This window comes from Daucus carota, chromosome 4, assembly GCF_001625215.2.
Source record: "Daucus carota subsp. sativus chromosome 4, DH1 v3.0, whole genome shotgun sequence".
NCBI lineage: Eukaryota > Viridiplantae > Streptophyta > Magnoliopsida > Apiales > Apiaceae > Daucus > Daucus carota.
The window spans coordinates 33,548,473-33,618,177 of NC_030384.2; the positions used below are offsets into that span (position 1 = coordinate 33,548,473).

The 69,705-nt window shown below is 35.6% G+C and overlaps 9 protein-coding genes and 1 long non-coding RNA gene across 13 annotated transcripts; 5 read left to right on the plus strand and 5 right to left on the minus strand.

The window, feature by feature from the left end:
- Window positions 1–2,631: 2,631 nt before the first annotated feature.
- LOC108218466 (heat shock cognate 70 kDa protein 2) lies at window positions 2,632–5,714 on the minus strand. Its single transcript, XM_017391412.2, has 2 exons — window positions 5,357–5,714; window positions 2,632–4,521 (listed from the first exon to the last, which is right to left on the minus strand). Exons 1-2 carry the CDS (start codon window positions 5,568–5,570, stop codon window positions 2,789–2,791), a joined length of 1,947 nt encoding a protein of 648 aa, XP_017246901.1. The 5' UTR covers window positions 5,571–5,714; the 3' UTR covers window positions 2,632–2,788.
- Window positions 5,715–10,736: 5,022 nt separating this feature from the next.
- LOC108219169 (ubiquitin-conjugating enzyme E2 7-like) lies at window positions 10,737–14,164 on the plus strand. Of its 3 annotated transcripts, none has more exons than XM_064091733.1 (7): window positions 10,737–10,903; window positions 10,989–11,091; window positions 11,519–11,616; window positions 11,706–11,806; window positions 12,600–12,677; window positions 13,654–13,756; window positions 13,905–14,164. In XM_064091733.1, the coding sequence occupies exons 1-6, from the start codon at window positions 10,855–10,857 to the stop codon at window positions 13,729–13,731; spliced, it is 507 nt and encodes a 168-aa protein (XP_063947803.1). In that variant the 5' UTR covers window positions 10,737–10,854; the 3' UTR covers window positions 13,732–13,756; window positions 13,905–14,164. The 3 variants fall into 3 exon arrangements, 1 of the variants encoding a protein (XP_063947803.1); XR_001806551.2 differs by having other exon boundaries at window positions 10,740–10,903; window positions 13,654–13,791; XR_001806552.1 differs by having other exon boundaries at window positions 10,741–10,903; window positions 13,654–13,788.
- Window positions 14,165–16,522: 2,358 nt separating this feature from the next.
- On the plus strand, window positions 16,523–19,239 carry LOC108217273 (uncharacterized). Its single transcript, XM_017390111.2, has 3 exons — window positions 16,523–17,130; window positions 17,204–17,371; window positions 17,474–19,239. Exons 1-3 carry the CDS (start codon window positions 16,606–16,608, stop codon window positions 19,154–19,156), a joined length of 2,376 nt encoding a protein of 791 aa, XP_017245600.1. The 5' UTR covers window positions 16,523–16,605; the 3' UTR covers window positions 19,157–19,239.
- Window positions 19,240–22,887: 3,648 nt separating this feature from the next.
- On the plus strand, window positions 22,888–23,388 carry LOC108216115 (histone H4). The gene has a single exon (XM_017388794.2). The coding sequence runs from the start codon at window positions 22,940–22,942 to the stop codon at window positions 23,249–23,251; it is 312 nt and encodes a 103-aa protein (XP_017244283.1). The 5' UTR covers window positions 22,888–22,939; the 3' UTR covers window positions 23,252–23,388.
- Window positions 23,389–24,174: 786 nt separating this feature from the next.
- Window positions 24,175–27,014, minus strand: LOC135151917 (uncharacterized). The gene is made up of 3 exons (XR_010290849.1): window positions 26,789–27,014; window positions 26,551–26,714; window positions 24,175–24,749 (listed from the first exon to the last, which is right to left on the minus strand). It is a non-coding gene; the product is annotated as an uncharacterized LOC135151917 (long non-coding RNA).
- A 947-nt stretch (window positions 27,015–27,961) lies between these two features.
- Window positions 27,962–28,977, minus strand: LOC108217274 (THO complex subunit 4A). Its single transcript, XM_064092177.1, has 4 exons — window positions 28,665–28,977; window positions 28,474–28,554; window positions 28,215–28,376; window positions 27,962–28,021 (listed from the first exon to the last, which is right to left on the minus strand). The coding sequence occupies exons 1-4, from the start codon at window positions 28,827–28,829 to the stop codon at window positions 27,962–27,964; spliced, it is 468 nt and encodes a 155-aa protein (XP_063948247.1). The 5' UTR covers window positions 28,830–28,977.
- An 8,663-nt stretch (window positions 28,978–37,640) lies between these two features.
- On the plus strand, window positions 37,641–41,030 carry LOC135152297 (uncharacterized). Its single transcript, XM_064092178.1, has 3 exons — window positions 37,641–40,093; window positions 40,189–40,294; window positions 40,383–41,030. Exons 1-3 carry the CDS (start codon window positions 37,641–37,643, stop codon window positions 41,028–41,030), a joined length of 3,207 nt encoding a protein of 1,068 aa, XP_063948248.1.
- Window positions 41,031–50,247: 9,217 nt separating this feature from the next.
- On the plus strand, window positions 50,248–53,235 carry LOC108216791 (cation/H(+) antiporter 20). Its single transcript, XM_017389628.2, has 3 exons — window positions 50,248–50,593; window positions 50,706–52,643; window positions 52,733–53,235. Exons 1-3 carry the CDS (start codon window positions 50,414–50,416, stop codon window positions 53,069–53,071), a joined length of 2,457 nt encoding a protein of 818 aa, XP_017245117.1. The 5' UTR covers window positions 50,248–50,413; the 3' UTR covers window positions 53,072–53,235.
- Window positions 53,236–53,329: 94 nt separating this feature from the next.
- On the minus strand, window positions 53,330–62,509 carry LOC108217812 (eukaryotic translation initiation factor 3 subunit A). The gene is made up of 14 exons (XM_017390700.2): window positions 62,430–62,509; window positions 61,865–61,941; window positions 61,117–61,598; window positions 59,833–60,048; window positions 59,350–59,718; window positions 59,233–59,262; window positions 57,350–57,577; window positions 57,100–57,261; window positions 56,401–56,622; window positions 56,101–56,307; window positions 55,777–55,983; window positions 55,242–55,322; window positions 54,651–54,852; window positions 53,330–53,977 (listed from the first exon to the last, which is right to left on the minus strand). Exons 2-14 carry the CDS (start codon window positions 61,908–61,910, stop codon window positions 53,580–53,582), a joined length of 2,850 nt encoding a protein of 949 aa, XP_017246189.1. The 5' UTR covers window positions 61,911–61,941; window positions 62,430–62,509; the 3' UTR covers window positions 53,330–53,579.
- Window positions 62,510–64,191: 1,682 nt separating this feature from the next.
- On the minus strand, window positions 64,192–66,402 carry LOC108216165 (actin-depolymerizing factor 1). Of its 2 annotated transcripts, none has more exons than XM_017388853.2 (3): window positions 66,183–66,402; window positions 64,672–64,937; window positions 64,192–64,585 (listed from the first exon to the last, which is right to left on the minus strand). In XM_017388853.2, the coding sequence occupies exons 1-3, from the start codon at window positions 66,183–66,185 to the stop codon at window positions 64,435–64,437; spliced, it is 420 nt and encodes a 139-aa protein (XP_017244342.1). In that variant the 5' UTR covers window positions 66,186–66,402; the 3' UTR covers window positions 64,192–64,434. The 2 variants fall into 2 exon arrangements, with proteins under 2 accessions (XP_017244342.1, XP_063948713.1); XM_064092643.1 differs by lacking the exon at window positions 66,183–66,402 and adding an exon at window positions 65,506–65,609.
- Between the last annotated feature and the right edge of the window lie 3,303 nt (window positions 66,403–69,705).

The following is a 69,705-nucleotide window of genomic DNA, read 5'->3' on the forward strand; positions in this document are numbered from 1 at the left end:
GCGCCCAAAGATAGGGCGCGCCCTATCTTTCTACAGGGTCACTTCTAAATCGGGTTGATCTTGATTCTTCTGGCCCAACCAAGTCTTCTTTTGTGGGCCTGGCCCATGAAGTCGGTCTTCATATAAATCATTTTCTTATAAAGCTGAGATGTGTCTTCTCCCTCCAATCAGGGCGCGCCCTCATGGAGGTCCTTCTGGGTACGGTCAGATATGTGGTTGCTGTCAGATATGTGGACACGGCCTGATATGTGGACGCGGCCTGGCATGTGGGCGCGGCTTGGCATGTGGACGCGGCTTGGCATGTGGGCGCGGCTTGACATCATGTGGACGCGGCCTGGCATGTGGCCACGGCCTGGCATGTGGGCGCGGCCTAACATCATGTGGACGCGGCCTGGGATGTGGGCGCAGCCAGACATGTGGGCGCGGCCTGATATGTGACCGCGGCCTAGGATATGGGCGTAGCCAGACATGTGGGAGCGGCATGACGTGTGGTCGTGGCCTGGCAAGTGGGCGCGGCCTGGCATGTGGACGCGTCCTGGCAAGTGGGCGCGGCCTGGCATGTGGACGCGCCCTGGCAAGTGGGCGCGGCCTGTCATGTGATCCAGCCCAATCTTGAATATGTCGGCCCAAAATAGTTTTCCACCTAAAGCGCACCCTTATTAGAGATTCTTCTGGACGTGGTTAGATATGTGGGCGCGCCTACATATTGTCGAGCCCAATCTTCAGTGCGTAAGTCCATATCTTCATCTTTTATACGGGCCTAGCCCATCAATGAAGTTCATGTTGAATTTTGGGCATAACAACAGGGATAAAACAATTTAATTGCTTAATTACTTTTGCAGTTTTGCCAAGCCTGATTGCTTTGTATATAGACTACGATTTCTCTGGAAAATTACGAGATTCTAAAATTTGTACTTACTGATAAGTTACATAAATGAACTGAAACATTATATTTTCTGATTCGCAACCATTTGGAGGTTAATTTGCATATACTGATATACACCGACACAGATATCAGATATGTATTGACCAGTAGTCTTCACCATACATTTCAAGTCACAACATAAAAGCCTTTATTTGAATACAGCCTTTGATCTTTATCAAGGTTCATTTCTATTTCTGTTATTTATTTAAATTTACATCATCATCACAGAAACTGCTCTTTAGAATTTAATTGACTAGATCTCTCAAGTAAGCATACTTCTTTGTGATCCTACTCATCGGCTACCTTTAGATGTAGGGCCTGCAATATAAAGAATGTAATAAGCTGACAATATTAGAGTCGACAACATGCTTAGCGATAGATATTTCAACCAATCTCATAACAATAGCAAAAGGGCGCAATGTGTAAGCATGAAGAAAGACAGGGATTTGTGACAACAAACAGTTAGGAATAGCATCAACCTGTTTAGCGATGATGTAGCAAACCAAAGTATCTGATATGTCGTTAGCACAGTTTCTTCCAGCAAATTTCATTTTTGCCTTTGAGTAATACCGTCCAGAGCCATGAGCCCATATATATGAGTATCTCTGTATTCGTCTCATCATTATACTAGTAAGAGGCGAATTGTGGTAGTTGCTTATGCCATGCACTTAGAAGATTGATGTAAAGAGACCTCATCGACACTTCCATTGTATTGATTGCTGTTGCTGCCCTGTGATGATATTATCTGCAACCTGGCAACACAAATCCAGTTGTGCAGATGTGCGGATGTGCACACAAACACTGCAGAGGCCAGTCCTGTGAGAAACTAGCCCCATAAATAATCAACAGAACTGTGTAGTCCGAATTTTTTACAGCAATGCCCTTGTGCAACTCCAATCAGAAGCTCATGCATATTTATATGCATAGGTTTAAATCTTTGGTAAAAGGAACACCTCAACAAGGAAAAGAATGTTGGTCAATCAACCTCGCTACATACGGTTTTTCCTTTGAAATCCCACCAAATTACAAGAAGCCAGACACTGCATTTTGCTAACAAGGGGCTAGCCACAAAACTATATCCAAATTAGAGAAAGTTGTCCTTGCACCTCCACTTATGATTTTTGATAACTACTCTTTTCTTTGTCCTATATACTTGGGGAAACTTATATCGCCAAATTTCGATGGCAAAAAATGGGCAAAAACATAATTATTGCTACCTTGTTCTAGAGCTTCGCTGCCGATATATTGGCAAAAGTATTGTAAAGCAGTCAACTGGCGAGGAGGAAAAATAACTGGTTATCACATAGCAGCAGAAACACGCTATCTGGCATCAAAAGCATACTCCGATCCTCGATGATAAGTAGATTAAGGTCCTAGTTAATCTTCGGGTCTCTCCGGTCGAATTGAAAAGGGAGAATTCTCAAAAGCACACGATGACTTCAAAAGAATAGCACGAGGAGAGGAGCCATGGGATGGGACGATACTTACAAACAGCTAATGTAACATAACTAACTGGTCATAGCTAATGAATCTGGATTATAAGAAACCGTCCCAGTTGTAGCTTAATTGTGGCAGAAGAAAATTTATTTTATTTTTTAAAAAAGAAATCTGGTTGCAATCTCTGCGGTGCTCTCAGTCTCAAGTAGAACTCTAAGATAGGAAAAGCTTAAATAATGGATAATATCAGCAATAATAAAAGATTAAAAGACCAGGAAACAAGGATATTAAAGTTACACTGATACATACCAGCTGATACGCAAAAAATATTTTGTTCACATTGGAACTACGAATTCACGTGCAGAATATTAAAAATTCAGATTATCCAAAACAACCAAAGACTTAAAACAAGTAAAAACCCATAACTTAGTCGACTTCCTCAATTTTGGGACCAGCGCTGCCTCCAGCACCTGATGGGATGTCATCATCATCCATAGGAGCACCTTCACCTCCTGCACCCTGGTACATCTTTGCAATGATGGGGTTGCAGATGCTCTCCAACTCCTTCATTTTGTCTTCAAATTCATCGGCCTCGGCAAGCTGGTTGCTTTCCAGCCACTGGATACTGCCCTCAATGGCTTCCTCTACCTTGGTCTTGTCATCTGCGGAGAGCTTGGAAGCTATCTTCTCATCCTTCACAGTGTTCCTCATGTTGTATGCATAGTTCTCCAATGCATTCTTTGCTTCAACCTTCTTCTTGTGTTCTTCATCCTCTGACTTGTACTTCTCAGCTTCCTGGACCATCTTCTCAATTTCCTCCTTGGAGAGTCTACCCTTGTCATTGGTGATGGTGATCTTGTTCTTCTGTCCAGTAGTCTTGTCCTCAGCAGACACATTTAGGATACCATTGGCATCAATGTCAAAGCAAACAGTGATCTGAGGAACACCCCTTGGAGCCGGAGGAATGCCAGAGAGCTCAAACTTACCCAGTAAGTTGTTGTCCCTGGTCCTGGTTCTCTCACCTTCATAAACCTGAATCAACACACCAGGCTGGTTGTCGGAGTAGGTGGAAAAGACCTGCTCTTTCTTGGTAGGGATAGTTGTGTTTCTTTGAATCAAGACGGTCATGACACCTCCAGCTGTTTCCAAACCAAGGGAAAGAGGGGTAACATCCAATAGAAGAAGATCCTGCACCTTCTCATTGCCTTCACCACTTAAGATTGCTGCTTGTACAGCAGCCCCATAAGCCACAGCCTCATCAGGATTAATACTTTTGCAGAGCTCCTTTCCATTGAAAAAATCCTGCAACAGCTGCTGAACCTTTGGAATCCTGGTAGATCCACCAACAAGAACAACATCATGGATAGTGCTTTTGTCCATCTTTGCGTCCCTCAAACACTTCTCAACAGGCTCCATACACTTCCTGAAGAGATCCATGTTAAGCTCCTCAAATCTGGCTCTAGTGATGGTAGAGTAGAAATCTATGCCCTCAAACAAAGAATCAATCTCAATGGTGGTTTGAGCAGTGGATGAGAGGGTCCTCTTCGCTCTCTCACAAGATGTTCTCAACCTTCTAAGAGCCCTTGGGTTGCCAGTAATGTCTTTCTTGTTCTTCCTCTTAAATTCCTGAACAAAGTGGTTAACCATTCTGTTGTCAAAGTCTTCACCACCGAGATGGGTATCACCAGCAGTAGCCTTGACCTCAAAGATACCCTCCTCAATAGTAAGGAGAGACACATCAAAAGTTCCACCACCAAGATCAAAAATCAAGACATTCTTCTCACCGACGCTGGTTGCTTTTTTGTCTAGACCATAAGCAATGGCAGCAGCTGTAGGTTCATTAATGATACGCAACACATTAATACCTGCAATGACACCTGCATCCTTGGTAGCTTGACGCTGAGAGTCATTGAAGTATGCGGGGACTGTAACCACAGCATTCTTAACTGTTGTACCAAGGAAAGCCTCAGCAATCTCACGCATCTTAATAAGAACCATTGAAGAGATCTCCTCAGCTGCAAATTGCTTGTCCTCACCCTTGTAGGCAACTGTGATCATGGGTTTCTCGCCAGGTCCAGGGGTGATTTTGAATGGCCATAGCTTAATATCACTCTGCACAGAGGCATCAGAGAATCTCCTGCCTATCAACCTCTTGGCATCTGTCGAACAACAAAAATAATATAAGTACCAGCCAGTTCTTTAAACTAAAGAAAACGTCAACTGTTGTTGCAGGTTTAAATTGTCAGAAACTAAAGTACAAGTGAGAAGTTTTATAAGATCACAGATACAGGTATAACCTCCCACGAATATTACAAACAAAATCAATAGCAGGCACGGGTAAACAGGTAAAAGAAACCATTTTAGTTAATAGTTAAGTTGTCAAATATTTATGAAGATATTCTACAAAAGAACAAAATAAAAAGCTACATAATTATCATATGCTTCAGCAAACAAACAATCAGATGGGTAATAGTGAGAGTACATTTAACCACAGATATTTTCAAGAAATTCCAATCAAAATCTTAAAGTAATTGGACTACATAACAGAGGCCGGCAATGAGCACCGTCAACATAACACAAAAGCAAAATAGCCCTCTCTGTTGGATATAGTTATATACAATACATATTGAAGTTTCTACCAAATACCTAATCACACATCAATAACATCAAACCAATAGAAACCGACTGTGAGACTTACTTAAATACACACACCAGTAGAACTTAAAATCACATACTCGTAAATCTCAAATCTTTCGAGCAAACTACAACTAACAAAACCAAATTCATGCACACATAACTTCTAACAACATAACAACACAAATCCAGGTAGCTTATAGCTAGTAAGATACAAGGTCAAACATAAACATACATAACAAGCATGCTTCACTAGTAAATCTACTAACTTAATCAGATCTATAATGCTAGAGTACACATAATCAGATCTACAACAAATCATAAGATAATAATTAAACAATAGAGAAGTCGAGATCTTACCAAACACGGTGTTAATAGGATTCATAGCGACCTGATTCTTAGCAGCATCACCAATCAAACGCTCGGAATCAGTGAAAGCGACATACGACGGCGTCGTTCTGTTACCTTGGTCATTAGCGATGATCTCAACGCGGTCGTGTTGCCACACGCCGACGCATGAGTAAGTGGTTCCGAGATCGATTCCGATCGCCGGTCCTTCTCCCTTTCCGGCCATAGTTCAGTTAGTCTTTTTGAAGTGTCGGCGTAGAAAAGGGAGAATGTGTGGGAGGCGACTAGGGTTAGGGTTTGTAAAAAACAGAGAGGAGGAGCTTGAAGTGTTGAAGCGAGGTTTTATAGGGGTAGGATGTCTTGAGTTTTTAGGTTCTAGAATGTTCCGCAACCGTTAGATCTTTGAAGTGAAATTTGACCCGGTTGGATTAGATGTTTGAGGTCAATATAAGTTGCTGCTCTTTTCTCTTCTGTTTTCATGTAATATTAGTACACCCTTTTCTTTTCTCTTTTCTTTTTTCAGTGTCCCATCAAATTCTAAAAAAAAAAAAAAAAAAATCATATGCACATCTCATACTCATTCATAATTTTATTCATAATTTTATTCATAATTTTATTCATAATTTTATTTTGATGTTTTTGTATGAGTGGATTCTTGACTAATTTGTTGGTGTTGATCGTTCAAATTGTTAAATAGTTTTAGAGAGAGTATTATATTTGATTTTTCTAATCATATATATGTTGATTTTTGTCGTGTCCTTAATAAACGGCTCCTGGTTACTTTAGATAACTTTCATCATGTAAAACAAGAGTTTTATATAATTTGATATTTTGGTCTATCTTAGTAATACCTATTGATTAGATTTTATTTGGTCATGTGAAGTATATTTTTTGTGCGAGTATGTATGATCTTGACAAAAAAAAATACACCAAGTTCTGACTCGATAGGATTGCTATTGTAATTTATGTAACCATTTTATAATTTTTATCAAATAAATCGATAAATTATAAATCATTAACATGAGGGGAAGTTTTTAGTCAAAACAATTCTAATAATTTGGCTATACTCCAAACTTAAAGTGCATTAATCTAAAATGACAATATCAAAGTGTGATTTCCACTTATGATGTGCTCGTAGATTTTGTTCATTGATTTGCGAATGAGATAGCTTATTTGTTAGCATGAGCGGTTTATCGTAGTTAGGTTTGGGAAAGTGTTATTAAAATTCTCATAATATCATTCACCATATATTCGTTTCAAAACTGTTTTAATGATGCAGGTAATCAAAAAAATTGAAATAATCCGACTTTTTGGGATAAGGAATAAACTAAACAAATATGATTAAATCCAAGCGGCCCTTTCTTAATCCACGCGATCTTTTTGTAGGCATTTGCCCCCGATTCAATCGGGGGATCGAATTGATTATGGAAACATGAGTTTAATTAGTCGATTTATTAGCGAACAAGGAAAAATATTATCTAGACGGGTGAATAGATTGACCTTGAAACAACAACGATTAATTACTATTGTTATAAAACAGACGCGTATTTTATCTTTGTTATCTTTTCCTAATAATGAGAAATAATTTGAAAAAACCGAGTCGACCACTAGAACTCCGGGTCTTCGAGTAAGAAAAATTGAAATTCAAAGTGCGTCACAGTGTCTCGAGGAATACACTAGTATTAACTCACTATTAAATTATAAAAAAAAAAATTGGATCTCACTAATTTAAGATCTAACTCGATACTTTTATCTTTAATAATGTTTGTTATCTTGTTCTTTATTTAATGTTCATGTTTTGTTTAACTTATTCTTGAGATTTAATTATTTATTTGCATAGACAAAGAGGGTTAAGTAGGGATGGACATCGGGTCATTTCGGGACGGAAATATCTATATCCGGACCCGATCTTCGAATCCAAACCCAATCCCCATCCCTGGCCCGATCCTCGTCGGGGACAATTTTCGATCTCCATCCCCAGTCCGATCGAGATTCAGGGATACCCTGATGATTCATGGATTTTTAATTTAAACCAAATTTTATATTTAAATACTTAAATTCATAAACAGGATTAGTTTTTAATATGTCTAATTAATACATGATTATTTTAATTTAATAGATCTTCAATGATTTAATTATGACCTTTTTAATTTTAACACTTATATTAATAAAATTAAATATTAAAATTATTTCAATAAATTTAATTATATTAAATATAATATGTACTTTAAGTAAAACACATGTAACTTTGTAATAGTAATTTAAGACAAGTGATTGGAGTATTTATTTTAATTTTAATATAAAACTTAGAACTTTTTATTTTTGTTTTCGAATAAATTAATGAAAAATAAACTAATAAACACAAAAGATGAAAATAAATTATTATGATGGTGGCATGATTTATATTTAACCAAAACTAATACTGACATACTTAAGTATTAAAAAATTTAATGACAAGTAAAATGTAAGATTCTCTTGTGGAGATGGTTTAGTAATTGTCCTCTTAAACAGGTGATGCGAAAATCCATACCGAAATTGCACCTAAAAGGGTATATAAACATATTAATAAATAATTGGAATATATAATATAATAATTGGGTCAGATCAGGTCGACAATCGGGGGAAATTGGGTCGGGATCGGGCCAGAGAATATGAAAAATCGCATCGGGCCCCGACCCATACACGAAAAAATCCCCGAAGACGTCTCTATTCCCCGACTCGTACCGAAAAAATCCCTGAATCCTCACACCATTCAGTCTGGGGATTGGATCGGGATCAGGCGGGTCGAGATTAGTGCCCATCCTATATTAAGCGCTCCTATGTGTAAACATAAAAACAGTGCTACAAATATATATTTATTGTTGTGAAATAAGCGGAAGCAAACACACCCGTGTAAGTTTTAATGGATCATTGAAACATGTCACTATCATCAATACTTTTTATTAATAAGCGAAATCACGTTTCGGTGGAACATCCGTACCAAAGTACCAAAATTTGGTCATCATATATTATATTTAATGATTATTATATTATATCATTATTAAACTACTATTAAAAGTATTATACTCCTATTAAAAGATATAAGACATATATATTGATCAGGACTTTTTTACGTAATGATTATTTATGATATAGAATTATATCCCAATATAACTAAATATTTTAATTTTTAAAATCGAAACAATTTAATTTAGAAATTAACTCTATAAAATCCTTATCACATAAATATGAATTCTCTATAAAATTTCTATCAAATAAATATAGGAAGTCAACAAAACTTTTGTGCGGATCTGAGAACATAAAATAAATTATATGTTTAAATAATGAATTTTATTTATAAAACATATTTAAGTTATTTAACTTAAAAATTCCTTCGTACTTCTATATTAGTTTGTCATACAGACAACTAATACTCTTACGTCTAAAAGAACTCCGGCCCACATTAGAATTACCTATTCTAACTCTAAAACAATTACGGATTAAATATACGTAACACATATCTATTATACCTCTAAATTAATTACAAATTATAGATTTATCGAACAATTTAACATAGGAATTAATCGTATAAAATTTCTATCAATTAAATATGAATCAACTCAATAAAATTTATATCAAATAAATATAAGGAGTCGGCGGAGTTTTTGTGTGGATATGAGAACATAAAATAAAAAACAGGCTAAAAAACTCTATTATTTTTTTGTTTTATTATTGTTTCATTATTTATTGCGAATTTTACTATAAAATATATTTAAGTTATATAACTTAAAAATTTTTTTCGACTTCTATATTAATTTGTCATACAAATAACTACCACTCCTAGATGTGCAAGAACTCCAACCAACCAACCAACATTACACATACCTATTATAAGTCTAAAACAATTACAAATAAATAACATTACACATACTTATTATAAATCTAAAACAATTACAAATTATTAATATAAATTTTAATTCATTCCGTGCTCTACAGAAGATTGCGATAAAGATGAATAAGGCGGTGGTAACACTGACTTGACAAACAGAAACTCGAAGAGAATGAAATCATTGTCCATATTGCAACATATAATAAAAGAATCGAAACACAAAACATCTGTCAATTTGATATCAAATTAGTTTTGGAAAGTTAATTAACTTTGTCAAACTACAATATTAGTTTGTCAGACAACTACAACACCACTGTATATTTACAAGAACTTCAAATATAATTATATATAACGTTTGCCTATTAGATTGAATATAACAATCACGACTTAAAATTTTGAATCTTATTCGAGATTAAAGACGCTATAAACGAATTTATATGTGTTGATCTTGGATATTATTTTCACAATTTAAAAATCATCAAACAATATAATGATTTTACAAAAATAAAACATATTGTTAGAGTTAAGTTCCATAAAGTCCACATTTAAGCTCTAGTAAGTATCGATCATAATCTTTTAGTTTAGTCGTAAATATTATTTTTAATTATTCAAATGTATATATAATTTATCATCTTTAAGTAGTTTTAAATATAATTATCAATTAATCATTAACATCTTTCAACTCCAACAATGATTAAGATCATTATTCTCTTATGAGTTATATTTTGGAACATATATAGTGTTTAGTGATTTATAAAATAATTTTTTTATTTTTTGATTGCAACGATTATATCGTAGAATATAATCTGCAGATTGTCGGATGTTTACAAATATTGTAGACTAAACAAATTAAAATTAAAATGAATAGATTATTTTTAAATAATTTTGGACTCCAATACTCCTTATTTTGTGAACTCCATAGAACGGGTACCCATATTGTTATGAAATAAATTTAAAATAAGATCAAATTTCCATATATCGAAAGTCTTATTTTTAAATAACAATAATTTAAATAATATTTAAAAACAATAATTTAGATAATTATAATAAAAATATGATAATGTAATTAAATTCCAATAAATAATAAATTTAAAAAATTTATTTAAACTCGTGCTTGGCACGAGTCATCAACTAGTAGTTATTAAATATTAATATATTATATATAAAAATATTTCACGTCAGGTGTGGTATAATGGATTCATACAAATCCGATCCGAATTAAAAAATTAAAAAATTACTTAATATAATTTGAAATACAAAATTTTGACCTAAATTCATATTTTTTTCAAATTAGGCTGTGTTTGTTTTGTCACCATTTATTTTGATGTTAAATTTATATAGGGCCACTATCTTTTAAAAAAGTAACAGTAATAAGTTACATAAATGTCGGAGATGACCTTGTATCCGTAAATTCCACAAAATATCTAGATATGGAGGGGGCCGAAAGCATAAGCATCCCATGTGGACAGTGGGCAAGATGTCTTTATGCAAACAAAGAATCATGGACCTCATCAACATTACTAGATTAGCACTAGTACAAAACCCACAAACTTAGCCTACCTTTCTCTCTTTGGCTCGCATAGTATTCCACGCCTGCTTGGAGCCATTTTCATCTCTCTCTTATCTCTCGCTCTCTCTCTCGATGGGTTCAGCCTCTCAAGCAAATCTTCTCCTCCAAAAACAGCTCAAAGGTACCAGTAACTCATCCATATGATTCTGAATTTGTATTCATGACTTGTAGTTATATGATCTTGCTGTTCTGTTTTCATTTTTCAGATCTATGTAAAAGACCACTGGATGGCTTTTCTGCTGGTTTGGTTGATGACAGCAATATCTATGAATGGAGTGTAACTATTATTGGACCTCCCGATACTCTTTAGTCAGTTCCTTTCATTTTATCCCACATAATCTTTGATTTATGCTTACCATGTTAGTTATTAGTTATCTCCGGATGATCACAGGCCTTTGATTAATATATTAACAGAAGAATTCATTGAATTTTTATATTGCTTTACATGGTTAATTTATTGTTTGGTAAAGTTTGTCCAGATATGATATATTTATGTTTATGATTAGTGGTTAGATACTTAGATCCAACGTTTGGGCAAAGTCTTGAAGTTGTGATAAAGAGGATTGATTAATTTGTCAGTTGAGCAGAATGATAATTTTTTTTAAGAGCGGAGTGGGGGTTTAATTATGATTTTGCTTGTTACATGCTTTGTTTTTACCTTTGGAACGAATATTACAGATGTATGGTTTTGGACTGAAACTTAAAACTTATCAACACTGTAATTATTTCATTGCAGTGACGGGGGCTATTTTAATGCAATTATGAGCTTTCCGCCGAACTACCCAAATAGTCCTCCATCAGTGAGGTTTACGTCTGAGATGTGGCATCCCAACGGTTTGTTTTTCAAGTAGTTTATGACTTCATATAGAAGTTTATAACTTTTTTAGAGTGGGAAAAGCTTATTAATTAATTCATTGTTGCAGTATATTCTAATGGGAAGGTTTGTATATCAATTTTACATCCTCCTGGCGAGGATCCAAATGGTTACGAGCTTGCAAGTGAGCGCTGGACACCCGTCCATACTGTATGATCTTTGCTTTGTTATCTGTAATTTTAGCCTCCTCCATCTAGCTTTTGCACTCGTCATATTTGGTATATGTTACCGTGACTTAACAACTGATTGGTTTTTATTCAATTTAATCTGATTGGATCAGTGGCAGTGCGGCTAACCTTTAGGCTGTGTTTACTTGGGTGGAATGGAATAGAGGGAGAATGAAATAAAATATGTACTCTAAATTATGAGTGATTGGAGAAGATTTCTATAGTTTCCATTCCTTCAATCATTCAATTTCAACTATTTAACTAGAAATCTAACTCACATGTTTTGGAAAGAATGCTCATTCCACTTCATCATCTCTACAATTCTCATCATAAGATATTTTTACTCACTCATATTTAGTCACTACAGTCTTATACTTTGTTCTTTTCTCTCTTCATAAAACTTCTTTATAATTTTTCATTCCATTCCATCCTCATTATATTCCATCCAAGTGAACACAACCTTAGTACTTTTTGTGTGTTCAATTATGCTACTTCAGAATAATATGATCGCTAGGCAAGATTTCTTTTGTTGGTTTTGATTGTGGATATGGTATAGCATAACTTGATCAAATTTTATATTTCTTACGTTTTGCATAATTTTTTTTTAAAGGGGATTTTCATTTAAAGAGACGATACATGCACTCTGCTTGATGCATTAGAATTTAGACTACTCACTTGCACATCGCCATTTAACATTCTCATTTCTACCTGTATTTTGAGAACCAAACTAATCCAATCTTTTAGTTTTGCAATAATGAGAACTATTTCACCTGCAGGTCGAGAGTATACTATTAAGTATCATTTCAATGCTTTCTAGTCCGAATGATGAGTCTCCTGCCAATATTGATGCTGCAGTAAGTAGCTAAATTCCTTAACTGTTCCTTATTTTTTGGGAGAATAGCATTAATTAATAGCACTACAGTAGATACATTATATTATCAAAAATAATTATTTGTGAAGCATCATTTAGCAGGAAATCTTTTTATAGTTGTTAATGAATTCAGAAGTACTACAGTACTGTAACCAGAACTTAACACTTGACAATCTACACTGTCAAGGCAATTTTTGGGTTAGTGAGCCTTTTCTTTTGCATAAGCAAAGCTGTGCGGAGGAGAAGTAGAAACTGAGAAACAAGTACTGCTTGGATCTGAATTTGAAACAAAGCTAGCTGATTAGCCTCACTGAGTCTATGTCCAATCAATTTACGATATGTATTCATGGTCTCTTGGGCATGGCTACAGACTATTTGTTAATTTTTTAACAAACAAATGCCTTCTTGAACATGGTATCACAGTTTTCTGTGACAAAACCTGTTATATAGTCTTTGCCACCGCATCAGAAAGGCATCTGATAACTGACTCTTTTTCTTTGACCCTGCAACTTATTGGAGACGTACCTTTTAATTTCAGTAGGTCCAAAAGTACTACTCCTACTCCATTCAAGCAAAAGTACAAGGGACAGGGAAACAAACTTTGTATACACTACACACATACAAAGAGGTGGACGTGACAAGGAACAAGAGTTACAGCACTCAATTTTTTTTAATGTAATAATTATATACAGAAAATGTTAAATGGAAAAAATTAGTTCCTTAAAATAAAATCCAACCTCTATAATTTATAAATGCAATGCGGCTTCCCTTGGTGCAATTTCTTTTATATTTGTAAACTCTACAAGAAGATTCTGGAGAGAATATTGTTTTATTATCACCCCCTTCATAATGATATTGCATTTGGTTGTATGGTTAGTCTAAGTTGCATCAACAGAGTTGCATACGTGGTTTTTATTACTTTGTGTGATTTATTATATATTTGTTTATGCCTATTGCAGAAACAGTGGAGAGATAAGAAAGATGAATTCAAAAAAAAAGTCAGTAGGTGTGTCAGAAAATCACAGGAGATGTTTTGATCTTATGAAGGACATTGTCTTACCAGTAAGTGAAGACTGCTTGCTACTGATGCCTAGGTGGTATGCTTGCTCCCACATTCACGGCTTTCTGGTTAAATACTTTTGTTGAAGTAACACAACAATATCATTGCAAATTGCCATGCAGTAATAGGAGTATTTGTGTTCTTCAACAGGTGTGATTATTTTGGATAGCCAACCGGATATCTGAAATTATGCTCTGGTTTGAAGTTTGTTATGTTCTTCTCTTTTCATTGGCATTGGTAGATAAGTTGAAGACTCTCCTGTCCTATGTAAAACTGATGTTGTATTAACTGACCTAAAAAATTTGAATGAGCAAATGTAGCTTATTCATGAAAGACCTAATGAAATCGTGTGTGTTGTTTGGAACTTCCTGGTGTGAGTCAATGGGAAGGAAACATTAAACTTCTGGTGACTTGCTGTTTCCACCTTGCCCACTTCCATAAAGAATACTTAGATGAACATGCTTTTTTTCCGCTGGACGAGTAAAATGCTCATTTCGGCCGTCTAGTTATAAAAAACCGTTTGAACGGATAATAATCTTTTACTCTTCTGGCGGGGAAAAAATGTTGAACATGTTTAAAAAAAATCCATCGGTCATAAAATAATATATTATATACCACGTTCTCAACATACACCATATGTTTGCATTTAACTTATGCTGATTCATAAATTTCTCCATTCCATCAGTTAAACAAGCAGGGTGGTACTAGACTCTATGTAACAAATGTGCCTTGTATGCTCTGCACCTGTACTTTCTCTGTATAATGTTTTGCCAATTTTCTAAAGGTACTCACAATTATGCAGTTGAGTATAATTTACAATTCTGGAGTATTCACTTGAATCCAATCCAAATAAAACGAAGAAAAAGTTAAAAAATAGCATAAAAGTTAATAGGTTCCACAATATATGGAATGAATTCTAGAGTTACTACAGACAAAACAGATATCACTTCTCTGTAAGCCTGTAGAAATCAACTTTGATAAAGACATGGTTAGTTTCCACTGATCGATAGCTCGATAATGATATAATAAATTGTGTGGCTCATGTCATTGGTTAGTCCGGTAACATCTTTGACCATGGAGTATATATTAGGTACTTATTATTTCAAAATTTATGGTATTTTGCAAAGCATGATTATTTGTTGGTAGTAAAAGTGAAAAGAACAGAAAACCAGTATTTATTTTTTGTCAGAAACAGAAAACCAGTAGGGATTCTTGTTTGTTCCTTGCAGTATTATTTTTAAACTTTAAATTTAGATATAATTAAAGTTTCCTATATTTATAAGAGAAAAATGGGTAATTACAATTTTAGATACAATTAAATTTTCATATATCAACAAGAGAAAAAAGGATTCTGAGGTTCAATGAATTTAAAAACAGTACCTTGTCCATAATGTCTAAGATTATTAACGGTAACCTGACTTCACAAGATTATTTCTAACCCTACAAAATCTTTAATTAAAAGTGTATGTGATATGTAAAAATAAAATTTATAGATAAAATTTATGAATTTCATCACTTGAGTGATACAAAACCCTTATTTATAGTTAACATCTTCATCTTGATTATAGTTGTCGAACTTATGTCGATGTGTAATTTATAATGAAATGTCGCATTATCTATTAGCATATTGAAATAATATATTTTATTAATAAAGATTTAAAATTATAACATACTACTTTTAAAATATAATTTAGTCATTATACCCCGTCCCATCCGAGCACAATCTTATGAACCAGTGAGATATCACTATAGAAGATGTTCTTAAGAAACTGTTTCTAATTTTAAAAGATGGATAATAATTTTCAAAAAAATAATGTTGTACTTGACTCTGTGTCTAAAAGGTACATTATTAGAAAACATTTTTAAAACAGAAAACATGAAAATATTAAAAACAGAAAATGATCAAACAGAACCTTACTTTGTCGAAGTTGGACTGTTTATTGATTTATATTTAATTGACGGATTCAGCTTCTTAGCATATACGACGTTTGTGTAAATTATTGTAAATGTCAAACTCTCCGATGTCCTGCAGCATAATGTCAACCAGATATTGTTACGATTGTAAACATCATAATTCTTTTCGGTGCACATTGACGTGGTTTCTATTGTTTAGGCGGAGATTAATAAAATAAAATTTCAAAATCGCAAATTATTGGCTATGGCTAAATTTAGAATGCCGAGTCCGACCAAGGGAAAACTGAAAACAGATGGTACATAAAATACTTGGCCTGCCTCATTGGAACCTTCTGTTGATTATTTTTGACAGGCTAATGTAATCATAATTCATAAAATAACAGGGACTAGATGGCTTTGCAATTGGCATTGTAGCCTACGTTCAAAATTTTCAACAATGATTAGAAGCTCAAAAACCCAATGAAACAACACAGAGTACACAAAGTGCATGCTTGAATTGACAGACCTGGTTATGTTATGATATCAAATTGGTTGTAAGCACCTGGCTGTTAGCTCTCAGTACCGCATTGATCTAATCGTTTTATTTTATGCTGACTTTTTATCAGAATATGCAAGTATATACCACTTCAAAGAATCTCATTATGTTATTATTAGCCTGTTTGAGAGTACTCTTAAAAATTCTACATTTGAACTAAAAGCTACGTTGAGAAAAGTTGTTTTAAGATTTACCAAATAGTTTTTTATCTGTTATTCGGCAAAGCTGCTGTTATTATCTGCAACATTACGATGCCTAAGAAACAAAATGAACGGTATCTAGATCAGCACATATCTCACTCCTTGAATACATGCATTGTCTACAACTCTGCATAAATAGAGTGAGTATCTTGGTTGTTTGTTTGTTTTCTTGTCTATCGATTCCTGGCTCTGCAGGCTAGAAATGGACAGGAAGCAAATGATGCTGCGAATGCGGCTGGAGTCTGCCATCCGGACAGCAGTGGCATGCATCATAGTTGGCTGCACCACCCTCTATGGTCCATCCCACTTCCAGAACCATGTACCCTTTCCTTCGTTTTCCTACGTGACCGCTATACTTATTGTGTCAGATTCGACTCTAGGGGACACGTTGAGAGGATCGTGGTCTGCATTCTGTGCCACGGTTCAAGTGGTGCCAGTTTCCATTTTGAGCCTGTGGATTTTTAAACCTGCTAATTTCTCTCCAGCCACCGCTGCTGTGGCAGTGGTCTTGATGTCGTTTCTGGTGGGGGTGCCGAGAAGTACAGACTTGTTGTGTAAGAGAATTGCGTTTGGTCAAGTTGTGATTGTGTATGTTGGTGCTGTGGCCTATGGGGATGCACCTGGAGCTGTGCTTCGGCCTCTCCATTTGGCTTCAAGTACTGGACTTGGTGCTTTGGCTTCTGTCATCGCAACTTTTTTACCATTTCCCCGGTTAGCCATCATCGAGGTACAATTAACATTGGAATTATGTTCACAGTGATATTTTTAGTTTCAGAACCTTAATAAATGTTTTATATCAGGTTAGGAAGCTGTTTCACTTGTATACTCAAAATGCTTCAGCAAGGACAAGTCTCTTTATCAAGGCCTTTTTGAGCCAAGACAGCGAATCAGTAACTGAAGCTGTAATTGAATCTAAGCCCTATAGTGAAACTGGGGATATGCTTCTTCAGAATATCAAACTCATACAGGTAACAAGTTGTTTGTTATTATTTTTATCCATAGCCACATATCATCGATGCTCAACTGCCTGCATTTTTTCCGTTTATAGTATCATCTACTTTCTTCTTTAGGAGGGTTTGCCATGGGAGAGACGCGTCATGGACTTGAGATGCCACCTCAGTAATCCCGGATATCAGCTGCAGGGCATAGAGACGGCAATTAGAGGGATGGAGATGGCCTTAGCTTCCTGCCCTTTACTTCCGGTGAGCATCATTGATCAAGAGCTCAACACAAGCTTGCAAGGAATGGATATAGAACTTGGACTAAAGCTCCTGGAAGCACCGAGCCTTTTGCCTAAAGAAGCCATCACCGTTAGAGATACAAAGAGTGTATATTTCGACAAAGTTGTCCAGTCCCTGGCAAAAGTCTCTCCTACAGAAGAACAGCTTCCTATTATATTCCTTCTATTTTGCATGGGAATTTTGTTCGATTCCACTTCAGGAAATATTCAGATACCTAAAACAAAAAACGTTCAGATAAATAGTAATATAGAAGTTAAAGCTTCACAAGGACAGTCCAATGATTATCGTCAGAGAATTCTGGGTATTTTAAACTGGCTCCCAGGTATTGAAGAACTGTTATTTGCCTTCAAGTGCTCAATTTCTTTGGGCCTGGCTGTGCTTTTCGGTATGGTTTTCAACGAGAAAAATGCTTACTGGTCTGGACTCACAATTGCCATCAGTTTTGCAACAGGAGTGCAGCCAACATTTACAGTAGCCAATGCTCGGGCACAGGGCACAGCACTGGGGACTGCCTACGGTGTTGTGGGCTGCTTTCTCTTCCCCAAGTCAAGAGAACTAAAATTCCTGACGCTTCTCCCTTGGATAATATTTGTCGGCTTTCTTAGACACAGTCGAATGTATGGCCAAGCTGGCGGAATTTCTGCTGTTATAGGAGCCCTGCTGATTCTAGGCAGACAGCGCTATGGGCCTCCACATGAATTTGCCATAACAAGACTCACAGAGGCTTTTGTTGGATTATCATGCTTGATCTTAGTTGAACTTGTTTTACAACGACAAAGACCAGCAACCCTTGCAAAGTTTCAACTCTCCAGGAGCTTAAGAATTCTTGAAGAGTGCATCCAGCACATTACTTTTCCTCCTCTGGAACTGAAAGAAAAGCAAAGAACTCTGAAATTACACGTCGATGAGCTTAAGCAACTCAGAAAATATGCTGAAACGGAGCCTAATTTCTATTATATGCCTTTCCGTGCTGCATGTTATGACAAGCTGCTGGGGTCGTTATCAAAAATGATCATTCTACTGCAATTGGTCACCAATATATTCGAGACCCTTCCAGATGTGTTAAATAGACTTGTCGATGAACGGGAGGAGATTGAAGAGCTCATAAACATCGATCTTCAACATTTTAAGGAAAATGTGAGCACTTCCTTGAGATATTATGAGAATATCACGACAATCAAGTCACTTGCATTTGGTGAGAAAGGACGGCAAGAAAATAAGATATTTCATGACCTTGAGGCAGGGGATTCGACGAATAGAAGTGAGCTTAATTCAGCTAAACGTGGCGATTTAGCTGAGAATATATTGAGTTCTTATACTCGGCACTCGGTGCAGTTGGTGGAGAGAGTTTGCATTAGTGAATGCGAGGAGGATTTGAACGGGAAGATAGTTCTGTACTTGGGCTCCTTGGGGTTCTGCATGAAGAGCCTTGTGAGCGAAATAACAGCCACTGAGAATGGAATAAAGGAATTGCTTAGATGGGAAAATCCTCTGAGGCGCAAACTGCTTTAGATCATATTAAATTTACTTCTGGATGAAAGCAGAGAATATATGAATAAACAGGAATGCGATGCATGTTATTATGTTAAGTATATAAAATATTTCGTCAAAAAAAAAGTATATAAAATATAAAATTTTACCGAAATCTTTCAAAAAGTAGACAAGATCTTGAACATTAATCACTCCACGTAAGGCTTATCAACTTTTCCGCTCATCTTTATAAAAAAATTATATAAAATTTTGTTAGTATCAAAATTATGAATGTGTTAAAAGGATAAAAAAACAAGCATAAGATTTCATGAACTATATGTCAAAGATACAAAAAAAACATCAAAAAAGGATTGACCGAAATAATAAAAGTCATGAACAATACAACAATTTGGAATTTGAGCATAAACACGTGAACGCTTTGCTCAAAACAAGAATTATGTCATGTTATTGCAGTTGTGAGACGTGAGAGGCGTGTGTCCAACAGTTATTTAAAAATTTTATTCCCTGTGCATCTGAAAGATGTGAATAACGACAAAAAGTCCCCGGATGACTTCTGATGATTATTTCCGGTGCGACCACTTCAAAACTATACACATCACACTTTTTGGTCACAACCACAGTGTATGCAAACTATGTACAATTACAAAACAAAGGAAGATTTTAGAAAATTTAGTGTGACAATATAAAAAGACCTAGTTTCGCTATTGTCCACGCCTGAAAATTGTTACAAGCATTCCGTTATTATTGTTTGAATGTTAGTGTCTCAGCGCCGATGAGTTGAAAGCTGGAATTCTAATCAACGGAATGCAGCACTTCAAAGCTTCAGACACAGTTTCGCTATTGTCCACGCCTGAAAATGCCTAAAATCATAAAACACTCTCATTGTTATTGTTTAAATGTTGGTGTTTCGGAATATGTCCCATTCCTATACAACTTGACTTAGTGATTCCCTTAAAAATGAAGGCTTTGTGGTGGGCAGTGGTGATTAATCAGAATGATAACACTAGGGGTGAGCAAACCTCGGTTCAGTTTGGTTTTTGGGTAAAGCCGAAACCGAAGGTCCTCGGTTTTAAGGATTGAAAACCGCAACCGCAATCGAACTGGCGGTTTCAGTTTTAAAACTTCGGTTCGGTTTTAATCGGTGCGGTTTCGGTTTTAAAACCGCAAAAAATTAAATTAAAAAACATACTTTCAATTTAATAAATAAATTAGCTAACTAGATTAATGGTATGTTCAATTAGCTAATTTTGATATTAAAACCATCGCTTGAACACGAAACTATTTATGGTATGTTCAATTAGATACAATGAATGATAATATAAACAAAAGTCTAATCATATAAGTTAACTTAATGATACCATACTTATAATACCTAAAATATTTATTTGTGTTTTATTCACTCTGACAATCATTTAAACTTATGAGATTTATACTCACTGCTCCACTATTACTGTACTAACTTACTATATATACAATTAATATATTAGTTGATAACTCATGGTATACTATGAGGTATTAATTTAGTCTATATATTTTTCTTACAGAATTGTATAAATGAATATTATTTATTATTTTTTAATAATCGATTCGATCAGTTCGGTTTTCACTTAAAACCGGAACCGCATCCATTAGAATCGGTTTGATTTTAGAATTTTCGGTTTCGGTTCGGATTGGTTATATGCGGTTCGGTTTTTGATCAATTTTACCGGTTTCGGGTTCGGTTTCAGTTTTAATTCGGTTTTTTGCTCACCCCTAGATAACACATAAAATAAAATTTAATATTCATATCATGTAATTATTTACGGTTACCCAACATAAATAAGTCATGACCACCTTGATTAGAATGTTCAATACCAACATGAAACATAGAAAACAGGAAATTAATATTAAGAGTATGTTATTTTTTACCGTTGCACTACATTATGTAATTATGTGTAAAACTAAGGACAAAAATTTAGGGGGTCGACTGACCCTATTGCGCTTGTCAGTATTCGCCTCTGGTGGTGGGTAGATAGCTAGCGCTTGAGCTGAAGTATGATCGTAAGGTGTATGTGACATTCAAACAGGATGGTTACATATGGATCGTTTTGATGAGTTAGGTTTCTTTCACACCATCCATGGTGTTTTTGTGGATCAATCCGATGTACTAAGTCATTCCTCTAAAAAAAATTCTCTGACATCACATCTAGTAAATATAAGATATGGTACGATCGGAATGACCAATGAAGCCTTGGTCAATGTAGATATTGTCCGGCTTTATTTGAAGCCCATATTATTATCCTTCTTCGTTCTCTAGCTCTCAAAACCCTAACCCAAAAATATGTCAAAACCAAAATTGAGAGCCACCTCCTTATGAATATGACTGAGTACATTCACTGCAGAATCTTTTTCTTATTACCAGTCAAACAGCTGATGATTATGAAATGCGTGTGTAAACCCATTTCAAGTTTTATTGGTTGTAAAGTTTTTCTCGATTTCATGACTAAACCTCTCCAATATTTCATACATGTTTCTGACACCAGTAAATGGCTGCTTGAAATTGAGTCCAATACTAATCGTGTTGTCAACAATGACCGTGAAACCTGTGAAGGTATTATTTGCTTTACTAATATAGCCGATCAGTCTTTTGTGGTTGAGGATAATTTCGTTTTGTGGAACCCGCTAACAAATTACTTTAAATATTTGTCTCTCCCAAACCTTGTCAACTATATATCAATTCATAGCTCTGTTTTCATTTCTTGTATCAATGACGATTACATTATAATCTTCTTGAGAATAAAATCCAATTGTCCGAGATTTATAATTTATAGCCCACGACTAGATTGTTTATTGTTTACCGGATGATGTACAAATTAGATCGTCTTTCTTTGTTGTTTTTACTGTTGTTCACGTCTATTGGACTTTGAATTAGAAATAAAAAACATGAAACAAAAGCTATTATTGTTAACTTCTTAGAACAATTCCAATGGTGGTGCTAAAGTAGTTGTTATTTCTATAATATAGCACACAAGCAAAAAACTTAACTTCAATGTGATGCTAAACTTGAATGTAAAATAGTAAAATGCTATACTTGATTCTATATATAGAATCAAGTATAGATGATGCTATAATTGTCACATAAGCATGCAAGTGACAATATACATTAATAAAGTAATAGTGATATATATAATTATGTACTTTAAGATGCTTATAGCTTTATTTGGAGATGCTTGGTGTTATTTTGCATTTATCATTGGACTATAAGTTTTATTTTAGCACCAAAAATCACTTTTTGGTTTCAAATTATAATAATAGCTACATCTATTTTAACATCACCACTGAATTTGCTCTTATAAATATTTTTTGACTTTTTATACAAACAGTACGAATAAGTGATTTAACTTATAATTTCAGAGGTTTTTAAGCCCCGGGCCAAACACCCCTTACATTAAAGTTAGGCGCTCAAAATTCACAATAGTGGCGGAAACAAATTTGGGTTGAAATTTCAAACTATGTCACGAAAGGAGCAAAATTTCAAATTATTCCGAAAAGAATTAAAAGAACAAGTCACACAGACACAAAGGAAAACCACGATCCGCGTGAACTTCCGAAATCATCATCCAGCCCTCCATCCAATCCCATCCAACGGCCCGCACTCCCTATCAAAAACAACGAGGATCGCACCTATTAATCATTAGATCAAAATAAATCCAACGGTGCTCACCCCATCCCCCAAATCAAAACAACTATATAAACTCCCAATCCCCTGCTATCGTCTTCATTAATCAATCAAAATCATCTCATTTTATTTTAGAACACCACAAAATGTCAGGAAGAGGAAAGGGAGGCAAGGGGTTGGGAAAGGGAGGAGCCAAGCGTCACAGGAAGGTTCTGAGAGACAACATCCAGGGGATCACCAAGCCTGCTATTCGTCGATTGGCTCGGAGAGGTGGTGTTAAGCGAATCAGTGGCTTGATTTACGAGGAGACTCGGGGTGTTCTCAAGATCTTTCTCGAGAATGTCATTCGTGATGCGGTGACCTACACTGAGCACGCTCGGAGGAAGACTGTTACTGCGATGGATGTTGTGTATGCTCTGAAGAGGCAAGGAAGGACTCTTTATGGTTTTGGAGGTTAATTGAGATTGTTTTTGGTGGATTCTAGGGTTTTGGATTCTATGTGTAGGTAGCATTTTAGTAGTATGTGTAATTTGGATGTGGGATTAGGGTTTGTGTAATTTGGATTTAATGAAATGAAAGTTGAATTGGCTCTTTATTTTGGCTTTGAGTTCAGTTTATGTTATTAAGCTGGAAATTGGAGAATTAAGCTTTGTAATTGTTTGATGGATGAATGTCAGGTGCAAAAATGAGTTTTGTTGGGAAATCCTACCTGTGATTCTGTATTTTTGATACATTTGTTCTTCATATCTGTCGATTTTCATTTGAGTTTAAAGTTGTATATCACTTGAATTCAAGAACAAGATGAATTTTATAAGTACAAGCATGCTAAGTGAACGGAAACCAAAATGTGTTGCAATCCGGTTTATTTAGCTCTTCTTCATCTGATTCGGCTTTAGCCCTGGAATTATTTATGCATTTTGATTGTGGTTTTATTATACTTTGTTTATGTTTTAAGCTTTTAATGTGGAAACAAAGGAAATTCATCTTGCTCCTTCAGTGAACAACATTAAAATTGCAACAAATTCCAGATTTCAATCCCTTTTGCACAGTTGTATTTAAATCTCTTGCAGAATCGAGTTCAGTTTCACAGTTGTATTCAAATCTCTTGTAGAATCGAGTTCAGTTTCACAGTTGTATTCAAATCTCTTGTAGAATCGAGTTCAGTTCGAGCGTTTCTGTTAAAACTTTGCCAGTTACAACCAAAACATAAAAGAAAGTGGAACAAGATGCTCCATATTTCTGGCACCACTGGCACACATTTGTGGATTGGATTTGCAAGTCATCTTTGGATCAGAGTTCTCAAGTAAAGTTGAAACTTTAAAAGTAATATCTTTTGTATCTAATTTCATCCTTGTCTAAAACTCGGAGGCTAAATGTCAGTTTAGGAGTTGATTACAAAGCACCTAACTCTGAGAACTATGAGTTGATCCTATAAACTGATTGTGCAGAAAACTTGGCGGTCCTCTGGACATTTCAATTTGAAAATGAAAAACATACATGAAATCTATCCACACCACTGTCTGTAAACTGCAGGCATCTGCCATCAAGATATAGTATACAACCATCTCCAAGTAATATATACAACTATTACTTTGCAAAAAGAAAGATATATACAACTATCTCCAACTTCTCAGACAGTAGAATTGTGTTGCCACACCATGTTTACTAAAGGTGAATGATGAAACCTTCCAGATGATACAAACTCTCTTAGTAACATGTAGTGTAACAATCAAGGGTGCATTTTAACTTGTAGTAAGCCTCTGAGAATCAGTAGATGATGGTGGTCAATGTTTTTGCTTTACTTCAGCATGATAGTTGTCCAAATCAGCATCTAGGTCCTCAGCAGATAAATTTTTATATGCCTTCCCTCCATTCCATCTCCGAAGTCCTCTTCCACTAGTGTGCATATTACCACCTTGGCTTAGCCCAACCAGTTCACTTCCTTTTCCCACATCTCTGTATCATCCCATATCAAAATTAGGTTAACAACTGTAAGTTTTACAAGCTAAATATTCCATTTAAGATTTGGGTACTCGCTATTTAACCTGATCTAAGCATGTCATGACTCAGGAGCACAAATTAACTATACACAGTTTGATTTCAGGGTTGCGGATATACAAACGAATTATATAGGACGTAACTCTCTTAGTTCATATCAGCCAGATGGAGACATAACAGCCGCAGCATCAAAGTAAATAACGGCCACCAATTATCTACTTTGTTTCTAAAAGGCCTCAGAAGTCAGAATAAATCTCAAGAGGAATGACTACATTTCTGAACATTTTATCAAATTTGTTCATAAACTCTAAATCCTACTGAAGTGACAAAACATTAAAAATTTGCTGTAAAAATCTACATTGTCACTGAGCCAAACTAGATCAGCAAGTACGTAGAACACAGCATTATTTACAGATGAGTGGAAGTCCACTGAACCACAAATGAAAAAACTCCTCCACAGATCTCAAATATGTGATTATTATCAATCAGTGTCTAACTGTGTTTTTATGTGCTATATTTTCTAGGTCTAGGGATCCCTCTCATTGCTATCTCTTTTTCCAAACATATTTTACTATCATGAAAATTGCAATATTGCAAAGAATAAATATAGAGAGTTGTGGAATTCAAAAGCAACCGGAGCAATTGTGATCCTGTCTTAAGTTTAAGTGAAAACTTTAATTGTGAAGTCCTTCAATCACCTACTCTTTGCTGCTCAAAAGAGGTTACAACAGTCAAAAGGCGTTTCGCCAAAACCAAGCTACCAAGAAAAATTGAGGCATAATGATCAACGACATAAACTAAATTTAGAGCAATGAGGTAAAACTTTTTTGGCCTATATATTAAGCCAGATGGAGATATAACAGCACAAGTTGCAATAACCACTCTCGCTATCTTAAACACTACAAATTTTGACACACCAAGTATTCTATAAAAGTTTTTGGTACTAGTTTAATCTGATCCAAGCACTTCAAGAACACAAACCAACTGTAGGTTTAATTTTAACATTGTGGATGCACAAGATATAAATGACAACATCCCGAGGGGGAAGAGAAGCATCAAAGTAAAGAAAAGCCACCAATTGGCAACTTTATTTCTCAAAGGTTTAAAGAAACATAGAAAAAGAAAACATTTGTTATGGTTCACCGCACACTGCCTCACCGAGTCACTGGTGCCATGTAGTGAATACATCTCAGTCTGTTCCCCCCGAATTGTACATAAACTACTGTACTTCCAACTATGGTGACAATCTTAGAATCTGACAGCTAAAATCTTCACCAACACTAAGCAGAAGTAGAAAACAAGTATATAGCAAACGAAAACAAATTACTCAATAAAGTTGCAGATGCATCTGAAGGGTCAAAGGAGTAAGAAGACAAATTACTTTTTATAAATGAGAAGAAGTCCACTAAATAGCATATGAAAATGCTTCCCCGTAATATTTCCTCAAGTATGTGATAACTACTAATTTAGTGTAAAAATTATTCTATATTTATTAAGTATAATGCTATCTTTTTCTTAAACAAATTTTACTAATAGTAGATTATGATAATTTAACACGAATTCATAGGGAATTATGGATCTCAAAAGTAAGACGGCTACCAAATCATGATCCAGTCTAATGTTCAACTATAAATTCGATGCTATAAATTTATCCATGCTGTTACCTTCCTTGCTGCTCATAACCAACTAACCTAGTGAGAGATATATTGATGCATAATGACATACAGTAGACAAATATCTAAGAGCAACAAGGACAAACCTTCTTAGTCCATAACAGCCATATGGAGACATAACAGCAGAAGTTGCAGTAACCATTCCAACAATCTTAACTTCCATAGGTTTTCCATCTAGTTGTATATTATTGTACCTCTTGACAGCTGCCTCAGCATCTTTCCAATTTGAATAGATGATCTCAGCGCTTCCCTAAGGGAAAAAATGTTTTCAACTACTAGGAATAAAGATTCAAATAAACAGGTAAAACAAAATCCTTGTGGTACCTCTGATCTTCCACTCTTATCATAATGTACAGAAATTTTTTTCACGTCACCAACAACTGAGAAAAGATCCTGAACAAAATTACATTGGATCAATCAATGGCAATAATTACAGCTTTCATGTATTTTTCACGATGCAAAAGATCAAGGAGAAGTGCGACATATTATCTGTCAACAAGAAGAAGAGTATAATAAAAAAGACAAAACCAGCCTGAATGCACTTTGCATCAGTTTGTGTGAATATTCATGAACGACTACAGAAATTTCTTTTTGACTTTTGTGCATATCGTACAACTGCTCTGAGTATGTGATTTCTTGATACTTTGATACTCATAAACAGATGTACATATATTTCTTCAGTGTCATCTACACAGTGACTTCTTGGGTTTACTTTGCTTGCCAATACTGGCTAGAGTCTCAGATTTGCACTGTTATGTCTTTTTCCAATAAGATCTATATGTTGTCGAAACCAATACGGCAATACACAGCTTTAAAAATTACACATGCTTGTTGTCAATATCAATTGTACCAACACTAAACCCTTGCATTTTATAAACCACAACAAAAAACACATATTACCTACAGTTGCAACAGAGAATGGCAACAACAAATTCGCATAAAGATGCACAATGAGTGTGGAATAGCTAGTACTCATGACCTAATAATTTCTGTAACTAAAAGTTGAATAAACATGTTAAGAACAACATAAAGAAAAATATGCATTAACTTGCAGAAAGTGACTCACTCTGGTTAATACCAGAAAACTAACAGATACTGACTACATTTTACATTAGCGACAAAGCAATATATATTCCATATTCAACAAGTATTTTAAGTTTGTGAAACAAACAGAAACAGCAGAAATAAACTAAATAAGTAAATAGTGATAAATTTGCTCCTAGCACAAATCTATAACTTCGCACTTTGTAGTTTGTACACTGGCAAATCGCCAATATTGATGCCACAGTGCCAACATATAGTTACACACTTCAATGTATATAACATCAAATTTTTATATAAATACACAATCCAGCTACAAATTACTCTAAAAGTAGAACCAATTAAGAGCTTAATAAATATGTGAAAATCATATGTCAACATCAAAAACTAATATCCAAGCAAAAATTGTAACATATAGTAACACATTCACAACATCAATTTAATACAATACACAATCTAGCAACTAAACAAATAAGCATTAGCAATTAAGAGTTGAATAGAATTGTTTACATCAACCTAAAAAACAAAGAGTAACAATTAATTTGAGATCAATAATAAGGAGACAACATCAATTTGCACATCAATGCACAATCTAGCAACAAAAAATAAGCATTAACAACTAAGTGCCGAATAGAAATGTTAACAAAAACCTACAAGATGAAGAGTGATAAATAATTGGAGAGTAATAATAATAAGGATCCAAACATGCCTTAATATCATTTTCGGAAACAGCATAATTCAAGTTGGAAACCAGAATTTTGGTAGCAGTTTCCACGTAGTAGAGACGATTAAGCATAGGAGGATACGAAATATGAGCAGGAGCATATTGTGCAAACATATCGTGCTTCCACTCCATCTCTGGTGCTTCAACCTTTTATATCACACACACACACACAGAGAGAGAGAGATGTAAAGTAAGATAAATTACAAAATTATGTGCATATAAAGAGGTAAATTAAGCTCGTTACCTGTAAATGAGGATACGAGACGTGAGCAGCAGCATATCGTGCAAACTTATCGTGCTTCCATTTCGTCTCTGGTGCTTCAACCTTTCATTTAACACACGGGAGAGAGATAGAGAGATATCAAACAATTAAACAAAAGTAGGAAGATGAAATTACAAAATGTATGTGTAATATATATAACATCAAATGATTACATGTGAACGAGGATACGGAAACGATCGGTGAACTGTGCGATTGAAGAATCGACGAGAAGGTGCAGCTCCGGAATGAGGAGGTGGAGAGGATAGTCGCTGCTGCTGCTGCTGCTTGTGCTTATTCATCGTGATGATATCGTCCAGAGACATGCTCAAACCTGACATCTTTTTTGGTCACTATAACAGAATTTTATTTTTTGCAGAATGTAAGTGTTTCTGCCAGTGCAGTGTATATATAGAGAAAGTGTGTGTGTGTGTGTTTGCCGGTGGAGACCGGAGTGTGAGCAAATAAGTGGAGACGGTTCCAGAACGAACCGTCCCAAACCAGAATTGAACAAACGGTTTTAGTTGGATTTAACTGTGCAAGATTTAGTTGTGCAAACTGGACAAAATGTTTCAAAAATCATTACTCCCTCTGTTTTTTTTATATGACGCTTTGACTTTTGGCACACACTTTCAAATACTTTGACCGGGTAGTTAAAAATATTATTTTTTAAATTTTCTTTTTCTGAATAATAATATATAATCAAAATTTTTATTCAAAAAAAGAAAATTCAAAAAATAATATTTTTAACTAACCGGTCAAAGCACTTAAAAGTGTGTGCCAAAAGTCAAAGCGTCATATAAAAAAAAACAGAGGGAGTATTTTAAATTAAAAGGATCTCAATATCATTCTCTTGATATGATTTGAAATTGCGTTTTGATTTTTTAGAAAAACGCCGTTTGAAGTTGTGTTCTTCAAATTACGTTTTTATAAACACAATACGAAATTATGAAATTTTTTTTTCAAAAAATGATAATAAAATTTTTTGTTGTCAAATAATAGTGGCAATGGAGACCAACTCCCACAAGCTTATGTATGGGAGGATTGAGGATAATTTTAATTATTATAATGCGTTTATCCAACTCAGCACCTTTAAAGTGAGATTTTTTATTATAATATTTATTTGTACAATATGCACCAGTAAATGATAAGTACCGAAAATCTTCAACTTTTTCCCGGGATTCACTTCCTTTGTTTGCACCTTTGAGTTTTTTTAATATATAATTTTAATGATAAGTATCGAAACATATGCTAACAGGAAGTATTTTGGAGACAAAGGAGTAAACAGTTATGACTGAGAGAGGGCGATCAAAACAGTAAATACTTTCACGCAGCTACGAAGTGTAGGAGGAAAGCAAATCAAGTTACTTCTTTATAGGACGAAACTGGGCATACAGTAGAATGGGGTTCTGGACTAGAAGAGACCATAACAGGCTATTTCACTCGTTTGTTTACGGCAACAAACGAGTAAGATCACAGTAGAATTGGGAAAGCATTACAGCCTGCTTATCGAGTAAGATCACAGAAGATCAAAATAATATGCTTTTGGCAGAAGTTGAGGAGAAAGAGATTAAAGCTGCACTCTTCCACATGCACCCGGACAAATCCCCGGGACATGATGGAATGAGCCCGGGATTCTACCAGAAATGCTGGAATATAGTCAAGGCCGATATTGTTGGTATTGTTCGACATTTCTTCATATCTGGTACGATTGATCCTCAGCTAAAAAATATGAATATTGCTCTTATTCCCAAAAAGAAAAATCCCGTGTTCATGACTGATCTTCGTCCTATCTCGCTTTGCAATGTTGTGTACAAAATTATCTCCAATGTTCTTTCTAATAGAATGAAAAAAGTTATTGATTATATTATCTCAGACTCTCAAAGTGCTTTTATTCCTAGACGTTTGATCATTGATAATATAATGATAGCTTTTGAGATTATGCATTTTATGAAGCGAAAGAATACATGCAAAGATAGCTGGATGGCTTTGAAATTGGACATGTCCAAAGCCTATGGCTTTAAAATTCGCATGACGGAAAGCAGTTTGGGTCCATTGTACCAGAAAGGGGTCTCTGGCAAGGAGGCCCCTTGTCGTCGTATCTTTTCCTAATATGCATTGAAGGCCTGTCAACATTGTTAAACGATTTTGAAATAAGAAATAAGATCAAGGGAGTTAAAGTGGCTCGTTCTGCACCGTCCATCTCTCATATGTTCTTTGCGGATGACTCTTACATTTTCTGTAAAGCAACTATGTAAAACAACTATGGAGAGTGCAGATCATGTGCTTCAAATTTTAAAAATCTTCGAAGCAGCATCAGGCCAGCAAATAAATGTGGATAAATCATCGGTATTCTTTAGCAAAAACACATCAAGTTTGTTGAAAACTGAGCTCTGTCAACGGTTGAACTTTCATGAAGCCAATGATCACAGTCTTTATTTGGGACTACCTAATATAATTGGTAGAAACAAATCCTCGATTTTTGGTTATCTTAAGGAGAAACTTCAGAATAGATTACAAGATTGGGGTAACAAAATTCTTTCGAAAGATGGTAAAGAGGTGTCGTTAAAGACCGTAGCACAAACGTTGCCGAACTATGCAATAGGAGTCTTTCTGTTACCTCTGAACCTTTGTCAAGATCTAGAGAAACTGATGTGTAAATTTTGGTGGAGAATGGACTCAAAAAAGGAAAGAGGGATCCGCTGGTTTAGCTGGACTAACATGTGCAAGAAGAAATCTCTTGGCGGAATGGGGTTCAGGAGCATCCACGATTTTAATTTTGCTCTCTTAGGTAAACAGGGTTAGAGATTGCTGCACTACCCAGAAAAATTAGTTAGCCGTGTTTTCAAGACTCGCTATTATTCTCAGGGGTCGTTTCTTAATGCAAAACTTGGCCACAATCCGAGTTATGTTTGGAGGAGTGTTATTGAGTCTCAGTCATTGCTAAAACAAGGCATGGGGTGCAGGATTGGCAATGGAACCACAATAAATATCCTAGAGGACCCGTGGTTACCTATGCAACACGAAGCCTACGTTCAAACAAATAGTCTCACCTTACAGGGGCAAATGGTTTCCTCTTTAATGGACGATAGCGGCAACTGGGACATCAACTTGATTTTAGATGTATTCGACAACAGGGATGCCAATTTAATTCTGTCGATCCCGTTGGATACTAGAGTGCAGGACTCTTGGTATTGGAGACAGGAGAAGTTAGGGTGTTACTCAGTTAAGAGCGTACTTTGCTACAGGATTTAAAGAGCACTCAACAAACACAGCCAAACTCAGGTTTTTGGAGAAAACTTTGGAATCCAAAAATCCCACCCAAAGTCAAGAACTTTTTATGGCGTGCCTCCACAAATTGCTTACCAACGAAGGATTTACTTCGATCAAAAAGAGTTCAGGTAATAAATCTTTGCCCTACTTTTTTTTTTTTAACGTAGGAACCCGCAGCCGCTACCCTTCGGGTGCGCACTGGGTACTTTTTTTTTTTTTTAACGTAGGAACCCGCAGCCGCTACCCTTCGGGTGCGCACTGGGTAAATCCACGAGCTCACGCAATAGCCTGCAAACTACGTGAACCAAGATAAACCGCACCTAAGCGCGACAAGCTCTGATCCAGGAGGCATAATCACAAATTCTGCTCCCTTCGGGAGTCGAACCTGTGACCAAGAGGATACATGTCCTCTCTTTAACCAGCTGAACCAACCCCTTGTAATGAGCTTCCAGAAACAATTTTTCATATTCTGGTATCGTGCTCTTATGCTGTCACTTGCTTGGAAAGAGTCCACAATTAGCCTATTATTGGTGAGTTTAGCTCCTTTCAAGAGTGGCTTCAGTTAGTATTTGATCATCAAGAAACTGATAACATATATATTACTGCTTTGGTCTGTTGGATGATCTGGAAAAATCGAAATGAACTTGTATGGAACCAACACAGCCTGGAGATCACAGAAGTGGTTGAATCTGCATACTCTGTTCTTAATCAATGGAAGAGTGTTCAAGACAAGACTTTTGACCGGTTTATGGCTTACATGAGCCAAGACGACGGTGATGAACACTGGCACACACCCCTGATTAGCAATATTAAGATAAATGTCGACGCAGCCATTTTTGCAGAAACAAGTTGTTACAGCCATGCATTTCTAGTAAGAGACCATGAAGGGCAGTTATTTGAAGCCAGATCAAAATGTATGCGAGGTCAGCCCAACCCAGAATTGGCAGAGGCATACAGCATCAGAGAAGTGTTAAGTTGGGTAAAATAAAATGGTTGCACCAACACAATCATTGAATCTGATTGCTTGCAGCTAGTTCAGACCATCCGAAGCTCTCTTTCTTGCTTATCATATCTGAGGAGAGTGGTCGAAGATTGTCGAGACATGCTTGCGAGTTTACGTCATGAAAACGTTTGTTTTAAATTTGTTAAACGTTCAGCGAATAGAGTACCTCACTATTTAGCGAGATACAGCTGTCCATTCTGATTTTCATCATGTTCTGTTAAATGATTTACATCATTAATGAAATCATTATTCCGGAGGGGGAAAAAAAATATATGATTTTATTTGGAAGACGAAAGCCCACTAACTCTTGGACAATACAATAATCAAACAGGGCTGCAACCGCCCGCCCGCGAGAATTACGTTGCTCCAGCTTTCATCTCTCTCACTTGGACCATCCAGAGAATCCAAGCCAGATTTTTTTTTTTTTTTTTTGTGACAAAGATTTGTTTTTTTAACTCTATCGATCTGAGCACAAAAAATATTCAAAAATTAGTGTTTTTTTTAAACAACAAAAATTAGTATTTGAACTTAAGTTGAAATTTTTGGACTGAATTTGGATATACTCGAAACAATTCTTTTTATATGATATCTGAAACCTGAAATAAGGATCGAATCTAAAATTTGAAATAATAGTAATATTATTTTTAAGAAAAATAATATATGTTATGATATATAAAATATTATACATATAATTCATATTATCAATTCGATTAATATATAAGAAACATATATTCAAATCTAAAATTTTTCAAATTTAAAAATAAAATTCATATCCAAATTCAGAAAGGTGAAAATTCATTTAGTACGGAGCAGTCAATATCTATAGAATCAGTTTAAACCGCTGTCTGCTACTGACCAGTGCTAGTGTGCTACTATCATTTTTTTTAGATTTATTAATCAAAAAATCTAACTAACTTGACATTTTTTTGCCAAAAAAACCTTTAATTTTTTTTTCACCAACAACTCCAACAAACATTATCAAAATCATATAAAAAAATACAAAACAAACCATGATTAAATATTCTAATTTGACTTGTCAAGTATCTCTCCATAATTTGTATCTTTTTATACACGTGTGTGCCACATAACGCATATTCATTACACGTGTCTGCTATGTTATGTCTATTCATTAACAGTAATAATTTTAATAATTTATAATATTTTAATTAATTTTATAAACCCAAAGATATAATCTTTTAATAATTAACAATTTATCTTTTCTCGCTATTTCATCTCATGTTTATTGTTTATACTCAAGTAACTTATTTGATTCTGAGGTGCAAGATTTGATTTGCGATCTCTTAGGTGGCTCGAGCATTAGTGTCCAAACTTTACCTAGTGTAACACTTATGTAACTGAATTTTCATATTCGCAATCTGAAGGCTATACACTACTTTCATCTCTCATAATATTGACCGTTGGCCATGTATATAGAAAAGAGAAGCAACTTATGACGACCCTTTTTCGCCTTTAGCCACTTCTCGTCCTAGTCTGTAGGTTTTTTGTCATCTGACTCAAGAGTTATCTTTGTTGGGATTAGCGCGCTGGATAAAAATCTTATGCAGACAAGAAATTGACCTTTTTCTTCTCTTCCCCATCAACTAAGATTCTTAATTCATTGCTAGGCTTCAAAATTGCAGCACACTGGGTTAATTTATCAGACGACACATATGGTGGGAACTTAACATGATGCTCAACAAACTCCTCGGTCTTGGGGTTTTTACGCTTCAAAACAAAATGGACCTTGTTTGTAACTCGACATTTATCAGGACCAAACATAATAGAGTAAGAAGATTCATTCTCAAATACTTTGGCTACCCAACCAGCCTCCTTAGGGCCTGACCAAATAAAAAATGAGATGTATGTGAAGCTTTATTGCACAGAGGAACAGGAGGTCGTGGTGCGAATATAATATCTGGACACCAAAATGCTACGCTAGGTGATGATGTTTTGGTGGTTCTCTTGTCATATGAGGCTTGAGTAAAAAATTTATTTATTTTGTACTATTTTTTGATTAATTGTAATTATATTGCCACGTAAGATTTGTGATGATCATGGTTAGTCCACATCAGTTATAATTAACTTTAGTTAATTTTTTTTCAAAGATTGAGTAAAGTTTAATGGGGTTGTTAATGAAAAAAAAAGTTTAAAAATTTATTGGCAAAAAAATTACAAATTAGTTGGATTTTTGGTTAATAGCTCGAATTTCTGCTACAGTGCTGGTGTGCTACTATCATTTTTTTTATTCATTCTTTTGTTTCCGGCTTCCCCTGTATAAAGTGTAACCTACATGCTTTCTGTTTTTTTTGAGAGCAATACATGCTTTCTATTAGTTAGATTGAAAAAAAAAAGAAGCAAATTTACGTGGAATAAAATCTTTACAAAATAATGAAATCACAAAATTATTAATTTTAATTGATATTAATTAAAAAATACTATAAATGTTAAAAAAGTAATTTTATTTATTTGTTTTGAAAATATAAAAATTTAGGTAATACACTTTCCACTTGGTGTCATCATATACCGCATCTATCAATAAAACTGTAGAAATTGTGAGAATTTTGAATATCAGAAGTTCCTAGCAAAGTTAATGCTTAAATTAAAAAGGTCTCTAAAAGGAAGTTTAAGATAAAAATCTTAAAAAACAGATCGCATAATATTCTTGAAAAAAGCCAATAAAAAGAAGGACAGAGATCTAAACTAAATTAACTTGCTCTTTTTCCTTCTTGGCTTTCATCCCCCACAAACCTTAGCTCCTAAGCTTTACATTCATTGTTCTTCATAGTCCAAATGAAACAAAATAGCATTGTCTGCGAACAAATTTATTCTTCTATAGATTTTAATAAGAAAGAAATATTTGAATGTATTTTTTTTTTTGCCGGAAATATTTTAATGTATAGTATATGGAGTACACTACAAGAAAACTGTTAATAGACATCATAGGTCAGACATCGGTCAGATTTGCCGCCGATGTTAAAAATGTTTTTAACATCACCCCTTCTAGAGGCGATGTCTTTAGCAATTTAAGACATCAATGAAATTTAAACCGATGTCTAAAATATCATTAAAAAATTTCAAAACACACGGCCATCCCTCTCTCCCCTCCTTAGTCAAAAAAACCCCGCCTTAAAACCAAATGTTCCCCCGCCTTAGAACATTTTAGGCTTCCCTCCTTCTCTTCAGACATATTTAACATAAAATTAAAATCAAAAACTAAACTAATAACTAAAATAACATTTCTTACAAACTCTCTCACTCGACTCTCTCTCTCTCTCACTCGACCTCTCTCTCTCGACCATCTCTCTCTGATCTCTCGACCATCTCTCTCACTCAGCCCACCCACTCACCACCGCTAGCTCACCACCCACTCAGCCCGCTCACCACCGCTCACCACCGCTCCGCTCAACAGTACTGCTCACTCATCACTGCCGCTCCGCTCACCACCACTCATCACCTATCTCCGGTGTTCTCTACTCTCTACTCAGCTTGGTAAGCTTGAATCGAAGTGGGTACGTCTTCTCTCACACATATCTTGTTTAAATCGAAACCCTAATTTGTATATTTGGGGTTTTGTTCAAATCGAAACCCAAATTTTGTAAATTTGGGGTTTTTTCAAATCGAAACCCTATTAACTTCTCTGCCTTTGTATATTTTGCAGGACCTTTCTTCAGGAATTAAATTTTCAGGTATTAATTTAAATTTGGGGTTTGTGTGTTGAAATTTTAATTGGGGTTTGTGTGTTGAAATTTTTAGTCTCCTTGTGTGTTGATTTGAAATAATGTGTTTAGTTGTTTCCATTTGATGTTTTACACTGCATACACGTTGGTATATTCATCCAAATTTATATACTCCCACCACACAATCAAATTTAGTTTATATATGTGCATCTCCTTGTATATCTGCTGGACTCTAGTCAATATTGTGGATATAATTTTAATTAGAATGAAGTTGGGTGATGATAAGATTAGGTTTATGGGCTGATGTGTTATTAAACCGTTCATTAGCATGCAGGATGATGCTCTGTCTGTTCCAGTACTTTAGTATTTTAATTCTCTGTATTATATTCAATCTTCTTTGCTAATATATATAGAGATATTTTATTAGAGAGACAATATAGTTGTCAATTATCTATACAAATGTCTTAAGAGCAACATAATTCTATGCTATTGTATTGTTTAATTGCCCTGCTTTGGGTTTATTAGCTGGTTGATGATATATTATATGTTTGACTGTATATTTAATCTTGTTAGCAAGATTTGATGATTTTTCTTTTTATGTTTACAGTGTTGACCCGAGGCAGCAAGACTATACTAATTCAGAGGTTGGAACAAGCTTGGACTAATTAATTCAGAGGTAATCCCACGTTCCCTTTCTTACCTCTGACTTGTTCATTTTATGCTCAAACTATGATCATTATTTGTATGCATGTTTCATATAGTTTAAATTTTCCAAATATTTTAGATGATTTAAGTTATATTTAAGTATGCCTATATATGCGAATCATGCATCTGATTATGCATTTTGTATGCTTCTGATTGTGCATACGCATGGTTTGAATTTCATATTACATAAGCCTATAATTGTGATAGAGAATAGATATCCATTATGCATCTTTGTATGCTTATGATTATACATTTAATTTGAATTTCATCTTATTTGTATGCATGTATGTGGTCTGATCTGAGTAATTAAATTTATATTGATTAAACATGAAATATTAGTTTCTTTAGTCGTGTATGAAATGCCCTGATTTTGAATAGTTTTAAGACATATCGAAGATAATTAACCTATAAAACTCTTATAGGCCATGATATAGATAAATAACTAATGACTATGGTAATACTAAATTTATTATTGACATACCAGGTGCTTTAAAATGGATAAGTCGTGGATAAAAGCTGATAGGGATTCCTTACAGTATGAAATAGGTGTTGAAAATTTCTTGATATTTGCCGAGGATAATGCAAAAAACCCAAAAAAAATTCGTTGTCCTTGTGCACGCTGCGTTAACTTCAAAAAATTTCCGGTAGATATAATCAGAGGTCATCTGTATGATTCGGGTTTTAGTTTAGGATATTTTGAATGGATTTGGCATGGTGAAGAGGTTTGTAACAGTACTAAGTTAGCTGTTGGTAGTAGTTGCCCTCCTCCAAAGCCCACACCACCAACAGAAACCTACAACGTATGCGACGCAGCCTATAGTAAGGACGATTACAATAATGATGAGTCTGAAGACTTCAAGAGGTTTGTTGCAGATGCAGAACAACCTCTGTTTGAGGGAAGTGAGTGCACTAAACTAGAAACAGTCTTGAAATTACATAATTGGAAGGTTAGGTTTGGGGTTAGTGATAAGGCTTTTACTGATCTTCTTGAGTCTGTTGGGTCATTTCTTCCGAAAGACAATGTGCTTCCATCTAATATGTACGAGGCCAAGAAAACCTTGACTGATTTAGGACTTGAGTATGTAAAATTCCACGCTTGTCCAAATGATTGCGTATTGTATAGGGGTCCACTCCTTGAGTCTTCTTCTGAGTGTCCAAATTGCCATTTGTCTCGCTGGAAAATTGGGAAAGATGGTAAAATTAGGGTAAATGTGCCGGCTAAGGTTATGTGGTATTTTCCTATAATCCCCAGGTTTAAACGAATGTTTAAATCTACTTCTACTGCCAAATTAATGGATTGGCATTCAGTGAATCGGTCTAATGATGGGAAGATGCGCCACCCCTCTGATTCTCCTTCATGGAGGAATATAGATTATAGGTGGCCTGATTTTGGTAGTGAGCCAAGACACTTACGTTTGGGATTAGCGGCTGATGGTATAAATCCGCACAATAACGGATTAAACAACCGGTATACTTGCTGGCCAGTTATGTTAGTAACATATAATCTTCCTCCATGGTTATGCATGAAGAGGAAGTTTATGATGTTAACAACATTAATTTCTGGCCCGCATGAACCAGGGAATAATATTGACGTATATCTCGAGCCGCTAATTGATGATTTAAAAAAATTGTGGGAGGAAGGTGAACCAAACGTGTACGATGCGCATACTGATTCTTTTTTCACTCTAAAGGCAGTTCTGATGTGGACAGTAAATGACTTCCCGGGGTATGCCAACTTGTCGGGATGCATTAATAAGGGTTATAAAGCTTGTCCTATTTGTGGTGATCAGACTGTAGCTAAGTATTTAAACCATAGTAGGAAAATGTCCTACCAAGGCCACCGTCGTTACTTAGATAAATATCATCCCTATAGGAGGCTTAGGACAGCTTTCAATGGAGAACAGGAATTAGGTATTGCGCCTGAACCACTTACCGGAGAAGAAGTTTTGGCGCAGCAACAACTTCTTAAATTTAGTTTTGGAAAGGGGGGGAAGTCGAAAAAGGTCGAATCTGCATGGAAAAAACAATCAATTTTTTTTGAGTTAGAGTATTGGAAGTATCACCATGTTCGACATTGTTTAGATGTCATGCACGTCGAGAAGAACGTGTGTGATAATATAATTGGGACACTTCTCAATTTGAAATTCAAGACGAAAGACAGCCTTGCATCGCGTCTTGATTTGGTTGAGATGGGACTAAGGCCTGATTTAGCTCCTGAAATAGGTGAAAAAAAGACATACTTACCTCCTGCCCCTTTTACCCTGTCCAAGAAAGAAAAAAAAACAATGCTGTCCTCATTGTACAACATGAAACTTCCATACGGGCACGCTTCAAATATCAGAAACTGTGTATCAATGATTGATCAGAAATTGTATGGCCTTAAGTCGCATGACTGCCATATTCTCCTCCAGCAGCTACTACCGGTTTCTATTCGATCAGTGCTTCCGAAAAATGTTAGGGTCTCTATAATAAGATTGTGTTTTTTCTTCAACAGTTTGTGCAACAAAGTTGTCGATGTGTCAAAGTTGAATAAACTACAATCAGATGTTATTTTGACCTTGTGTGAGTTGGAGAAAATTTTCCCGCCATCATTTTTCGATGTTATGATACATCTGACAGTCCACTTAGTAAGAGAATTGAGATTATGTGGACCAGTTTTTTACAGATGGATGTATCCATTTGAACGTTTCAATAAAATATTGAAGGGTTATGTAAGAAACCGATTCTATCCGGAAGGTTGTATAGCTGAAGGTTATCTGAAAGAAGAATCTATAGAATTTTGCACCGAGTTCTTTAGCGGGAGTAGCAGGACAGCAGGGCTTCAGAATGATGAAAAAGTTTCTGGTCCAGTAGGTGGTGCAACAATGAAGTCAGTTCCAGAAAAAGAAAGAAGTGAGGCGCATCTTGCAGTCCTCCTCAATAATACTGAAGTGGAACCATATGCTAGGTTGGTCAATTTTTTACATGTACACATATTATAGTTCTATTTCATGTGGTAGAGTCTTAGCTAACCTAACTAATTAACCTAACTACTTAAATCAGGTTGCATAAACAATATTTGGAAGGCATATATCAAGGGAAGAAGAAGAGTGTGCAGTGGCTATTGGGAGAGCACAATCGACAATTTGCCGATTGGTTTGAACAAAAAGTTTGTTTGCAATCTTCTCCTTTTTATTTGTATTTTCTGCAAGTCATGCCTTTAATTTCAATGAGCTTATATGCAATAAAACTTGTAGGTCAGTACAGAAATGAGGGAAAATTCTGGAGACGTTTCTGAAACAATACGATGGTTGGCTGGAAAACCTTCATATTCAGTGTTGACTTATGAAAGTTATGTTGTTGACGGGGTCCGTTACCACACAAAAGACCGAGATAATGCAAGGGTAGTTCAGAATAGTGGGGTGTCGTTGGTTGCTAGGACAGTCCAAGTGTCTAGTGCTAAGGATGTAAATCCTATAGAGAGCGAACTAACATTTTATGGGGTTATCAAAGAAATATGGGAGTTAGACTACCACGCATTCAAGGCCCCTTTGTTTTTATGTACATGGGCTTCAAATGACAGAGGTGTCAAGTCTGATGAGCTTGGTTTCACGCTTGTGAACTTCAATCGGCCTGGTCACAAAAAGGACAAATATGTCTCAGTGGACCAAGTCAACCAAGTTTTTTATGTAGAGGATCCAAGTGATAAAAACTGGTCTGTTGTGCTATCATCGGCAGCTAGAGACTACCATGATGTGTACAATGAAGATGCTCCAGAAGACAACTCCTGGAACCCTCCCCCATTCTGTTCTCAGATCCCTACATGTGACCCTCATGATTCCGATGATGCACGTGTTAGTAATAAAAGAGAAAATGTTGAAGGGATTTGGTTGAAAAGTCCATAGATGTCTAGCTAAATTTCAATGAGAATTTTGCATATTTTGCAAAATTTGCAAGTGTATCAATGATTATTTTGTAGAATTTTGCATATTTTGCAAGTGTATCAATGATTATTTTGTAGCAGTTTGCATATTTTTCCATGATTACTTTGTAGCATTTTGCATATTTTCCATGATTTGTTTTGTAACATTTTGCATATTTTTCATGATTATTTGTACTTGTTCTCTAATTGGTCAGATATGTTAAGTTTTTTTCAGATCAAAGCAAGACGAGAGAATGGCACCTAAGCAAAAGAAATCAAAAAAGGGAGGAAGTAAGAAAGTAAGTAGTGAAGGCACTGCACAGCTGGCTATTGAGGCAGAAAATCAACCAGCCAACTCAGAACCTCAACCAGCCGACAATGAACAACCAACTGACACAGCTACAAGAAAGTCGGGTGGGAAGCGCGGTGTCTGTGCAATGTACAAAGTGATAGTCAAGAAAGCTCGAGGGAAAAAGTTTAAAGTGACAACCAATGAATGGGGAATTCCATGTGGGGAAACTAGGGCCCGTTTGCAGTCCTATATTGGTATGTTGGCAAGGACTACAATTCCAATCGACATTCCTTCTTGGCCAACTGTCGATCCTGAATTAAAATCCAAGCTGTGGCTAGATCTTCAGGTACTTGAAGAATTTTCCAAGAAACTGTCTATTTAGAAATTAATATAACTGAACAATTTTCCTAATATATGTTACCTTGTGTGTTTTTCAGTCTACCTTCAAAGTAAAATCAGATACTCAGCATCTGGTCCTAAAGTCAGCCGGCACCAAATGGCGACAATTTAAGGCTGATTTGACGAGGAAATATGTGATGCCTTTTCTTGGAGACAAGAAGAAACTGAGTAAGCCCCCAAGGGGCTATGGCTATGTTAGTAAGTCAACCTGGAGAAGGTTTGTGAAACAGAGGACTGATCCTAAGTGGATGGTATGGTTCAGTTTCATATAATTCTGTCATTTGTTGATTTTATAGTAACTGGATTGTATGACATGTTCTTTTATATTCTTCTGTTTAGGATATTCATCAAACACAGAGCGAAATAACCTCTAAGAGAAAGTATCATCACCGATTGTCGAGAAAAGGTTACATCGGTTTAAAAGAGGATGAAGTAAGTTTGATTTTAATTGTGTCTGATTCTAAAAATAATTGCTATTATTGTTGAATATAACTGTCTAGATGTCTAAATTTATTCCAAAAGTAAATGTCTAAAAATTATTAAAATGTCTAAAAATAACTTAAATGTGTGAGTAAGTTTTGTTTTAATATTGTTGTACTTTTAATAGATAAAAAAAGGAAGGCTGGAGCCGGGAGAAGAACCAGATAGGGCAATATTTTGGAAAAAAGCTCGTAAAAGAAGAAATGGCCAAGAAGTCAAAGTGGTCGAGAAAGATTTGTCAACTGTATGCGATAAGATTGTAAGTCTCTTATAATATTAAAAGTTATGAATAATTGCCTATTTTATACGATAAGATTATTTCCGGTTTTCTCATAAATTTCATGTCAACAGGATGAATTGTTGGAAAAAAAGGTGAAGGGTGAAATACAATTCGAATGTGGTGAAGATGTGCTGACCACAGCTTTAGGGAGTAATGAACATTCTGGCAGGGTTAGGGCAGTTGGAGGATACGTCACTCCAAAAAGATATTTTAATTTGCCGAATAAAATTCGAATCACAAAGGCCGAGTTGATGGCCCGTGATCGGCAAAGGGATGAACAGTTTGAGAAAAAAACAAGTGCTCTTGAGGCAGAGATTGCTCTATTGAAGACGATGATTATGAATTCTGGAAGTACTCTTAATTCCCCAATGTGGTCTGAAAAAGCAATGCCCCAAGAGGAGCTAGATAAGCCTGCTGCAGCTAAGGACCTTGACAATGAAATGATGGAAAAGACACATTCGGCACCTGAAAAAGTTGATGATGAAGAATGCGTTATTACAGATGCCCCCCGTAGGCCTTCACCTCCTCAAGATTCGGTAAATTAATCTAATTTCATACATTTCAGTTTTTTTTTTTGGATACTTCTATGATTTTCATTTGGTCATTTAAATATTGTAGGGCCTGAGATCTTGTGAGCTATCCATCGAGACGATAGAGAATAAAGTTGCATTTGGTATGATGTATCCTCGCGAGGATAATTTGAGTAATTCAATGCATGGAGTTACTATACCAGATGGACACCAATGTGTCTCTGTTGATGGCCTGATACAACCAGATGCGGTGCTCCCCCCTGAGATAGGTGGTGATTTGGTGACAATTCGCGATGCACTTGGCTGTTTTTGCGCATGGCCTGACGAGTTAATATCCTACACAACTGCTGTGGTGAGAATTTAATTTTAAAATTTTCATTTGAGGATATTATGCTATTATAATGTCTACTTCATATTTTTTCTGCTTTATTGTCTCCAGATCCAGAGAAAAGAAAGGTCTCGAGCAAGTGCAGAAAAAACCCGCAAGAATGATGAGTTGGAAAAATTGAAGGCACAATTCAATCGAGTAAAGCCAAGTGCAAAAGTCCCAAAGGGCTTTAATTTATTGTACAAACATGCAGCAACTTGGATGAAAACAACAGGGGTCTCGATTAAGATTAAATGCGAGAAAGAGGTGTTTGGCGTTCAAAAGATAATATATGTGCTGCATGAGAATGTTGTGTCGTTGTTGGAGTATAAAATGCTTGGGCAAGCTGTAATTGCCTCGTACATGGCGTAAGTTCCTTTATTCAATATGACATGAATGTGAGCAGTGTCAGTAATTTATCAATTGTCTCGGCTAGTTTTTTTATTTGTGTGTGTACTTTTTCGGTAGGCACTTGCATGCTGAGATCAGTGAGCACCCGGAACTTGTGGAAACTTTTGCTTTTGTTGATCCAGCAAGCTCATTTTACGTAAATTCTGAATTTGAAGATTACATTCTCAATCGGTTTAGAGAGGGTAACCCGGATCGACTATTCTTTTTGCCGCATAATAAGAAGTAAGTTATGTTCTCTTCAAAATTTCAATTTTTTAAATGACAAAAATACAAAGACTTATATATTATGTGCCATAACTATCTTGGCCTGGTCTGTTTTTTGTGAACAGCATGCATTGGATTTTGTCCATTATTTGGGAAGGCGAAATATATATTTTGAATCCACTCCCTCACCCGACACAGTTTCCAGAACTGGAGAATGCATTAGCAAGGTAAAATATATATTTTGCACATGATTTATTATTCAAAAATGCAAGTACAGAGTATTGAACTGAGATTGATGGGAAACTAAAAAAATAAAATCTTCTGACAATTTAATCACAATTTATGTTTATATGCAGGGCATTGAAAAAATTTAATGTGGAAACTGGTAGGGGCAGCAACAAGATAGGCAAGGCAAAGTTTCTCAGTGTAAGTACTATTATACTGAATTGAGTACATAGTTATAGTTGATATATATTGCTTATTTATATAGCATGTCTAATGTCGTTTCTTCAATTTACGGGATAGGGATCTCCCAAGCAACCTGGTGGCCATGAGTGCGCCTATGTAGTAATGCGGTATATGAAAGAGATAATCAATGACACAAAATTGACATTTGCTAAAAAGGTATTATTTTATGCTACCTTATCTGCTATGTGTCTTGTATACTTTCTATACTTTCTTTTTGTAATTTATTGATTTTGCTTGTACCTTATTGTAGTGGCTGCCCAAGTCTCGAGCTTCTTACACTGAGGACGAGCTAAATGAAGTACGTCTTGAGGCACTCCACTTCATCCAAGATCACGTCTGATGACTTTGCATATTCTGATCTTTAATTTGTGGTAATTAACTGCTAATGTAGTGGACTAGTTGGACAGTTTGGTATATATGGTCATTTTGTTTGGTTGTACTGGATAAGTAGCTAGTGTTCTGGTATGGTCATTTTGTATGGTAGCTAGCTAGTGTTTTGGTATGAGTTTCCGGATGGATTGAATTGCTAGCTAGTAAGTATGTGGTTTGCTTTTGGGGATTGTCATTTTGGATATTGCTGGTTGTGGATATTGCTAGTAAGTTGGATATTGCTGGTTGGAGATATTGCTGGTTGGTTATTGAATGGTTGGTTTTGTTGGATATATATATATATATGGTTGGTTATTGTGTTTTGGCAAGTTTTATTTTTTGTTTATGCAATGTAAGACATCACTTATATTTTAAACAAATGTTAAAGAACAATATAAGACATCAAATATATTTCAAACAACGATGTTAAAAACTTAAAAGACATCAAATATATTTCAACAATAGATGTTGAAGAAATTTAAGACATCAGTTATATTTCGATGTTAAAAACTTAAAAGACATCATTTTTATACTGTAAAAACCGATGTGTAAACTACATATTCACATCACACTCAGGACAGGTTTCGATGTCTATGTGGCAATAAAACCGATGTCTAAACTACATATTCACATCACACTCAGGAAAGGTTCTGATGTCTATGTGGAAAAATACATGGCTCCTTGTATGTTTAATATCATGTAGTAAGCCTACTTGATTATATGTCTATTTACCTATCAACATGTTTTGTAAATAATGGCCAAGAAGGACATCATCAAAAATGTTAAAAGATGTCTAAACCTCACTTTGACATCACACTCAGGAAAGGTTTTGATGTCTATGTGGAAAAATACAAGGCTCCTTATATGTTTAATATCATGTAGTAAGACTAATTTGATTATAAACTCATTTACCTCTCAACATGTTTTGTAAATAATGGTTGCATGGACATCATGAAAAATGGTAGGGGTGATGTCTAAACATATTTCAGACATCGGTTTTTGACCGATGTCTATATATAGACATCACCGACAAAGACATCGGTCCTGAAATAACATAGACATCGGTTAAAAACAGATCGCATAATATTCTTGAAAAAAGCCAATAAAAAGAAGGACAGAGATCAAAACTAAACTAAATTAACTTGCTCTTTTTCCTTCTTGGCTTTCATCCCCCACAAACCTTAGCTCCTAAGCTTTACATTCATTGTTCTTCATAGTCCAAATGAAACAAAATAGCATTGTCTGCGAACAAATTTATTCTTCTATAGATTTTAATAAGAAAGAAATATTTGAATGTATTTTTTTTTTTGCCGGAAATATTTTAATGTATAGTATATGGAGTATCATCTAAATTTAAAGACATCGTGTGAAAAATATGTATTAAAATATAATATAAACTTGTCATTGATTCTCTGCATAGAACGCAGTAAATCCAAATTTTACTGCACTACATGGTGTCCGCGTCCCTCTTCCTCTGCAATTTTTGTCACCTTTTGTTTTTTAGCAAATGATTCCAATTCCGCATATATCATGGTCGATAAATCCGAACGAAAGAACACAAAATACTAGATATCTTAATTGATTTATTCCTGTCCTTGATTGAATCAAATTGTCGTGTTGGTAGATATTCTACAATGTTGTTCTCGTACGAGACAAGTCCAGAGCCCTCACATATATTGACAACACCTTGCTTTCTTTAAAATAACTAGCTTATAGCCGTGAAAGGCACGGGAGCTTTTTAATTATTTATAAACTTTTTAAATATATTTTAAATGGTGTGAGAAAATTTAATTTATAAATAATAAATTAAAATTTTCAATAAAATAAAATTCGAAATTATGATTTGTTTGTAAGTTAGAACTTTGGTAAATACATCATCACAGCCATTAATGGTTTCAAATAAATTATTTTAATCAAGTAATTCCTTTTCTCGTATGTATCATGCCAAAGTATTAAATTCTATCTATCAAATTTTAATATATTTTGAGTGGAATACGTTATGCCAACTTCTATTAGATTATATTAATAAATGTATTTTATATTAAAATAATTATAATGTGATTTAAATATTTTTCAAAAAATTTATATGGTTCTAAATTAAAATTGATAAACATAATTTGTTTTGAATTAAGAAAAGGAATCATACATATGCAATAAGAAGGTAGAATCTATTTTGGATTAAGAAAAAGTTTGGGAAATCTACAAAACTACCTACCTTTTCTTTTATTGTTTTCAAAAATACTACCTTCCAGAATTATTTTTAAAATACCTTTTCATAAATTTTTTTTTTCGAAAATACTGTTTGCAACCTCATTTGCAACTACAGGCGGCGCCAGCCGTGTTGCAACCTGATTTCAAGTTCCAGTTTTCAAATGTCATTTTCGACCTCATTTTCGGAATCGAATATATATATATTTGGACATTGTGTTGACTGCTGAGGAGTACAAGTTTTGAATTTATGAACCCAAGCCTGAGCAGCCCGCTGCTGATGCTCCTGATGAGGAGAAAGAGTATTATAAGCGGTGGACAAAGGCTGATGAGATGTCGCGATGTTACATTCTAGCAGCAATGTCGGGTGTTTTGCAGCATCAGCATCAGGCTATGGCCACTGCTTCGGATATGCTCTTTAATCTCAAGGAACTTTTTGGAGATCAGAATAGGGCTGCTAGGCAAGTAGCCATGAAGGCTTTAATGAACACTCAGATGGTTGAAGGTACACCTGTAAGGGATCATGTTCTCAAGATGATTTCACATCTGAATGAGATGGAGATCCTTGGTGCAGAGCTTGACGGGGAAACCCAGATTGACATTATCCTTATGAGCTTGCCCAAGAGTTTTGAGCAGTTCCGCTTGAATTATATATATATATATATATTCGATTCCGAAAATGAGGTCGAAAATGACATTTGAAAACTGGAACTTGAAATCAGGATTTGTAATTGCATATATGGTTGCATATGGTTGTATTCAGTTGCATATGGTTGCATTCAGTTGATTCTATTATAATCTAATGGCCCCGCCAGGGGCACACCATACATCTGTTGTTACTTACAGTTTTCAGTTGCATTTAGTTGCAACTGAGGTTGCAAAAGTTGCAACTGCAGTTGCAACCTTATTTGCAACTTTTGGAACCTCATTTACAACTATATATAGTTTTCAGTTGCATTTAGTTGCAACTGAGGTTGCAAATGAAGTTGCAACTGCAGTTGCAAAAGTTGCAACTGCAGTTGCAACTTCATTTGCAACCTCATTTGCAACTTTTGCAACCTCATTTGCAACTTTTGCAACTTACAGTTTTCAGTTGAACTAGTTGCAATTGCAGTTGCAACAGTTGCAACTTTCCATTTTTATTTGCAACTTTTGCAACCTCATTTGCAACTTTTGCAACCTCATTTGCAACTTTTACGGCTGCGCCGCCCAAGGTTGCAAAAGTTGCAAATCGTATTTTTGAAAAAAAAAATTTATGAAAAGGTATTTTTAAAAACAATGAAAAAGATGGTAGTATTTTTAAAAAAATAATTTTACAGATGGGTATTTTTAAAAAGATCCCATAGATTTGTATTTGTTCCTCACATAAATCCGGCTTATTAATTTTAAAATATATTATAAAAAAATTGTGACGGTGAGATTTATATGATTCTACGAATAAAACTGGTAGGAAATATTTATTTAGGATTAAAAAAAAACATATACATGTGAAAGACAGAATTTGTTTTGGATTCAGAAAAGAAATTATAAACATGCAAGTAGATATCAGTTGCCTTGTAGAACAGAATTTAATTTTGTTCCAATCTAACGGTGCTTATTTGTTCAATATAAGATCCAGCGGATGATAAGCTTTTGGATCAGAGGACCATGCGACCAAATTATCTCCCTTACACTTATTATATATAAGTATATAATAGATAAAGAATCACGAGAAGGTTGCAGAAATGAGCATAATTAAAATACTAATCCACATAATAACTCAGCTGACCGGATTTAACTAATTTTGCGTAAAGTGGTTCGAGCATTAAAAGAGTAGGTGATGCATGCGAGAGTTTGTAAGCAAGTGATTCATGTGAAACACAACTTGTAATTATCTTTCTTTTATATATCATAGTTTACCAACTCACAAATATTACACACAAATTAGGTTTACATCACGGCGTCCTTGTGCCTCCCATGCCTCTCTTTTTCTTTACGTCTCTGCCTAGTTCTCACGTTTTTGGGTCTATTTCTGGGAGGGATTCAATTTACGTGAAATATGTGACCAGTTCAACTTTGAATCCGATGAGATGTGTTTGATTACGTTGGCTTAATTTTGTATATTTGACTACAATTTAAAGCATCTATATTGGCATTGAAAATAACTTCTTCTTACTGCACGTCGTCTCTGTTGATTAGCATTAATAAATTTTGCAGTGTTTCACATTAACACGTACTAGCAAGGATGATGTTAGAATATGAGACTAGTTACGAGTTATTATTGAAAGATGATTTTATTGTTTTTACTACACCAGAAAATTAAAGGATGTTTGGTTAATGATTAATGAACTCGATTAATGAGAATCAGAATCACAATGTTCAGATAGTTTATTTATTTTATTTATTTATATGAAATGGAAATTCCAATAATTTTTGTTGATACTCTTCCCATCCTATGAATTTCTGTATCATTTCCATTCTGCTTAACCATCATCCAAACGTCCACTTAGATTTGACAGTGGAGTCGAAAATTCATGTATATACTATATATCTATCTCGCAAGTTGATGGCCAAAGCTTGTTTGCTATAAATTGCACTGGACAGATATCAGATATCAAATTTGATTTTTCTCACCGTCATTTTCTAATTTGTATCGTCATTTTATATAATGCATTCGGAAGTCGGAACTCGTCTATAATTTGTACCATATCTTGTCTGGAAATAGATACGTATGGGGTGATACAGACCGAAAGATACAATGCCTGCAAGCGTCCTGTGATTCTGTGAATCATAAAGTTCAAAGGCTGAAATGTTAGTTTTCATGTACACTATCTTGCTCAAAAGGTTAAAACTACTACAGAAACTTCTGTTTCTACCTCTGAATAATTGATTTCGGTCTTAGTTTCTAACTTTCTTCTTAAGAAAGGATTCCCACTTCAATTCTACATCCAGTCGTACTCTTTTGAAGCACACTTCATTTTTTTCGTAGTTCACGAATGAAAAATACTTTTAAAATACGTCCAAATGTATGAAGAAAAACAAGGGTAAACTTCAGCATCAAAACAATATAGTTGAGATTGCAGAATCATCTAAGCGGCTCATAAAATAAAACTAGTAAATAAAAATATATATAATGAGATACGAGGCTGTGGCACGTAATTACGTTGCTTATAAATACCGTTCAGCATAGCCTAACAAACTTCTCCCCTCTAGAGTTGAGTTCCTAAGATTTGGCTGCACACTACAGAAACATCGAGTTCTCTCTATAAATATATTAGAATCATTTTGTCTTAGAACTTTGCAGTACTCTTGTTACTAAAAGGATCGAGCTTGAACAGATATTATCGTTATAGTTCATCACATAAATATATTCTCAACTATGGGGGTGAATATAACATCAATAAAGACCTCCTCCAACGGAGTATGGCAAGGCGATAATCCTCTGGATTTCGCATTTCCGCTGTTGATAGTTCAAACCACTCTCATCCTCGTCGTTAGCCGCTTCCTCGCGTTCCTTCTCAAACCTCTTCGCCAACCCAAAGTCATTGCAGAGATTGTTGTAAGTTATTATCTTTTTTAGCTTCGTTGTTTCAGAATTCTGGTTACGCCACTGTCACGCAAATATAACTATTTATTATTGCATAAATTAAATGTACATGACTTATAAACAGGGAGGAATAATACTAGGACCATCAGCTCTGGGGAGGCAGCAAGACTACATGCACAGGCTGTTTCCAAAATGGAGCACTCCAATTCTCGAGTCAGTGGCCAGTATTGGCTTACTATTTTTCCTCTTCCTAGTAGGCCTCGAGCTTGATCTAAGCTCGATCCGTCGCAGCGGCAAACGAGCCATTTTCATTGCCGCTGCAGGAATCTCCCTCCCCTTCACCCTCGGCATAGGCGTGGCCTTCCTTCTCCGCAAAACAATAGAAGGCGCCGACAAAGTCGGAGTCGCTCAGTACATTGTTTTCATGGGCGTGGCTCTGTCAATCACCGCGTTTCCTGTCCTAGCCCGAATCCTAGCCGAGCTCAAGCTGCTGACTACCCGAGTAGGCGAAACCGCGATGGCTGCAGCCGCCTTCAACGACGTCGTGGCCTGGATCCTGCTGGCCCTAGCTGTGGCCTTAGCAGGGAGCGGAACCCCTGGCGGGCCTCAAAAGAGCCCCCTCATTTCAGTGTGGGTGCTTCTGTCCGGGGTCGCATTCGTGGCCTTTATGATGCTTGTCATTAGGCCTGCAATGAAATGGGTCGCGACGAGGTGCTCACCCGAGAGTGACATCGTCGACGAGGCCTATATATGCTTGACTCTGGCTGGAGTTCTGGTGTCAGGTTTTATGACAGATTTTATAGGGATTCATTCGATATTCGGAGGCTTTGTCTTCGGCTTAACAATCCCTAAAGGAGAATTTGCCCAAAGATTGATAGAAAGGATTGAAGATTTTATATCAGGCTTGTTGCTTCCGTTGTATTTTGCATCAAGTGGCCTAAAAACCGATGTGTCCAAGATCCGAGGAGCCGAGGCTTGGGGATTGTTGGTGCTGATTATTTCAACAGCCTGTGCCGGGAAAATAATAGGCACGTTCGCTGTGGCAATGATGTGCAGCATTTCGGCCAGGGAATCGCTTACATTAGGCTTTCTAATGAATACTAAAGGACTTGTGGAGCTTATTGTTCTTAACATCGGCAAAGAGAAGAAGGTTCTGAATGATGAAGTGTTTGCTATATTAGTACTTATGGCACTTTTTACTACTTTCATTACAACTCCAACGGTGATGGCTATTTATAAACCTGCTCGTGGCGTCTCCACTCACCGGCGTTTAGAGTCTATACCAGACAGTGCTAAGGACGAGCTTCGGGTTCTGGCGTGTGTTCATGGTCCTGGGAACATACCCTCGCTCATAAATCTCATCGAGACGACTCGTTCCACCAAGAAGTCTCAGCTCAAGCTTTATATTATGCACCTTGTGGAATTGACGGAGAGGTCATCTTCGATAATGATGGTTCAGAGGTTCCGTAAGAATGGATTTCCCTTTCTAAATCGGTTTGGACAGGGTGGGATGCACGATCGGGTTGCTGTCGGGTTTCAGGCCTATGGCCAGCTTGGACATGTCAGTGTTCGGACCACGACTGCTATATCAGCTTTGTCGACAATGCACGAGGATATCTGTCACGTGGCGGAAAGGAAGAGAGTGCCCATGATCCTGTTGCCTTTTCACAAACAGTGGAGAAAAATAAACGAAGATGAGGTGGAGAAAGTTGGTCACGGATGGAGAGCCGTGAATCAGAGGGTTCTCAAGAATGCCCCCTGTTCGGTGGCTGTGCTGGTGGACCGAGGACTCGGGGGATCTCAGCAGACACCAGGACCTACAGCCACCGTGGCGCAGAGAGTTTGTCTGATTTTCTTTGGTGGACCGGATGACAGGGAGGCTTTACAACTGAGTGGCAGAATGGCTGAGCATCCTGCGGTTAAAGTCACTGTCATAAGGTTCCTCGCGAAAGAAGGGGCAGCAGCAGCGAACGCAGTTGTTGTGTTGAAGCCATCATCAACCAAATCCAGAGATAACAGCTATACTTTCACAACAGCAGAAGTGAATCCTGAGAGGGAGAAGGTGATCAAACCGTACTCTTTGATTCCCACTTTTGACTAATTTGCTATACTCTATCAAGAATTCTTGTTAAGTTAATATTACGAATGCAGGAGCTAGACGACGAAGCAATGACAGGTTTCCGACAGAGATGGGAGGGTATGGTAGACTATAAGGAGAAAACTGCTAACAACATTGTGGAGAGCGTGGTGGGAATCGGACGGAGTGGTGAGTACGAGCTTATAGTGATCGGCAAAGGAAGATGCCCCTCGAATATGGTTGCAGAAGTTGCAGACAGGCAGGCCGAGCACCCGGAACTTGGCCCTATTGGGGATGTGTTGGCCTCCTCTGGCAAAGGTATTCTGTCTTCAGTGGTGGTGATCCAGCAACATGATGTAGCTCATGTAGAGGAAACTCCAGTGTCAAAGATTGTGATAAGTCAGGAGGTTTAACTCATCTACTTTTAGATAAACAGTGACTCAAAATAATTGTGAATTTGTGATGCACACAAGTTCACAAAAATAGAAAACACAACATTATATAGTTTTGTAATAAATTACAATCATTTATAATGTTTGTCTTTTAAAAAGAAGACGTAGTAAATTCGAAATTTATATATTACTCTGCTTCATTAATTACATGAGGATATAGTAGTATGATCTGAAGCAGGTTCTACTTTGCAAAGAAGAATATGATTTTAATCTCTCAACTGGAAAGACTAAAAACAACAAATAATTTGAAACCGAATGTATGAAAATTGACAAAGATTTTGTTTGTGACAATAAGACCATGAATTGCAGGTGTCAAACAAATGAAACGTGTATATCAGATTTAGCATTTAAAATAAAGGGAGCTTTACTTATTTAAAAATTTTGAAGGGTCAGATAACCACAGAACCAGCACCAATATTTCATGCAAAAACTTGTTTACTTGGGAGCAAAACTACACATGCATGCAGCCTCAGCGTTCACCCCGGGACCTGGAGGACAAGAATGAAGACCTGGGCCCACCGACCATGCCAGACACCGGTCTCCTGTCTTCACGCCACTTGTCAGGTCTGTCATCCATCCTGTTGCCACCACCCCTGCGTTGATCCTGAGGAGGAGGAGCACTTTCAGCCTGAGCTCTTCTGTGTTTGGGAATATATTTCCCACCTTGGGATGGTGCAGAGTCCAATGTTCGAGGCTGGTCTGAATGGGCTGAGTTTGCAGGCACGATGGTGGGTCTCATCTGCAAGACTTCTTCTTTCCACCGTTTTTCTTTCTCTTCCAGTTCAAGCTCACGCTGCCTCTGTTTCGCAGCAATTTCATCCAGTTTGGCCTTGCGTTTAGCTTCCTCCTCTTTCCGTCTCTCAGCCTCTGCAACGATGAAATCCCAGATCATAGACATAAAACACATCATCAATATCAGATTTTGGTTTATTCACTTTAAATACATTGACACGTGACAATTAAAAAATAAGCAGACAATTAGTTTTATAAAGGCAATACTGTAACTGTACCTTGGTGAGTAAAAATTTAAGTGAGCGAAATGTCAAATAAACCACTTACATATGTATTACATAGTTACACGTAACACGCCACTCATATAATAAGAAATATAGATATATAGTCCAAATAATAGCTGCCACCTCATTAAGTAAGATGAGGGAGAAATATCAGTTTAGAGGATTCAGTTTAACAGAATAAGAACAGAGTTCTGAGATTACCATCTACATTCTAGTATAGTATTCATCTAGACATTAGGTCTCCTAGTAAAACTGTAAAAGGGGAAATTTGTAGCAATATAAGAATAACATTTAGCAAAAAAGTAATATTTTTATATGCACACTGTGAATGCGTGTGCATGTGTCTGTAATTTAGAATTTTAATAGAGCATACTTCAGCATAATATACTCTAGTTGCAAGGCATACAGACGGTAATGATCTATCAAAGCACAGATCGAGAAAGCAGAGATAAATGCAAACTCGGAGAAAGAGGAAGAGAAGAAGTTTATCTGCTCGTATGTCTTTCATGAACAAGCACATTTACCTTCACGTTGGCGGGCTTCCTCTTCTTCACGCAACTTTTTCATCCTATCCTCCTCCAGTTTCAGATAATATATCATCTTTCTTCTAGTCTCTCTCTCCGATTTTCTTGACCGGATGATTTGGCTAATTTGCTCCAGCCTCTCCTTTTTTAATTTGTTAAACTCGGCTTCACGGCGATTCACAACTCTTTCTTGAAAAATTTTCTGCAGTCATATAATTGACGAAGTTGGAGCTTTTAATCATAGTAATACGGGCATGATGGTTATTATTCCAATAAGATTGCTTGCTTAAGAGTAAAATTATATTAAAGGATCAGAAAAGTGAATTTAAGAGATGTTCGGATTCATAGTGTATATGCGTAAGAACTATAGCAATAGGTCACCACTTATCTTAAAGAGTAAATATCAACTCCATATGGAAAAAGATTAGGCTCCATGCTAAAAGCAAGGAGATCAATCAAAACCGACTATAGCAGCAAAAAAAATTTTATATTGAATACTTTAAATGTATTAACCAATGAAAAGAAATGTGATTCTGTAGTTGGTACTGCACCTCTCTTTCTACATATAAAATCAACTCACGAGACACTAACCTTATTCCCCAGCTTCTCAGATAGCCTCCTCTTCTCCTCAAGATCTCCTGTATGGCGCAGCCGGCTTAGTTCAATCTCTCTCTGTAATGAAAGGAGCAACATGTTTAGTAAATGTATAGCATGGACAAATAATACATCAAGAAAAAGAAAAATAACTATTAGCTAGTCATGTCTTCAGCTTCAACAGAAGAGGCAAGATAACAAAAGCAAGGTTATACAGTCCATGTGAGTATAAACATAAAGACCTATTCCTACCACCACACAAAAAAAAAAATAGGTCTATAAAATTTATATACTTATAAAATAAAATTTATAAACCAATCAAATTGTATCAGTCCTCAAACTCAAATTGATGTGAAAATAATTAATTTTGGTTGATGCATAAATTAACAATGTAAACTAATTAAAAGATATCACTTGGCACACTTCTCTGTTAATGTTGAATTATAGAAACAATGAATTAGTTTAGATGACATTTTTTGTGGTAAAAACAGTCTAGGATATAAATATATTCAAAAACCTATTCAATGCTTGCCTGTTGTTCACGTTCATGGATATCTTTCTCATCTACTAATCTCCGTTGAAATGCAATTTCAATGAGAGGAGCAGCTTCTTCTCTTTTTGCTCTCTCCAAATAGTCCATAGTTTTGGCAAGCTTTTGCAGTTTCTTCTCCATTTCTTGCCTCTCTCTCAGTTGCTCACTTAAAGCCAACTCCATTAAGGTCTGCTTTGTTATTTTTTCCTAAATGCGATAACTGAAGTCAGTAAAATTCAACACAACTATGTGTATGTTTGTGTGCAAGCATTTGTGCGCAAGCATTTGTGAGTGTGGGCACAAGTAAAAACACATAATGCTCACTCCATCTATGATTGGTTTCTTCCCCTTTTTTTTACTTCGTTTCTCAGCTTCCTGAAGCAAGGCTTTAGCCTCTTCAAGTTCCCTCTCTTCTATTTCCCTAAGAATCCTTTGGTTCTTCCTCCTCTCATATTCAGAAGCAAGCCTTCTCTGTTCAGCCTCTTCAGTTATTTTCTGCAATTTTAGTCGCCTTGACTCCTCCTCTCTCTCCTGTATCAGGCATCAAGCAGACTTACTATTCGTATAATTATAAGACCTTTCAAGAACATACAATTCCATGACAAGTTGTAAGCAAGAGAATACCATCTCTAGAAGGTGGCGCTCTTGTTCTTCTTTACGTTTTTCAATTATAGACTTACGGGCAAGAAGTCTCTTGTGTTCCTTTTCTACCACATCTGGTAAACTCGACAATGTTTCCCCAAGTTGTGATACTTTTTTCAGCGGAGAATAAATTAGGTTCCTGATCTTACTCATAGATTCCGCAAAACTGCTCAAATGGTTCCGTAAGCCCTCTGATTCAAGACCCTGAAAAAATATATATATACATGTGAAAGACAATATAGATAGTCAGTCTTAAAGTAGAGATCATACGTTTTCCAAAAAGCGAACTATATCTATAGCCAAAATATGTTGGAAAGCAAAGCTTTTAATGGACAAAGTAGTAGTTTCTCATTTTCAAGTTGGAAAATCACATCTCATGAGGAAATTTATGTAAGTTTCTTCTCAAAATAATGAATATCTTCTCTAGTAGTAAAACAAAGTTCTTTGCAAATATATTTGTTTTGACTATAACAAGATTGTCTAATTAAACGGTTCCCACTGTATAAGTAGTTCGAATCTTTTGCCACTCTACAGAACAAGATCTACACCCAACAGGCACCTTTTAAGAGGTAATGCTGTATTATAAGTGAGGACATGATAGTATAAGAAGCATATTGGCGGCACAAGCTTTCAAATTTGGTAAGGGGGGGGAGGTTGTTTATAGTTGCAATGAAAGTTTACCTGACTACCAAAGAAAACAGCACCTTTCATATGGTCAATCCTGATGGAAATAAAATTGCTTTTAACTGCATCGACGGCTATCTTTTCCACAAGAGCAAATTCAGAAAATGGGATCATCCCAGATAGAGTTTCAATCTTCATTGTTTGATACACTTGAGATACCTAGTGTTGAAAGAAAACATGTGATGTCTTCTCATCAAAATTTAGAATAAACACAAAGGTAGATAATACAAAGTGCAGAAATTTACACCTGCTGCAGCAGTCTCAGAGTGGCGAGCTTTTCAAGCGAAGGGACATATTGAGACAGCTGCACTTCTGGGACAGAAGAAGCTGAAGAAAGCTTACCTCCGAGCTTCGAGATTTTTGTCAGCAGGGGCTGGACTTGGGCTGCAAGATCTAATGGATGGAATGCATGCTCGAGTAAATGATATATATCTTTTACTTCTGTCGTCACACATGCCATTACACCTTTGGCCACCTACAACCACGATATAACACATATTACTATATTAGTATCGACATTTAATTTCAGCATTGTTGTTACGTCAGTAAGGCGAGTCGACCGGGGTGCCCGGCAAGTCGAGTCGAGACTAGTCGACATAGTATAAAATTAAAAAATAATATATATATATATATATAAATATATATATATAATACACACACACACACACTTGATTACTTATAAATATATATGTGTGTGTGTGTGTGTGTGTGTGTGTGTGTTCTAGCTTCTAACAAACCTTTTCCCCTTCTTAAACCTACAAAGATAAAGAATACAAGAATATTGAAAGAAGACTTGAAAAGGCAGAGAAGAAATAATGTAATCCAATTCTAATTTACTATTGTACAAACAAAAAGATTGTCATATCAATTATTCAAAATTCACTTAAAATTATTCAATTGTCAACCACATTAACAATGTTACTCCACAGACCACAAGCACACTACACTGCAGTGGCTGCAAGACTGCACAGCAGTGGCTGCAGACCAGCAGTTGCACTGCAGTACCACTTATATAGTTCTTGAAGTTGCTACTAATTTTTCACTTACTTACATGCATTTTATCCAAATAGTAATAAATTTTGAATAAACCAAATATGACTGAAAGAAATATGTAGGCTACGATTTACTTTATCCAGGAAGTAAAAGTAAGTGAACAATTTATTATTTACTATTTTCTTGCTTTCATGTGTTATAACATCTGTGTTTATAAGATTTTCTAGATTTCTTGGCGTCCATACGGAAAATTCCTAATAGCAATGAAAATAGAATAATCTTCTACTCCCATTTTCCCATTTTTGACATGAACATCATTAACGTTCATAAACCTAAATTATCTCCAAAACAATTAGGTATAAGGATGTAGACCTAAGTGCAATAGTTCCGCTGCGCGTTAAACAAAAATCAAAACAAGGCGCTGCAGATTGGAATTTCAGGTTAAAGTACGAAAAAGAGGTCAATTTCTGAAATGATAACAGATACTCTTCTGTTGTCCAATGGAGAGGAGGTCATCTTTCTAATTTGTATTTGTTATATTTACTTTTGTTATAACATCTATTATTTTTGGATTTTATATCATGTCCACTAGTCTCGACTCGACTTGCCGGGCACCCCGGTCACCTCGGCTCGACTTTCCGACGGAACAACCATGCTGAATTTGCTGATGCACAGAAATATTTGAGATGCCCAAGAGAAGAAAAGAGAGCTGCCATGCTCTGCATTTGTGATTTGTGAAACTGCTGGCAATTTACTGAGGACGCATGCAACGTTAAATATAGGAACACAAATCCTTGGTTCGGTATCATTTAATTTGGGATTTAGCAACTAATAATTTTAGTTAAAAGGAGCATGCGGTCAGGTGTAGCAGCAGATTTTATGAAGGCAAGGCATTAGTGTGAATTCTATACATCACTGGTCGAATGAATCACCTAGATGTATTGAAGGAGCAAGTAACATAGAGAAATCCAGCAGCCTCAAACATAGATAAGATAAAATTCTAGTCAATGAGGTAGAGGAAAGGAAAAGAGGAAGAATAACAAGATATACAAAAGATATAATTGATATGATTCACATTTTTTCTTCTGATGTTTTTGAGCTAAATGAAATATGAGCAAAAAATATGATAAATCTTACCAGTTCCAAAAGAAGAGATGACCTTGAAAGCTGAAGAGAATTATTGATTATAGTCAGTGATAGAAAGATCATATTAAGAAGCTTCATAAAATCAATAACCACTGAAAATTTACTTACCATTTCTCTGCTTTCAGGTTTAGGCTCAACATTGAACCCAATAAGATTAGCCACACGCAACCTTCTCTCTTTCTCGTTTTCAAGCTCCAAGTGAGATGCACCATATGAGCAATCATAAGGTGATACTGAAAGTGCAGCCAGAACAACTGACGAAGCAATTAACTGCAGGTCCTTCTGGCTTAAGTTTTTATTAAAACTTTTCTGAAGTGAAAAAAGCTTGAGCCAGGCATATGCGTGATATAGATGGCTGGATGAGATCCAAAATATTTCTGTTAACTTGGCATAGTAAATAACTAATAAGGATGCCTTTGGAGTTTTCTTGACCATGCACATCAATGCGTGAATATCCTCGACTGAGCGAAATGCTTCCTGCATAAAACACAAAAAGAATATTCATCAGCATGTCCATTGGGAGAACAGAAAGGCATCATTACTATGAAAAATCCATTTGAGGTAAAATATTGTAAGCTGAGTTGTACAAACCTGCCAGAGTGCAAGTTCAGTGGCAACCTTCAGCTGTTCAAATCTTGTGTCAAGATACAGCTGCAAACTTTCTGGAGCAGACAGATCAGGCCGATCTCGTTGGTCTCTATATTTGTTAAGGTTGGCCAGATGGTTCCTAATAATTTCACACAACCTTCGAAATTCTGTCGTCCTCTTGTATTGCTTACAGAACTGAAAGGCCCGGTGAGCTGTCATCTACGGATATAAAGCTGAAGCTTAGCAAAAGTTGGGCACAGCCATATATCATTAAATAATCTAATCATAAAAAAACTCTTAATCCTACAGAATAACATCTACTAAACTGTTATAACACTATTCCATTGCAAGGAGTATGCCTACCTTAGGCCTGGTTTTCTGACATGTAATAGATTAGAGAGTTCAAGCATTGTAGATCGCTTCTAACTATGATTCTCCAAGAACAGTTTATGGAAATTGGTGCAATATTTTTGTTAATACTAGTGATTCTGGTAGTTAGCTTTTTACTCAGTAAAAGCTTTTTGCTAAGAGTCCTTGGATTATCTACTGTAATCTTACAGAAGTGAATAAAGAGATATTTTTCATGTTTATTTAGTAATGAGGTCTTTCATAGTCTTCGTATGGAGGGCTTTCAAAGTAAGTCTTCAAGATTGAAAGTGTAATGATAAATAGAATGACAAAAAACAAAGTGAAATATATAAAGACTAAAACAGACGCAAAAGAATAGCATTTGGCTATCTTGGCAAAAGAATACCTGATATTGGACTTTAATGAATCTGGAATAGTCATGACTTAGAAATAATAATCAAGGAAAAACAGATCCTGGGGAGGAACGCTAAAACATACTGTAAAGTCTTTTTTGTACAGAATACCTGAGCTGAGATAGAATTCAGCAGCAACTACAAGAGAATAAATTGCAAGTTTTGCATAACCTATAGATTTAATGTGAAGACGGCTTTATTGCCTTCGGGAGATCGAATAATTTTTAACCTAAAGAGTTAGAGAGAAGACGGCTTTTTTGCCTTCATATAAGGGAGATCGAACAATTTTAATATAATTGGAGCATTATGGACTGCCTTTGTTACATAATGCACTGCACTTATACCAGATGAATCCCTGATCATACTATATTTGACAAGATCCAGCTAAATAAAATTAAGAAAATATAAAATGTGACGTGATGGTGAACCTGGTGAGATGGACGGGAAGAAAATAAAAACGTGATTTTAAAATACTGGATTTGTACAAGGAGGCTTATTCTAGAAAGGAAATGATATAATTACTTACTGCATATAAAGCCTCCAACTTTGAGTTGTTTCTTAATATTTCCAATACCGTTCTGTATGTCTCCCACAGGAACTTAAACCAAGGAGTAACCATCTCACGGTCAGATCTGTCTTTCCATTTCTCCCCGCTAACATAACTAATCATTAAATCTTCAGGCCGATTATCCGCTTCCAAGTCATCAACATCCAGAGCTTCCTCTAAAGCCTGTGCTTTACTGCGTGCTAATTCAGCTCTCTCGGTGGCCAAATGCATGAAATGTTTGATCACCTCCTCCAGGGAATTAATATTGACTTGTTGGCAAACAATACGATATTGTATTAGACCATCCTTAGCAAACCTTCCCCTTCTCATGTCAACACATAGCTCCACATACTTAAACATAATTCTCTCAAGAGTCTTTTGCCATGCTCGGTACCTCTTTGAAGTAATTAGACCATGAAGTGCTTGCAGGGCCTCTTGCTTTTGTCCAACATTAATTAGCTCTGCGTCAATGCGTTAAAGGAAATAGCCAATAAATAAGAGACAAGTCACTTGGTAACGAGTTAATCTCTTAATATCAACTTTATCTACATGTTAAATATTAAAAACAGTCTTATATACGCCCTTGACAAGACTGAATCATTAAGGTCCAGAAACTTTCCTCTCTATATGTTGCACAAAAAGTATTCGATGTACTATCACAATACATAGGCAAATTTCAGAAGGCGGTATCAAATTATACTAGTATGGCATAAATCGTGTAACCTACCTTCAGCTCGTTTCAAAGCATTCTCAGGTTTGGCAAATGTAGCCATCTCGACCAAACTCTTGAATCACTTCTCTCGCCTGTCAATACAACAACACAACCATATAAGACCGCATTCACACTCAGTTAACTATCAGCACATCACTAAGCACAACAAGTGCATGCAACTTATGCCAATTTCCTCGAGATAGGTCATAATTTGATACTTAAACAAAAAAAACAAAGATTCGATTAAATCATTTTAATTAACCAACAGATCAGATATAAATCTCAAACCATCGCGTTTTTAAATTACACTGCTCACCTATCTATCACGTAACTAGTGAATTAACCTGTACAATATTCCTAACTGAATATCATCACAATCAAGACGTCGCCATGTCGGATTTCTGCATATTAATAATGTAAATTTCTTTTTGAACATAAATCCGGAGCATGTAAATTTTTGAACTGAATTTAGCGGAAATAAATAAACAAATTTCGAGAAATGAATCCACGCATAGAAATAGATATACGATTCGATGAATGACATGATGATCGACAAATGAAACGGTGGCGTGAGTCATACCGATCAGAGGCGAAGAAACGAGCGGTTGGTGCAGAAATCCAACGGCGAATCGGAATAGGATGCTGCTAAAACACTGAACTATTAAGTAATTTCTTTTTTCTCTTTTAACCCTGCACTTTTTATTTTGATTTCCCCGTTTTAGTGGTACGGTGTATTGCAACACGTACTCTATGCGATGCGATATAAATAAATAAAACAAACGAAAGGCAGGGGCGAATATGAAACCCCACTAAAATAATAAATTACTACTGCTCGCTCAGTCTCGTCCGTTTATACGCAGAAATAGCACCCACTTAAATGTTTCTGAATGTAATTTAATAATTTAATTTTAATTTTTATAAATAAAAATTTATTTTAAATTTTTATTCAGAAAAATTAAATAAAAAGTAAGTTAAATTATATTTTATAGAAACATTCAAGCACATCATGTCCAAAAGTGTAAAAAATATATAAATGAGTGATACGGAACGAATACGAGCTTTTGATTTTATGCATACTTTTGTGTTGCTAAGTTATTTTGTTCATACTTTATATGCACGGATTTTGTTAAATTCATGTTTTCCTGTTTTTTAAAATTTGGTATGGATTTTCAAAAGATAAATTACAAACTAAAAAAGTTATTGATGATATATTTGGACATTTGGTACTAAAACCGACTTTTTTAAATAAATAAATATTTTTATAAACAAGAAAAAATGTTTAAATTAATTTAATTCCTACAAAAATAATCGTATCAGAACTATTTTCATGTAATATTAATGACTTCGAATGAAATTGATATTAGTGAATTAGAATGACTAGTATGACTTCTTTCATACGAGAGGATTTTAGTTTAATTCATTTTAAAATTCTTATAAAATATAGTTTGATTAATTATTCAAACTTTTTTCTTTTAAATAAAAATTTAATGTTTAAATTTTTATACAGAACAAGAATTTATTTTTTTTAAAAATTGTGAACATATACTTTATAAGCACCTAAAATACGTGTCAAGTGATTAAAAAACAAAACCTTAAAAAGACAAGAGAGATGAAAGGAGTAGTTTATAGTAAATGTAAACTTCTAATTTACACTATGACTAGCAAAAATCCTAACACTAAACTTTAAAGTAGAGAATGATCAGGAAAATGCAAATTCAGACTAGTATGACAGAACTTTCATAAAAAGAAGCGATATCAACCCCACAAGTTGTAACTAGTACTCCCTCCGTCCCACCCATTTCTTTACACTTTCCTTTTTGGAGTGTCCCATTCAATTCTTTATATTTCAAAACTTACCAAAAATAGTCAATGGGTCCCACCACTTCTCCACTTTTCTTTCCTTTTCATACTCCCTCCGTCTCTTAATACTTTTCCTGTTAATCATGTGCGCGTTTGCCAACACACATTTTTTATCTTTAATATTTTTAATTTCGCATTAGTATTAAATATAAAAATTTCACTGTATTAAAGTACTCATAAATACGAATCAAACAAGATCACTCATGACTATATTTTATCTTATAAATTATGTATAAATTAGTAGTCAATTGATTACAATAAACAGTGCAAAAAGTCAAAACAGGAAATGTTTTTTGATACAGAGGGAGTACTACTTTTACTCCACTATCTTCTTTTTATATATTAACAATCAATGGGTCCCAACACTTTACCCACTTTTCTTCCTCTTTTCCACTACTTTATACATATTTCTTAACCTCCGTGCCCAACCCATTCGATAAGAAATGGGTGGGACGGAGGGAGTACATGTTAGCCTGCAGACGGGAAATATAACTCCGAAGTCCAATCATAAAATCCAGAAATAACAAATAACATTACAAACTAGTCAATACCAAGTATGATTCAAAAAATTTAAAGAAAAAGGAGAAATTCTTGGCAAGCTTATCATTTGGAAGCCGAATACACCAACCAATAAGGTCAGAAATATTAAACTTCACTTAGCTAATGAAGTTGAATTGAGGAACTCGTCACAGCAAGGTGATGTATAATATGTTTGAAGTCCAACTTCAATTAGCACGACTTCTAATGACCTCAATATCCATCTCAGTAGGATCAGTAGCTTGCAACTCCACCTGAATTCCATCAAGCTCCCTCTTGAACCTCTCCTTCGAGCTAGCATAGATCATCTTGCTTCGCACACGGGCAGTGTCAGGACACCTTTACAGCAGAAACCATATTATTAATGTGTTAGTGATAATTGATGAAAAGAAGTGCAGTTCTATTTATAGCAAGTGTAAATTTACCAGGCAATAAAGAATATCCTGCTCTTCTGACAGTTCTCTGCCGTTACAAAATCAAAGTCGTATACAGCATAACGACACTCGTCGGCAGGAAGACTTGCGGCAAAATCATCATAACTTTCAGTTGGCTCACCAACCTTCTCCACAACAACTTGCTTTTGTTTCTCCTCAATCTTAAAAACAACAAACCGATGGGTTCGTTTGGCCTTTAGTTCCAAAAACCTTAGCTTGCAGTCATCGTGCACAGCCATCCCAGATGCTGCATTGGCCTGTGAAGTGATGGCAACAACAGATTCATAACCAATATTCTTTTACAAATTAAATGATCACATACGTAACGTTTCTTGTCTACACACTTCATTAGAGAATTTAATCAAAGAGGAAAAATTGCATCTGAGTAACTTCATAATAAACTAAGCCTATGCAAGCGCAATGAGACATGCCCAAGTCAATTAACATATGCATACAATATGCAGCAAACGGATAAAGGATCTCTGTACTCTGTACTAGAGTAGTGTAAACAATCAAGGGACTATCATATGTGATTCGTGCTAGATACATTATCTGACAATGCTAAAGTTTCAGTCAAGCCAAAAAACATCATACTTCACAAGATCAGCCTCTCTACTCTAGTAGGGGTAAGCAGTTGCGTAGCTACCATAGGAGCAGAGGGGTCGATTCAATTGACTCCTCTGAACGATATATGAACTTTTTATACTTATCTTTAAATATATACTTGTCCCTTTGTAGCTTTGTGAACTAAAACTATGATCCCTTTCACATTAGAATCTACATAGTAAATTTTAAAGATATCCTACATTTCCCAGAGCAGTGCACCTGGCCTTACATAAGGTATGTTGGGATCAGTAAGCTGCTATATTCACAATCATTGCGAAATTATATGTGCTCTCAAGCATAATGGTCCTACTAGAAATATGTAAAGAAGTTACAAATTACTGGGGATAAACATCTAAAACTAATTACTGACATCATCATATATCATATAATTGGGTAATAAACACTGGAAAAAGTTTTAATTTCAAACAACTTATACTAAATTACACTCCCTCCATCACCGACGCACCGTCTCATCCATTTATTAACGTTTTCTTTTTGCACTTCAACACATTTTAACACGGATATAAAGTCTAGTTCCGTGACTTATTTTTCAAATTTCCTTTTCTTGAATAAAAATTTAAACATTAATATTTTTTCAAAATCACAAAATTTAAAATAATATATGAGACTATAGAAAAGCCTTTCTCTCCCAACTATTAACAATAGAAACGAACCGAGGGAGTATCTATTAGATTAAATAGAAGAACAACAGCAAAAGATAAAGCAATTACAAAAATACAATCTATGCAAGCGACAGAGGGGGAGGAATGGACGTGATAAGTAAAAAAACAAACAACTTAAACGGGGAGACGGAATAAATCATGACATATAATAAGTTGTTAAAATCTGAGTAGAGGCAACAACAGATGCTACGACAAAAAATATAGAAGACTCACCATTTCGGAGATGCGCCGCGTGCGAGCGAGAGAGACGAGAGAGAGAGAGAGAGAGAGAGAGAGAGAGAGTGTGTTGGGGATGTTTATTAGCAGCTATGGGGTGGCGGTGGCTTTAAAGCTTTGTGGAGTTTGTACGAGTCTGTGCGCACATACACGATACATATACACGTATTATAAATTCCTTCCCTGGAGCGTGACACCACGTCTGCTAATTGCTTTGGACTCGCATTCAAAACGCATTGCACACATCTTTTTTTTTATTTCTTTTATCTTTTTCGAGCCAATTTTTCAATATAATTTATATTATTTTCTAATTTAAATATTTCATGTACGCTTCTTCATTTTGACGTATTAAAGTAATATATGTTGATAAAAACATACGTAAAATTGTAAATACTAATTAGTTGAATCATAAATAATTGACTAAAAATTATTTGATTTATGATCACTCATCCTGGATTATGTGGATTATGAACAATCCAATAACTCATGTCTCGTATTTTTAATCTTCAATTCGACTGTCATTTTCATAAACAATTCAAATATATTTTTAATGATAAACTTGAAATTCTAAAATTATATTTTTGTGAAAGCATGACTATACGGATTTATGCATGTTAATTTTTTTCTTTACCTTCTAAGATTATCTTTACACATCGATCAAACTTTATTTATATACGGGCACAAAAGGAAAACTTACAATAATATATTGTCTTCAAGTTCAACACACTTTATGGTTTATACATAAACCAGAAAATTGTATATATACAATTTAAATGGATGGATGGTTGACAATATTTTTACCAACTTTAGAGATAGGAGCAAAGCAAATTTTCCGATATCTATCCTCTGGGCCTCTGGTCTCATCACTTTTCGCCATTAGTTAAAGGATAGACATGAAAAATGTTATGGTACTGGGCCTGGGCCCACCAAGATTCTCTCGGTGCGTCCAACTAACGCTAGCCTCTCCTTTCAACTCATTGACTCTCTGGTGACCACCTGGATGGCAGAAAAGACCGATCCGAATAGATATCCGACCGTTTCGGCCCGAATGGATTTTACCGAACCCGATATTTTGGATTTAGATTTGGATTTGGATTTAATTTTTAAACCCGAACGAGTTTGGATTTGGATTTGGATATTGGGTATTCCGTATCGAAACCCGACCCGAAATCCAAATCCGATCCAAACCCGAAACCCGAAAAAAAAATCCGAATAATATATATTATAAACTATATATCATATATCTTGTATATAATTTTTTGGTCCCTAATATATATAAATACTAATAATTTCAATTTAAAGTTATTATTTAATAACATATATTATAATAAATTACTAATTACTAAATACAATAGTGGAACTCATGAGTCATGACTCATGACGACATACCTTATTTTCAACTAATCCTGCAATTACTACTTCCGCGGCTAATCGCTGCCTTCAGTTATCATCGCCACAATCCCACCCCCAAATAGCTGCAAAACACCCACTTGCCGATTTCTAACATATCTTTGAACTTTCCCCTCACCTGCTCAAAACTTCAGCCCCTACCACAAACAATCGAACCAACAAAACAATACTCAACCATCACTCAAAACAATCCCCACTTACACTATATTCGTTCTTCACTCCTTGAACACCCATCATCAAAACACCAACTCGGTTTACCGAACCCAGCCCCACCACGGTGCCGCGCGTCGCCCCTGGTCGGAGCTCGTGGACTGGTCGGAGCTCCGTGGTCGCAGTCGTGCAGAAATTCGGGTTTGGATAAAACCCGAACCCGATCCGAAATCCGTTGGATCGGGTTCAGGTTTTGTTTTTCAAATCCAAACGGGTTCGGATCGGGTTCGGGTTTGGTGAAAATTTTCGGGTTCGGGTTTGGATATCACAGATATCCGAACCGATCCGACCCGTTGCCATCCCTACCTCATACCGATTCATAGTGTTTGCCAATTTGTTAGCCATTTATTCCTCTAATTTTATTATTAATATTTATTTGGGGTTTTCTTATAAATACAGAAGTCCAAAATTACTTTTGCAAAAATATTACATCATTTTTAAATAGTTTGCAGAAATACTAGACTTTTGAAAATATTTGCAAAAATACTGTATGCAACTCGTTGCAACCATGCTCCAACCATATTTGCAACCCCTGTGGGGCCAATTAACAGAAGCTGCATCTAGTTGCAGATCGTATTTTTACAAATATTTTTAAAAAAGTTAGTATTTTTGCAATTTTTTTGAGAAATTATTTTAAAAAAAGCATATTATAACTTAACATTTATGTATGTGAGGTTGTTTACATCTATGAAGACCCACAAATTGAAAGCATACTCGAATTAAAATCTAACATTTCACTATAATGCGAGTTTGTTCACATCTTGTCAATTCCAATTTTAATATACAGGCTGAGATTCTATCTGATTAATGGGTTGAAGATTGGAGTTGTTGATATTGGTGCAAAGATTTCACATCCTATATTGTACATATAGAGCCTCTCTCTCCCACACCACTCTTACATAAACAAACAGACTGAATTTGTATCATAATCGATCAAAATAGCGAACAAATACGAGAAACTCGAAAGAACAAGGAATAGACATATGAAAAGGTATACAAAATCAAAGACAAGGCCATTAGACTGTTAATTGTCTTAAAGAAGACTAGAATGGAAATTGATGAAAAACACGTGCTTCCAACCACTTTGCGCGAGATATTGTTACTCTAGATGCTCTCTCATTCTCTCTGCATTGTTCGACTTCTTTTTGTAAAACATGTAGGTAGAATAATTTTGCCTCTAATTACGATGTCAAGGGTCAAAACAACAATAAGAAACTCGGTCTTTAGCTTGTTTTTGAGTATCTCAATCCTGATTTGGAGAAGTATATTAATTCGCATCTCAACCCTCGGTCTTTGCCTAATTTTGTATGTTCAATTATACCCTTTACTCTGTTAAGGTTAGTATGGCTTTGAATGGAAAAATGTTAATTGGGTGCAAAACGTGAGAGACTGGAAATTTGAAGTACAAGATGCAATGTTTTATATAATGAGACCAAATCGGAAAATCATCCTAAAATATTGGGTGCAAAGTGAAATTTACTTTTTTAACGATAAAGCACAACTACAAGACATCTTGTTAGAGTTCATATACCAAAGTATTGTCCTCAAGCAATAAGACATATCTTTTCATATATTTACGCGACACTTGTTAGGATATTGTTAGACTTGCTCTAAGAACAAGTCCAATAATGTCTAAAATGATACCCTCAACTAAAATTTAAATACTCAGAAAGAACGAGTACTTCAGCAATGTCCTAATTGTGTCTTAGATCTGAGTACATATGATATTTTAAATCAAAATTTGAGGTATTTGAAACAAATGAGTGCTACAAATGATACCTTAAAACAATAAAATCCAACGTATGACAATCTTCCAAACACAACTAGGCATGTCTTAAATTATTTTTATCACTAAAATAAATAGTCACCCTCTATTTCAACAAATTTCGCTCATCTCATT

What these genes read in the sequence shown, in the direction of transcription:
- LOC108218466 (XM_017391412.2), bottom strand. Translation starts at nt 5,570, where the DNA reads ATGGCCGGAAAGGGAGAAGGACCGGCGATCGGAATCGATCTCGGAACC. An exon ending in TCCTATTAACACCGTGTTTG is followed by an intron (nt 4,522 to 5,356) that starts GTAAGATCTCGA and finishes GTTGTTCGACAG; the next exon opens with ATGCCAAGAGGTTGATAGGC.
- LOC108219169 (XM_064091733.1), top strand. Translation starts at nt 10,855, where the DNA reads ATGGGTTCAGCCTCTCAAGCAAATCTTCTCCTCCAAAAACAGCTCAAA. An exon ending in CCTCCAAAAACAGCTCAAAG is followed by an intron (nt 10,904 to 10,988) that starts GTACCAGTAACT and finishes TTCATTTTTCAG; the next exon opens with ATCTATGTAAAAGACCACTG. An exon ending in GCTGGACACCCGTCCATACT is followed by an intron (nt 11,807 to 12,599) that starts GTATGATCTTTG and finishes TTTCACCTGCAG; the next exon opens with GTCGAGAGTATACTATTAAG.
- LOC108217273 (XM_017390111.2), top strand. Translation starts at nt 16,606, where the DNA reads ATGGACAGGAAGCAAATGATGCTGCGAATGCGGCTGGAGTCTGCCATC. An exon ending in CCCGGTTAGCCATCATCGAG is followed by an intron (nt 17,131 to 17,203) that starts GTACAATTAACA and finishes GTTTTATATCAG; the next exon opens with GTTAGGAAGCTGTTTCACTT. An exon ending in AGAATATCAAACTCATACAG is followed by an intron (nt 17,372 to 17,473) that starts GTAACAAGTTGT and finishes TTTCTTCTTTAG; the next exon opens with GAGGGTTTGCCATGGGAGAG.
- LOC108216115 (XM_017388794.2), top strand. Translation starts at nt 22,940, where the DNA reads ATGTCAGGAAGAGGAAAGGGAGGCAAGGGGTTGGGAAAGGGAGGAGCC.
- LOC108217274 (XM_064092177.1), bottom strand. Translation starts at nt 28,829, where the DNA reads ATGTCAGGTTTGAGCATGTCTCTGGACGATATCATCACGATGAATAAG. An exon ending in TTCCGTATCCTCGTTCACAT is followed by an intron (nt 28,555 to 28,664) that starts GTAATCATTTGA and finishes GTTAAATGAAAG; the next exon opens with GTTGAAGCACCAGAGACGAA. An exon ending in TTTCCGAAAATGATATTAAG is followed by an intron (nt 28,022 to 28,214) that starts GCATGTTTGGAT and finishes TTTGTTTTTTAG; the next exon opens with GTTGATGTAAACAATTCTAT.
- LOC135152297 (XM_064092178.1), top strand. Translation starts at nt 37,641, where the DNA reads ATGGATAAGTCGTGGATAAAAGCTGATAGGGATTCCTTACAGTATGAA. An exon ending in GAAGTGGAACCATATGCTAG is followed by an intron (nt 40,094 to 40,188) that starts GTTGGTCAATTT and finishes TACTTAAATCAG; the next exon opens with GTTGCATAAACAATATTTGG. An exon ending in CCGATTGGTTTGAACAAAAA is followed by an intron (nt 40,295 to 40,382) that starts GTTTGTTTGCAA and finishes TAAAACTTGTAG; the next exon opens with GTCAGTACAGAAATGAGGGA.
- LOC108216791 (XM_017389628.2), top strand. Translation starts at nt 50,414, where the DNA reads ATGGGGGTGAATATAACATCAATAAAGACCTCCTCCAACGGAGTATGG. An exon ending in AAGTCATTGCAGAGATTGTT is followed by an intron (nt 50,594 to 50,705) that starts GTAAGTTATTAT and finishes ACTTATAAACAG; the next exon opens with GGAGGAATAATACTAGGACC. An exon ending in TGAATCCTGAGAGGGAGAAG is followed by an intron (nt 52,644 to 52,732) that starts GTGATCAAACCG and finishes TTACGAATGCAG; the next exon opens with GAGCTAGACGACGAAGCAAT.
- LOC108217812 (XM_017390700.2), bottom strand. Translation starts at nt 61,910, where the DNA reads ATGGCTACATTTGCCAAACCTGAGAATGCTTTGAAACGAGCTGAAG. An exon ending in AGTTGGAGGCTTTATATGCA is followed by an intron (nt 60,049 to 61,116) that starts GTAAGTAATTAT and finishes TTATATCCGTAG; the next exon opens with ATGACAGCTCACCGGGCCTT. An exon ending in AACCTGAAAGCAGAGAAATG is followed by an intron (nt 59,263 to 59,349) that starts GTAAGTAAATTT and finishes AATTCTCTTCAG; the next exon opens with CTTTCAAGGTCATCTCTTCT.
- LOC108216165 (XM_017388853.2), bottom strand. An exon ending in AGGATATTCTTTATTGCCTG is followed by an intron (nt 64,586 to 64,671) that starts GTAAATTTACAC and finishes TCTGCTGTAAAG; the next exon opens with GTGTCCTGACACTGCCCGTG.